The 72,089-nt window shown below is 42.2% G+C and overlaps 1 protein-coding gene across 1 annotated transcript; it reads right to left on the bottom strand.

Annotated features, from left to right (window-relative positions):
- Positions 1–26,020: 26,020 nt before the first annotated feature.
- LOC129330641 (bile acid receptor-like) lies at positions 26,021–59,003 on the bottom strand. Its single transcript, XM_054980767.1, has 11 exons — positions 58,765–59,003; positions 48,805–48,930; positions 47,678–48,040; positions 45,229–45,369; positions 42,766–42,893; positions 42,575–42,679; positions 42,366–42,465; positions 30,880–31,008; positions 30,562–30,669; positions 29,774–29,887; positions 26,021–27,554 (listed from the first exon to the last, which is right to left on the bottom strand). The coding sequence occupies exons 2-11, from the start codon at positions 48,893–48,895 to the stop codon at positions 27,316–27,318; spliced, it is 1,518 nt and encodes a 505-aa protein (XP_054836742.1). The 5' UTR covers positions 48,896–48,930; positions 58,765–59,003; the 3' UTR covers positions 26,021–27,315.
- Positions 59,004–72,089: the final 13,086 nt, after the last annotated feature.

The following is a 72,089-nucleotide window of genomic DNA, read 5'->3' as shown; positions in this document are numbered from 1 at the left end:
GAGAGCAGAAGAGGTAAAGGGTTGCTATTGATATTTTAAATATGATATTCCTGAATTAATTCTTTTTCAAAGGTGAGGTACAGGTGATCTCAGGATGGCAGTTCTATTTTCAGTGGTGTAAAAAAATTCATTCATCCTAGGCTGAAGAAATTTATCTTCATGAAAGGGCTTATTATCGATAAGGATGTAGATCTTTAGGTATTCTTAATAGAGAATAATCTATTGTATCCAATTTAATGTAGTGAATCTGAAATTGTTAAACATAGTACAGAAAGGATAGTGAGGACTCAGTGATTCATTTTTCTGGACCTGGAGAAGAATGCAGAGGGTCTCTTCAAAGAACGTCTTTTAATGCTGCCCTCCCATGGTAAGTGCATTATTATACTGGGTACATAGGATGGAACATGTTGACTATCACTTGTAAGCTGAGGACCTATCGTTCCTAACTTACGAACACTCAACAACCTACTAGTCCTAGGATCCTTCATGTATGGTGCCCTTCCTACACCTGCTGGGAATAGTCTACACATTGGGGCTAAGAGGAGCTGAAAGCACTGGTTGCATACAAGTGATGGCATGGGAGTATGGCAGCTCAGAGCTACCAATGGCCATTGGAAAAAGATTTCTTCTGCCCTCCCAATACACACACAAATATCCAATGATATCAGGATGGCAATTCTATTTTCATTGGTGAAAAAGCATTCATTCACCCTTGGTAAAAGTATTTTTTTCTCCAAGGAAGGGCTAACTTTTTAAGGAGAAACAAGGAAGAGAGGGAAGGAACTCAGCAATCCTTAATAGACCAGAGGAGGAAAAAGCCTTTCTACAAATCCATAACTGCTCAGCAAATGAGGCAGGTAGACTGCCTGGCTTCTCACCTCACACAGCAACAAGAACCTAGGAATTGTGTACCCCTAGTCACCCAATCTAAGTGGTCCTTTATGAGAAAAAGTGTTACAAACCATTATATGAAGCGCTCCTTCTTGCTCTACTCTCTTATTTTAATAACGTGTTTAAAAGTATGAAAAGGCACTGAAAAATGTAAAACACATAAGAGATATTTACATTTGTTGAACTTCTCCAACGACTGTGCACACGTTTCTTTAAGCAAGTTGCACCAACGTCTTGTAGAGCTGGTTCTGTGGGGGGAATGATATATCCATAATATTCCTTGAGCTGTCATATTTGTTATACTTTACAAAATAAGTAATTAAAATTTAAAATTCTTCAAAAGCACTTACACAAACTGTGCTCTATGAAAACTTTAGGTCCAAAGCTTATCATGTCTCCCACCTTCCTGCTCTGACAGTTCTGAAAGTAAGGAATTATGAAGTACCTTATAACTAGAGATGGGCAAGAATAGAAAAAAAAACGAACATGATGTTCGTGGTTCATTGCCATCCATGAACTGTTGAGATATGTAAACAGTGTGAGGTAGCAAGCAGTTCCATGACAGGGGATAGATCAGTTGGATCTAACTGTCAAGCTAGCAATCATGTGATTACAAGCAGGTGCTCCTAATTAATGTCTTGTGATTCTAGTTAGGGATTGAATCAGCTTGGTAGTGATTGGCTAGGACACAGTATATTAACTGTCTGTGCAGTATGCAATGCGGGCTTTAGCTCTCAGCGAGGTTATGCATAGCATGCTGTCAGGCTGTTCCATAACTATATGTATATTTGTATATATCCACCTATATAAATATTAAGTGCACCTTCCTAACAGGAGTGTTGTATTTATTGCTCTCTTGCACATTAAGCCACACCAGTGGGCCCATCAGGACACTCTATCGCTTCACAACATGTTCATGAACATGTTCATGGTTGGCTGTTCATGGGGGCCAGCAGGCTCTCCTCCAGCCATCATCCAAGTCAAGATCCCTACTGCACCACTCCCAGAAACCTGACCTGAGCAGGCACCAGGAAAGGCAACAATAATAAATAATAGCTTTGCCCGAGAGCCTGGCAGCAGCCCTGGAACTTGAAGGGGTAGATCCCTATCTCACCACACACAAAGAAAATTCAAGCTCCAATGCACTCTCTCTATCAAAATGCCAACAGCAATTCTCTCCCTCTCCACTGTCTGCAAACTAAGCCAGAGTTGGGAGCCCCCTTCCCCCCTGCTCTTTGCTCCCTTGTTGTAACAAATGTGGATCTCCACACTTGAAAGGAAGACCTGCCTATCAAGCTAAACTGGGCTTAGATTGGGGTTTCCAAGGCAACAACAAGAGTTCAGACAGAGTTCAGACAATCCCTGCCTAAGTTGCCAAGGGAATTGATTGCAGATGCCAGACTGTCTGGCTTGATGAACAGCAACGAAGGAGGCTTGCAACAACCACCTGTTTGTTTAGAATGGGGCCTCATGAACAGCTTGTTCGTGAACAGCAGATTGGGCTGTTCGTGGCTTTTTTTTGTTCATATTGCTGTTCGTGCCCATCTCTACTTATAACTCCTACTTTGACATTCTGTCTTATAAGAATAGCTCAACATGACACCAATTACCATCTAGAAACTCACGGAGCAAATGAATTCAGAATTCTGTAGAGGATATTACCACTAATTCTTAAATAGTTATTCTGAATGTTTACAGTAGGTTATGTTGATTTTGACCATTAACATGGTTGTCTCTCCCCACTCTCCCCCACCTCTTCATAGGAATAGCTTCCTGCAGTCTCTGAAGGAGATGAAACTGAATGAATAAGAAGGGAAACAGCAATGCAGGTGGATGTCAACTCATGTAATGCTGACCAATAAAATTGTTCTGCACAAGTGGCAAACGCAAAAAATCTACAAAGTCTCATAGAAGAGAACTTTTGAAGATGTGAATGATCTTGTAAATCTTGTTTATGATCTAGTAAATGATCTAGTAAGTCTTATTTATTAATTTTTAAATATATTGCCATCTTTATCATATATGCAAAACAATATATAAATAAAATAACAATTCAGACCTAGGCTGTTGTCAGAACTTTGACTCTTTTTTGATGGATGAACTCCAATTTTACTTCTGATGCTTAATCAAGCAAATAACAGATTAATTATGATATATGAAAATTAATCTGATCTTTATTTAAGCAAAACATAACAAAATTATGCTACAGCCATTACTTACTCTTTTAGAATACCTTTATTTTCATGCATTTCATCCTCCAGTTTCAAGCTTAGTCTTTCATTTTCAAACTAAATGTACAAAACAAAGACACACAAGGTATAGATGAACAAATCATTGCTCTCTAATGTAAAAGTGATTCAGCTTCTCACAAGTGATTCAGCTGAATACAAGGCTCCTGGTGGCCTAGCTGTACATTTCTCTACTAGATGCTGCAAAAGCAGGCACTGGTCCATCGTAGATCAGCCACTTCTAAATCTAGCTAATATTCTGTTGATATATTTTCCCTGTCTACTAATACATTTTCCCTGTCTATCCAGTCCCAAAGTTTCCAAAATAGATGTCTAACATATAGTTTCCCCACCATGTTGATCAAGCTAATGGGTTGATAGTTAAAAGGGTCTGATCTTGCCCCTTTCTTATTTATTCGGATGACTGCCATGCCCCAGTCTCTAGGAATATTTCCTGTTTAGTCAATACAAGTGAAAAGAGTTGCTAGGACTGGGGCTCATCAGTCAACATTTGATTTTATCAACTCTGGTGGGATTAGATTATTTCCGGGGGCTTTCGCCAGCTTTATCTAAGATATAAGTCTCTTAACGCCTACAACCCATGACTAGCAGCCATGATGGAAGTATGTCAATATTGTCTGGGGTATGTGGCTCTGCCCCCGGACTTAGCAGGAGAACGGGAGGGGAGACAACCAGATGACCACTGCTCAGCCATTCAAACAGACACCACGGACCTGCCATGCCCAGCAACAGAGGAAAGAGAAGGGACACCCAAGCCCCAGAGAGTCAAACGGTGCAGGGGGAAGCCAGCTAGCCTCACCCTCCAGTGGGAGGCTAAGAGCCCTGACAGGGGGAGTAAGGACAGCCAGGAGGGAACCAGGGCAGAGGAAGAAGGCACAAGAGATAGGGACAGCCAGCCATCAGACAGCAACCTTACCAGCAGGGGAAGAAAGGCAGCAGAATCAGCACAGGGCCACACCCTAACCTGCAAACAGGGAGGAAGGGAATAATAGGGACCAGCTAAGGCTGCTGGAAGCTCTGAGCAGAGGAGGCTTGGCAGCCAGCCAAGAAAGCACAGCTGTAGCTGCCCAGGGGCCTGAAGCTCGGAGCAGAGGAGGCTTGGCAGCCAGCCAAGAGAGCACAGCTATAGCTGCCCAAAGCAGCCAGGCTATCTACCCCAGGTGCAGCTGCTTGAGGCAGCCAAGGCTAGAGGGCAAAAGAGGGGTGTGGCTGGCAGGTGGGACCAGGAATGAGAGAAAGGATATAAGGGAAGTCCACCCACAGGGCAGGGGGGTTGTTGTGTAGGAGTGTGGTGGAGTGGAGGAGAGAGAGAGAATGAGAGAACAGTGGAGAGGAGGTGGAGGAAAGAAGACGAAGAGGAGTAAAAGGAGGAGGAGGAGGAGTAAGAGTAAGACCAACAACTGGATGGGGACAGCTGTCATGGAAGGCAGCCTGGACAATGTCAGGTTGAAGGGACGTGCGAGCAGACTGAGAGGGTGTGAGGGTGAGGTATACCCCTCCCTCCTTCTACAGCACAGGATCCCGCATATTCCCTGAAGGTCCTGTAAGGCTGAAGTCAGGCATGCTGGCGTCTCACAGGACGGCACCCTTGGCGGAACCTGACAAATATTAGTTGCAGAGCATTGCATCTGAGATGTCTCAGCTGTGTACAATGCGTAGAAATGTTCTTCCCAAATTTTCGCAGTAATCTCACAGGAAAGTTTGGGGCATTGTAGCGAGAGGCCTCCCAAAACTATTTTCCAAAAGAGTGCGTCATTTTTAAATTTTGCAGCCAGGTTGAGATGTAGCCAAGACTTTTCAAGTGTCTCTCTGTTTTCATTTTAATTCGGTTATTATATTGCAGCTTTAAGGCATGCCGTTCTGGTGGAATTGATGGCAGATTCTGAGACTTATAACTGTTGTACTTACCTATTAGCTGTTTTTGGCTATTCAACATTCGTGGTCAAACCACGGTTGAGAATAATTTTTAAGTTCCCGAGACCTATTAGTTGATTTATTAGGGAGGTATATATCTAGCCATCCGTTAATAATTTGCTCATAGCATTCTAAGACGACTTCTGGGTTGGAATTTGTGATCAGTTTGTAATGAAGTTGGCTAATCCCTTCCGAGTTTAAAAAGACTTTTGTTTGATTGACAACTTTGCCAGACCACCGAATTATTTTATAATTGGAAGCTTGTGACAGTTCTACTTCAAATTTCGTGGTTAAATAAAACGGGGAATGATGGAACTTAAGCAGTACATTGATTGGTAGATGACCACTATCTTGTCGAGAATCAAATCTTAAGAAAACTACACGTTCTAACAAGTTGTGTGAAACAAGAACATAATCAACAGTGCTGGCTCCTCAGTTTGACCAAAAGGTAAATTCGCCAGGTAAGTCTCCGTTGACAGAACCATTCAGCATGAACAGGTCTGACCTATTAGCTGGTTTTGCTAGGCACATTCTCATCCAATTTGATTTAACATCTTTGGAATGCCTATGGAAGAGAGGCAGTGAAGACTCTTCCTCTGGAGGGATGATATTGTAAGTTGAGTACAAAGACTCAGTATCAAAAGTTTATTATCTATAGCCATAGGCTGTCACAACAAAGACTCAGTAGAACAACCAGTTCTAGCATTAAAATTGCCAGCAATCAAAAAATAAGTATGAGGAAATTTCAATAGCAAACCAGCTATGAAATTTTCTAGGCTGGTCAAAATCTCCTAAAGTCTGAACTTGTCATGTGAAGGAGGTATGTACACATTAACAACCAGAAGATAGAAATTCTGAAATGAACCACCAGAGCCTGGGCATGGTGGGCATCATATCCTATTTCTATCACTGTGTCTTGTAATTTTCTGGAAATTAAAATATCCAGTCCCCCCAGGTCTCCCTTTTTTCCATGAATCGGAAGCCAATAGTCCACTAGTAGAGAACCCATCAATCAGCAAAGGTGTTAAATGACCAGGTTTCCTGAAGAACAATATCAAACAAAAAAAGATCGTTCAGAAATGAAAGGTCAGATTTCTTAGAATGTCAACCCGCAATGTTCCAAGACAAAATTTGGACATTTACATGCATCGGATCTAGTCAGTCTTGGAAATTCCAAGTGTTCTTCTTCCTATGTTCAGCAAATGGGATCGCTTCATCTCCAACTGGTAGTGAATTCTGCATAGTGAGTCTAGTTGGCATTTTGTTAGAGAGATAAAAAGTCTTGGGTACTGAATTCTCCACCCCTGGAGTTGTGTCCTCTGATTTGGAGAGGTAAAAAGTGAGAGTAAGTCCTCCATTTCTTCAAGATTTAGGAGAATAGGATAGGTTATCAATTCCACTGGAGATGTTAAGTCTATTAAGGCATTCTGAACTGGCAACTTTTCCATGGAAGTAGGATCTTTAGGCATTTTATTTATCATTGATCTTGTCCTAGACTTTAGTTTTGTCTTTGCCTTTGTTTTGGATGACAACTGATCTCAGTTGGATGAGAGGATTTGTCTTATGGTCCTGTTAAGAGCTGCTTTGGTGGCTCTCTTTGTAACACAGGGGAATTGGAATGCATTATTTAGCGTTGCTCTAGAGCTAGCCCTAGCATTGGTACGTAGATGGGAGGATGTCTTTTTCCTCGCTGTCGTGCCTTCTGTACAGCATGGATTAAGAGGTTTCACAAACTCTCTCAGCTTGTTTATAGTTTTTCAGATTATCCAGAGAGGAGGCAATGTGCACTTCTTGCAAGATCTCTTTTACAAAGGAGCAGTTATGGGGAAGCCCCATGGGGGATGTCAATTTAACACTTGCACAGAGCAAAGGTGCCAGATCTGGAGAAAGGGATGAATCTAAAGAGCTTATTGATAGTAGACGGTGAAGTCTCCCATCTATAAATACTCTGCGAGTTGCAATACCAAAAGAGGCAAGGCATCTTTGTATTCTCAGCACCATCACAGAAATTGTTGGTGAGGCAAAGGTTAGGTGTAATCTAGACCCACAAGGGTTACTAGATAGTTATCAAATTGTGTGAGATGTATCTCTGTTCATAGGAGTTGGATCAAGGAATGGAGAATGCCACATTTGTTATCCCATTGACCACAATTTAGGTGATTATAAGAAACATGCAAGATCACTTGATTTATTTGAAGACATAGAGAAGAGCCTACATTTGGTGTTACTTTTTGTGCTCCACTTTCTCCTTGTGGGGAAGAGCTGAGTAGATCTTTAGATTAAGAGTTACGTTGAGGGGTTGGGAACATGGCTTAGAAATGTTAGGAGCTCACTCCTTGATAAGGGAAAGCTTATCTTCTCATTAAAAACCTTGACCATGTTGTTGAGTAGGTCAAGCTTGTTAGAAATACTATTTAGCCCTTGGAAGATGGCTATTACCATTTCCCCTGCGAGCAGACAGTGGTCCCCTATAAACTTCATCAAGAAGTCTTTCTGTGCTTGTAATTGTATATCAAGTTCCTCAGCCCAAGGTGGCAGCTGTTCTTTGAGGGGTCGTCGCCTGACTCTTCTATTAACTCTGTTGTATTTGAAAGTTTGTCTCTATTTGCCCCACCCAGAGGGAGATTGTCTGGGTCTAAATGTAATAGGGATTCCTCTTCAGCATTCTCCTCCTCTGTTCTCAGGACGCCAAATTGGTTTGGCGATGAGTAAGCAGAAATTTCACTTACTATTCTTTTAATAGAAGGTCATCAATACGTAGCTGCTTAGCTGATTTCGAAGAATAGAAATCTAGAGGTCTGATTCTTTTTTTCTTCTCCATTGATGGATTAAAGCTTGTTAGGGGAGGTGTAATTAGATTGCTTACAACGCTTCCAAGGTTGCAGCTACTGTGTTATCAGAAGCTGGGTATTCAGCCAATAATAAGATGTGGAGCTTGAGTTGTTCTTCCAATTATTCCAAATAGAGCCAGTTTGAGTTTGAGCTGGAATTAAACTCAATATAAAAAATAAACCGCAGAGCTACTTAGAGGAGATGCTATATCGCCGCCATCTTGGCCGCTGATCAATTTTTTAAATGAAATTCTGTCAATATTACTCTATAAGATTTTCTTATTTTCAATGTTGATATTTCTAAATGTTGTAGAATACTTGCCTGCAACTCTTGAATAGCTTTCCGTAGTGCTTCGATAATCTTTCTATTTTCATGCAATTTTCTTTCTTTTTCCTTTAATTCATATTCTATGCTGATTTTCCATCTCTTGATCTTTTCAGCTTCTTTGTAAAGCCTTGAATAAAGCTCACCCATTGTCTTCATATTCTAAAAAGGCAAATTTTATTAATTCACTCAAATGTTATTTAATTAAAAAGTTTTAAAATGAGTTCATTTTTGCCTAAATTTCTGCACCCTTATCAGCCATTAAAACTTCTCCTTTGTATACCAAACTTTAAAAATAGGAAGTTTTCTTCTTGCTTGCCTTGAAAAACATAGGTACAGAGATACAGAAATAGCTTTATTTTGCCTCTTTATAAAAAGTTAAATTTTATAAAAAGTTAAATTTTAGGAAACCCAGATTATACAGTTATGCCTCCCTTAAATGGAGCTTATTAATTATAATTATGTAATATTTTGGTCTACAAAATAGATAAGAAATCTGATTGGCTGCAACCTTTTTCTGAACAGGAAACTCGCAATGTTCAAAGGTATAGATCAGGGAAAGCCTCCATAGTTTAAAGTACTAACTGTACATTACACTGAAATGCCAGCAACTAGATCTTGCCTGCCATTTTTAAAAATTAACATTTGCTTTGGGAGGTGGAATGCCATAACTACTCTTCCATCTCAAATATATATTCTCTCTCTCTCTCTCTCTCTCTCTCTCTCTCTCTCTCTCTCTCTCTCTCTCTCAGGAGTTCTTTGCCTTGCCATGCCAGGTTACAAAATACGTCTGCCCCTTAAAAAACTGCAGGCCATGATTAATTAGACACATTTGCATTTAATATTAAATTAGATCTTAGAGAATCACTCCATTCTTCAAACAGCTATTAAAGTATGGGTATGGTCAGATTCTCAATAAGTTGGCACTATCCAGCTATAAGGGTTTCGTGGTTAAGGATCAAGTACTCAAGAATTATTAAATACAAATATGTATATTTACATATTATATTAAAAAGAGCAATATTACAATGTGAAATCTCTATTTCTTATAGCTTAGAAATTTATAAAATATGGCCAAACGAGCAGAAAAAATTGCTTTGAGGATTGACTCCGCCTGGCAACCTGCTAGTTGGTCACTCTAGGTATACCACCAAATATATTCAACCTTAAAATGTTTATATATGCAAGCTAATGCATAATTATGTATGTAGTAATTTGAAACAAATGCCAGTTCATATTTAAATCTAGAGGATGGCCATATACAGAAGACAGAAAAGGCAGGTACCAATCTTTCCACTGATCTACAATGGTTATCCTGATTGAAAGAATATCAATTCTTTCTTATTTCTTTCATTCAGCAAAATCCAGTATACACTTGTCATCCAGGATAACTGCACCAACTAATCCCACAAATAAATTACAGAATTGGGTAAATATTCCCAGCTTGGCTCAGAAACATACTGCAAGATTTGGTAAAGAGATAGAGTAGAAAATTAGAACTGTAATAAGTGAAATTCAACCACATTCCAAAAATACAGTGATTTTTATTATATGCTATTCTGAATGTATATCTAACTCACCTCCTGATCTATTTCAGATACAAGTGTTACTTTTTGTGAATCATGGCCTGAAAAATATATTACATTTGATTATTCCTTAGTATAATAAATATAGTGAAAAGTATATAATGAAAAGTAATATAATACTTCTGAAATTGTAAGAAATTACAAATTTTATGATTAAATTTAATAATAAAAATTGTGTGCATCTCATATTTTATTCTTAATAGTCTTCCCCAATAAGAATAATAGATTATAAGTAAAATATTATATATTATATTTGATTCTGGCTTATAAAAAGTACAATAGTAAAGCAATCAATTACATATGTAACAAAGCGCTGTTTTAAAATAAGCAAATTAACTTTAAATACTGTAGACATTTCAACTGATGACTCCAGAAGAACTTGTTCCGATCGCGTGGTTGATTCAAGTTTCAATATCTACCTTTTATCTTCTTTTTGCATCTTTTATTCTTACCCATGACTCCCATGTGTTTTGGTGTACCTTTCGTTATAAAAGGCAGGTTATAATCATCTTCCACACCCCTGTTAAAATCCTGAATGAAAGCAAATGATGTCATAAAAAATAGAATTGCATCTACTAATTTAACTATTGCTATATTAATTTTTAAAACTGATGTACTTTTTTGCAAAAAAGTCTCAAACTGCATCTTTTAATTCATCCTAAAACACAAAAGGCAAACTGTGTTGACAACGACTCACTTCTTATCCCTGCGCAGGTGCAGTATATGGGGATAAGAATTGAGTCAGAGACAAAACAGTTTGCCTCCTCACCACCTCCTCGGAGTCTCCAGAGGCCCAGAAAGGCCCAGCATGGCTGTGGGAAGGCACAAAGCCACTAAGGGCTTCTAGAGGACTGCAAAGCCCTGGTCCAGCAACGGGAAGGCCCAACGTGGCGCCGAGCCTTCCTGCTGCCTCGGGGCTTCCAAGAAGCTCCACCATTGTGGAGGAGCCTGCCTCCACAGAGCCTGGGAAGTCCTGCTGCCCCGGGACTTCCTGCCACCTCAGGGCTTCCAGAGACCAGCAAAGCCCTGACCCAGCAACAGGAAGACCCAGTGCCAAGCTTTCCCACTGCTTCAGGGCTTCCAGGGAGCTCCACCGCTGTGGAGGAACCCACCGCCACAGAGCCCAAGGAGCCCACCACCACTGTGGGAAGTCTCAGCGCAGCGGTGAGACCCTCCCAAGGTCCCACAGCGGCCGAGGGCAGGGCTCCCCACCATCTCCTCAGGGCCTGGCCCTGCTGCTAGAGCATAAGCCGAGCTGTGGCCGAGGGGCTGGAGGAGGAGGGAGCCCCCAATCTCTGATGTCATGGGGGAGGCATGGAGGGGAAGTGCTGCTAGGTCTCGTCATATTTTTCCAAACGAGCCTTATTGCTAGTTGTTCATAATCTTCTTTACTCTTTCTCCTTATAAAAAAAAGCCTAGCTCAGAATTTACTTGCACCTGATAATACAACCTCAAGTCCATGAAAGCTTATGCTATCATATTATTATATTCAAGCGTGGTCCCATCTGCAGAAACTTGAATCACACAGTGATTTTGCCACATTAATAAAAAGGAGAGTTTTCTCCAAATTGGGGGGAACAGATCATTGGAGATTTACTTCTCCTCTCCCCCCACCCAAAAAAGAAGAGCTGTGGTCTGTTCACATGCAAACATTCTTTGTTGGATCTGCTGCCTGATGGCAGAGCAGTAAGAAGGAACCACTGTAGGCATGCAGCAGCACTGTTTCAGCTGGGTGGGCTGGCTGGATGGCTATGCCCAAGCCACAATGGCTATGCCCAGGCCCAGCACACCTCCTTGCCCCACTGTTGCCACCACCCTGGGCCTGGCATGGCTCCTAACCCTCCCCCCCCAACTCTTCCCATTGCCACTCTTGGGCCTGGCAAAGTTCCTTGCCTCCTAAGCTTGCCAACCTCCAGGTGGTCGTTGAAGATCTCCTGAAATTACAACTAAACCAGTTCCCTTAGAGAAAATGGCTGCTTCGGAGAGTGGACTTTATGACATTATTCCTTGCTGAGGTCCCTCCCCTCCCCAAACCCTGCCCTTTGCAGTCTCCACCCCCCCCCCCCCCACACACACACACTGTCACCAACCCTGGGCCTTGCATGGTTCCAGTGTTGCTGCCACACAGACCTGGCTCCCTGCCCTCCCACCATCACCACTGCCACCCCTCCAGGCCTAGCAGAGCTCTCTCCTTCCCGTCATTGCCACCATTGCCCCTGGGGCCTGCAAGTTCCTTGCAAGTCCCCACTTGTAGTTACTCTTTTAGTCTTTAGGGTGCAATAAGATTCTTTGTTTTTGTGCAACAGACTAACACAGCTACCCCATGGTGTTTTTTGAAAAAAAGGAGTAACATAATTTTTATTTACCTGAAAGAACTCCCCATCTCCTGTGTTTTTCTGTGGTTTGACTGCAGATACCTGGACATTACTCAGCCTTGGCGGAATGAACAATTTAAATGTAAAGGATTTATCCTGTTCCATTTTGTCGGACTGAAAAAGAACATGAATTAAATCTCCAAATAACACCAGCAATCAATCATTCATTCAAATACCTTTAATGGCATACAAAGATCTAAGACAGCAAACAAGTCACTATAAAATTACATAAAATAAAAATAACACCAGCAATGCTATTTTATTTGATTAAATATATTAAAAATTCTAAACTATTTCCTATTCCATGTTTTGTGATTCTGCAAATCTGTTTAAGCTATACTTCCTACAATGAAACTGTAGAATCATATTGTAACATCACAGGGAGCTGTGAAGCCATGATCCCAAATAAATCCAGTCATAGTTTTCCTAAGAATTTATACAGCACATTTCAAGCATTAAAATGCTTGTCATATATTACAATAACCAGTATTGTTATCTCCATATTACATATAGGAAGCTTAGGCTAAACAGAAAATGGCTTACCTAAAATAAATAGAAAAAAACCAGAAACATTGTACTGTTATTTCTATACTTAAAAACACACAGCTTATTAAACAATATATTCTGGTTGACATTCAGGGGATGAAACGTGCCCTGGAAGTCAACAAGGACTTACACCAGTGTATCCTGGACTTATGTCATCGTAATCTCCCTTTTGACAATGCAGCAGCCCGGTGCCACTCCACCCAGATGCTCTGCAGGCACCTGGCCATGGCGGCTGGGTGCGGGAGTAACCAGGGCATAAGTCCCTGTGCCGGCAGGTCAGCCATATATAAGTTAGTCTGGTCGCTAAGCCGTTTTAGGCATGAGAACAGCCCCTGCCATTCTGACAGAAAGTTACACCACAAAAAAATGATGGTGTAGGCCATAGGTGTCCATTGTAGAGGAAAACCTGCCTCCCTCCATGCCTGGCCCCTCCCATGGCAGCCAAACCCATTCCCCAGCAGTCAATCAGTCCCCCGTCTACCCTACATAAGCTCCAGCCAGGGTGCCCAGGAACTCAGGTAAGTAGAGACATGGTCAGGAACTCAGGTAAGAGGGCCCAAGAATCCTCTGCCATGGGAACTTGTGTGGGGAGAGAGAGTACCCATAGTGGTAGGGCAAGAGTGTGCTGTGGGAACTTTACAAAAAACGGGGTGTACCTTGCACTCACATGGGAGGAGAGCTAAGTCCAGAATGTCTGACTAACCGTCCACCCTCCAGGCTGCCTTACAGCTCCTCAGTCCTGACAAGGGCGTACCAACAGGTAAGAGGGAGTTGTGGAGCTGGCTGCCCCAGCTTGCTCGATCACACCAGCCTACCCTCTCCCCTCACTGGCACCCCCAACAATGGCCTCTGTGGTTGAGGCTTGCTGGCAGGGGGTGCGGCCCATGTCTGCCACAGAGGCAGTCGCCTACGGAGACATTCTTGATGCAGCTGTTTTGCGTGGGAGGGCTCCTAGCAGCCCACGCCAGGGCTCCGTTCAGACTCCCTTGGCCACCCCCGCCCCCAGGCTGCATGCACTCCCTGGGGGAGGCTCAAAGGGGGCGGCCACTGTGGGGTTCTTCTCTTCACCAGTGAAAGTGGGGGTCTGGACATGTGGCTGCCTGTCATTCCCTTGTTCCAACTGGGACCATCAACCCAGCAACTCCCAAACAAAAAGAAGCAGTGGAGGGAGGATCATGGCTCCTCTTGGATCAGTGCTTCCATAGTTCAGAGAGATCGAAGCAAGTGTATGGTGGTGCGAGCATGCACCAGCTCTCTTGCAATACTTTCTGGGTTTACAGCCCCAATTGGACTGGCCTAGGTTGCCTGAGGGCTGCCCAAGCTGGATGAGCCTCTCACTCACGGTCTCCTCACCGACCATCTCCCGGGGATCCTTTCAGTCACAGTGCGTGGCCCTTTTGCCTTGACTTGAGGAGACTGGCCAGCAGCTGCAGGAGGACATAGGGCAGCTGCAGGAATCTCAGAGTGGGATCTCCACGAGCACCTCCCTGGTAATGCACACCCAAGAACAGTTTTTGCCAGGATGCCCCCCTCATCTGCATAGGGAGATCCTTTGCATCAACAGAGGGTTCAGGCCGGGGCACAGGCCACTCCCTTCACAATCACATGTGCACGGCCCAGTAGGAGAGGCCAGCCCTGTCCAGCAGAACATGCCATGCCAGCATGGGAGGGCATCATGAGGCCATGGGCAACATGGCTGGGGAAATAGCCCCCACTCGTGCAGGCAGGGTCTGGCAACCTGGGAGCCCTGGGAACCCTCGGGCAGCTCAGTGCCCTCAGCAGTGCCTAGGGGACTGCAGGCCCATGACATCCCCTAGTTGGCTTCCCCGCAGCCAAGTGCCTCGATGTGGGTGCCATGACCATGGGGGCATGAGGTCCCCAGCTGCTTGCTCTCCTGGGATGGAGGTGTCAATGGGCAGCGAGGATTGTGGCCCATGCATTGGCTGTGCCTTTGCTTGCCACTTGCAGGTCTGTCATGGGGGCAACATGGCCATTGGGGGATGCTGGCATGGTTGTCAGGGGAATGGCTGGGTATGCGCCTCCTGCTGCGTCCTTGCCACACCTTGCTGGGCTCAACAGCCAGTATAGCTCTCCTAAAGGTCCTTAAGGAGCAGACAAGGTGCACCGAAGATAGACAGGCGCCAGCAGCATGGTGGGCCTCAGGATTGCGCTGTTAGTCTGAAATTGTGTATCACTTATGAACATTGTAAATGCAACATGAAAAGCAGGAGTTCAATCAAAAATATAACAGAAGGCTAATACTATACCACCAGTGAGCAAGCTTTTGAGTTTCACTACTCTGTGACATTTTGATTGATCCTCTCATAGGTATTGTTCCTGGATTTCCCCCCCAATAAAACAATATATCTATTTACCTTTACTCCAGGGAATGAGGAGAGATTTCTTTAATTAAAACAATCTTCATACAAAATAGAAATAAAAATATAACAACAATAGTTACAAGTGTACAAATAAACACTTGTAAAAGGTTTCCAAATATTTAAAAATAAGTCCATATGCAATTGTTATCTATATATACTTTCAAATATCGATAAAGTTGTAAAGCCTTCAGTTCGCTGTATTATGGGAGGTGGGTGTTTGTCTCTCCAATGCAGTAATATATTTAAGCTACAGAAAGGGCACAGAGGGTTCATTTCTGTTGACAGGCAAATAGTTTAAAATTATTATAGATATCCTCAAAAATCAGTAAGTATTCTAATACAAAATGAATACGAGTAATAGCTTCCTCTCAAAATGAGAAAATAACTGGACATGCCGAAAGCATTTGCTTAAGAGATGCATCCTGTAAGATACTGTACTAAAAGCACTACCCTAACCATAATTTTTGTCGAATAAGTTGCAGCTTAAGATCATAGAAGCAACAAATATATTATTCGATTGCTTTAGTAAAAATGGACTATCTAGCTCCTGATTCCTCTGACTCTACATATCATATTTGTTAATATTAATATTAAATACGTACAAACAAATACTGTAGTTGCATTTTCTGCATTGATTCAAAGAGTTTCCAGAAGCAAGGGAGACTGAAACACTTAATGTTGCAGGGCCATATTTAGATATCAACAAAAATTATTTTATTTATTTATTTACAACATTTTTACCCTGCCTTTCTGCCCTTATAGGGCCATCAAGGTGGCTAATAAACTAAAACAAATTATAATATCAATTTAAAAACCATTAAATCAGCACATAAGTATATCACAAAAACAATGCTATGCCTGTATACGGACTCCCAATATTTGTTTAAATAGCCTGCTCCTGGACTATTTTAATGACTTTTTAAAAATTATTATTGATTTTACGTTTTTGTGTCTTTTAGTGTATTTTTTGAATGTTGTTAGCTGCCCTGAGCCCATCTGTGGGGAGGGTGGGGTATAAATCAAATAAAATAAATAAATAAAATAAATTTAAAACCAGCACTTAAAATGAATACAAAAGATAAAAACAACAGTTAAAATATTGGGTAGGGAGGAGGAATCTTTGAGGGAATACCAAGCAAATCAGAGAAGTCTCTTCACCCACCTACAGAAGACAGCAAAAGAAGGGAACAAGTGACTCTCCCTGAGAAGGGAGTTCCAAAGTTCTGGCGCCTGAGAAGGCCCTGGCCCAGGTTACCACCTGCCTAGTCTCAGAAGGCAGGGGCACCCAAAACATGGCCTTCAAAGATGGTCTCAGTGGCTGGGTAGGTTCATAAGGGAGTTGGAGGTCCTTCAGGTATGTTGGTCCCACATAGGACCTTAAATGTCAGCACCAGCACCTAGAATTGTGCCTGGAAACAAACTGGAAGCCAATGTAGACAAGATAGAACTGGAGTGATATGTTCCCTATAATTCACTTCAATCAGCATCCTGGCTGTAGCATTCTACACAAATTGAAGTTTCTGAACACTTTTCAAGGGCAGCCCCACATATAGCACATTGCAGTAATCTAATCTTGATGTAACCCGGGGCACATACTACAGAGGCCAGATCTTTCCTCCCCAGGAAACATCGTAGCTGGCTAACCAGTTGAAGGTGGTAAAAGGCACCCTTGGCCACAGCTTATCCAGCAGTAGACCTGGGTCCAAGAGCCCCCCCCCCCCCAAAAAAAAACTATGGACCTGCTACTTTAAGGGGAATACAGTTTCATCTAGAACAGGTGATACTTTAAATCATGGGTCAGACCTTCCATTCATCCGTAGCACCTCCATATTGTCAGTATTAAGCTCCAGTTTATTGGCCTGTATCCACTCCAAAACTGGCTCCAGGCATTATTTCAGGTTTTCTACAACCTCCCTTCTATAACCTGAGAGTGTGAGATAGAGCTGAGTGTTATCTGCATATTAGTGACAACCCAGCCCAAATCTCTGGAAGACCTCACCTACTGGTTTCAAGTAGGTGCAAATAATACCAATACCAATACCACTACTACTAATAATAATAATAATAATTCAATATATATACCACCCTTCAGGACAACTGAATGCCACAGCAGTCTACAAAGTGTGTTATTATTATCCTCCCAACAATCACAATCTGGTGGGAGGGGCTGAGAGAGCTCTCAGAAAGATGTGAGTGACCCAAGGTTACTCAGCTGGCTTCAAGTGGAGGGGAGGGGAATCAAACCCAGTGCTCCAGATTAGAGTCCTGCCGCTCTTGACCACTACACCAAACTGGCTTAAAAGCCTAGGGGACAAGATGGAACCTTGTGGAATCCCCCAGTCCAAAACCAAGGAGATGAACAGGAGTCTTCAACACCTCCTTCTGAAACCTACCCTCCAGGTAGGACTGGACCCACTAAAGGTCCTTCTCAATTCCAGCCTGGAAAGGTGGTTCAAAAGGATACCATGGTCAATGGTTCAAAAGCTGCTGAGAATTCCAAGAGAATCAACTGTCGCATTCTCTCTGTCCATCCCCCAGTGCAGGCCATCCACCATTGCAACTTAGGCTGCTTCAGTCCCATAACCAGGCTTAAAACCAGACTGGAAAAGATCTAAATAATTTGTCTCATATAGGAAAGCTTTAAATTGTTCAGCCTCCACCCTTTCAATCACCTTGGTCAAGAATGAAACATTTGAGGCTGGTTGATAATTATTAAGATCTCCTGTTGTTATTGTAAATGTTGCCATTTAGCAAAAAAAAAAATTTAAAAAAAGAGGAGCCCACTGGCAAAGGTAAAGGTAACTAAGCAAGGTGAAAACGCACCAGTAGGGACAAAGTAATCACGAAATGTATCAAAAATGGTATAATGGAGTACAACTCTCATAAATAGTCAATCCAATCAATAACATGAGTCAGGTAAGAATACAAAGACAGGTGCACCAGAAGTCATGTGCAGCTGACTAACATATATGATACAAGAAATCCAACAGGAAGACATCCAACAGGTAAGTCCAGAGATTCCAAGTATTTGAATAAAGTCAATCAAGATTGATAATACGTATTTTCTTTTAGGTGGAGCTGTGTTCAAAAGTTACTGCAAAGAAGCCCACGATGCCTGACAGACCGTGCTGGCTGAGTTCCGCTGTTTCGTGTTTCCCACATCATCGGGGCAACATTTAACCACCTTAAACTTGTAAAAGAACAAATCATGAACATATCACAACTGTAACTATACAGGAAATATACAAAAATCAAAAATAAAAGCCTGACAATCAATACAGACTTACCAAAAATAAAAGCCTGACAATCAATACGGACTTACCAGAATTATACCATATGGACAGCTGCTCCGTATCAAACGAAATGCTACTGCACATTCAGAATACATATGTGAATCTAAAAATGTTCTGCAGTCTTTCTACAACAGGGGATACCCGAAAAGAGCTTTATACCCGGTGGGGGAAACACATTCTTGTGGATCTTGGGCATGACGTAAAATACCGGGGTCCTGGGAGATGGATTTATAAGAGATCTATGAGTCCTATCATCAATTTCTCCTACCATTAATCCCTCATCTACAAGTACCTTAATCAAAGACTGAATGTGTAGGGTGGGGTCCTGGGACACTGGACAATAATGAGTCCTATTGTTCAACTGTCTCATCACTTCTGACACATACACATCAGTGTCAAGTATAACCACCCCTCCCCCTTTGTCCGCAGCTTTTATGACAATAGCCAGGTCCTTATCCAGAGATATAATGGCTGTCCATTCTTCCCTAGTTAGGTTGTGCCAGACCCGATCGGATCTAGCTTCTAATTTATCCAGATCACTCAATACCATTTTTTCAAAAGCTGTAATGCTGGGGTCGCTAATAGGTGGTACAAAGACAGAATGGCTTTCAATTTTAACCTCAGTACTGTCCGTGCTTGGTACATCCTCGAAATACAATGCACATAGACGTGCAGAGTTGGCACCCCGGGATGTATTGTTCCAAATGAAAAACCATACAAGGAGCAACCGTATTAGATGGACGCTAGATTTTACACCCAAAGCTCAACAAGTGAGGCGTATCATACATAAGTACTGGCCATTACTGAACGACATCAAGAGGTGCAAACTGCCCCCTTCGGTGGGTTTCTAGACGCACAAAGAATGTGAAGGACCTGATCGTCCATACTGATTTCAAAACAGTAAGTGACGATTCGCAATGACCAAGGGGTCATCATAAGTGCAGTCACTGCCGCCTTTGTTCTCTAGCCATCACGGGAGAAGAAATAGTAATTCCCTCCCATAATAGTACCCTTAAACTTAAGTTTTTTACTACCTGTCAATCTTCTGGAGTTGTGTACCTAATTGTATGCAAATACAATAAGCTGTATGTGGGGAGTACAGTTAGACCTTTAAAGACATGTTTATTGGAACATATGTCCCGCATATGTCTTAAGGTTATAGAGGCTCCTATGGTAGAACATTGTGTTAATAACAATCATAAAGAGGATGACTTTAACTTCACAGTCTTTTTTTCAGACCTGAGAGTGTCAAAACGGGACTTGCAGAAGGTGTTACTCAAACAAGAGGCTCAATGGATCTTTAAAGAGCCTAAAACCTTTAGGCCTTAACAGTGAAATAGACCTCACCTGTTTCCTATGAGTCTTAGATTAGATTACAGGCAATTTAGAGACTTTAGGTCCTAATAAGAAAATAGACCTCACCTGTTTCCCGTGAGTTTTCAGGTTACAGACACTTTGAGACTTAATTCTTTACAGAAGCTTCTCCTTTATTGTGCATATGACTGTATATTTCTGCCTGGGTATGTTGGTCAGTGTGTATGGATGCCGTGTGAGACTCAATACAACTAATTGACTGTCTTGACTTTGGCATGTTGGAAGTATGAATTAATTTCTGGTAAGTCTGTATTGATTGTCAGGCTTTTATTTTTGATTTTTGTATATTTCCTGTATAGTTACAGTTGTGATATGTTCATGATTTGTTCTTTTACAAGTTTAAGGTGGTTAAATGTTGCCCCTGATGATGTGGGAAACAGCGAAAACAGCAGAACTCAGCCGGCACGGTCTGTTGGGCATTGTGGGCTTCTTTGCAGCAGCTTTTGAACACAGCTCCACCTGAAAGAAAATATGTATTATCAATCTTGATTGACTTTATTCAAATACTTGGGAATCTCTGGACTTACCTGTTGCATGTCTTCTTGTTGGATTTCTTGTATCATATATGTTAGTCAGCTGCACATGACTTCTGGTGCACCTGTCTTTGTATTCTTACCTGACTCATGTTATTGATTGGATTGACTATTTATGAGAGTTGTACTCCATTATTCTATTTTTGATACATTTTGTAATTACTTTGTCCCTACTGGTGTGTTTTCACCTTGCTTAGTTACATTCAGCAAAATTTGACAAATTAAATCTATACCTGAGCTAAGAAAATGAAAAAAAGAAACATATCGTCAAAACATACCAACTGATCCAGAGTAAAAATCCCCCTATCTGTCCAAACTTTCTATAAAAAAGATTTCCTCCCAAGGGATGAGGAAAGATGTGCTAGTAAAGTTTCTTTTAGCTCAGTTTATGTTGTCAGTAGTTTCAGATACAAAAAGATGTAAAGCATAACATTCCCTACAATCTCATTTCTATCATTAAGTATTGTATGCTGAGAACCACTGTGAAGGATTAAAACTGTGTCATTCCCATCACTAGTTAAATTGGTCCTTGAAAATGAATACTGATGCACAGGCAAATTACAGTCTGTCATATAAGCAACTGCAAATAATTCTGCCAACTTCATCAGCAAGACTAGAATGTTGAAAAAGAGGAAAAGATTTTTCTTTAATTTTTAAAAAATTTGTTTATAGTCTGCCTTTCTCGCTGAGATTCAAGGTGGATTACAGTTTAAGTCAATGTACTCAATAGAATTAAACATAGACATGATATCAATGCAGGAAATGGCAGAGCCGGATGTAGGGGTGCGGGCGCCCAGTGCAGCCCTTGCCCGGGTCTCTGCACGCATGCTCCCAGTGTTGCGTGATGACATCACTTTTGTGACATCATCACGCAGGGCAGGAGGCGTGCCTGCCCACATGGCAAGCCAGCCGCCCAGCGCCCGGTGCGCTGTGGAGCTGGCGGCAGCAGCGGCACAGGGATGTGCTGGGGCGGCCAGCTGGCTTGCTGCGCGCACAGGACCTTCCAGCCCTGTGCTCAGCCACCCGTGTGGCAAGCCAGCTGCCCCAGCGCACGCCCTCGCCGCCACCGCTGCCGCCAGCTCCACAGTGCACTGTGTGCTCGGGTGGCCGGTTTGCCACGTGGCCGGCTGAGCGCAGGGCTGGGAGGCCCTCTGCGCTGTTCGTGTGCCCCCCTGCCCCACTTAAGGCCCCAAATGGCCTGGATCGGACTGAAAATGGCTAGGACTGGGCCCTAAACGGCCAGGATCAGGCCTTGAACAGCCAGATTTGGGCCTCTGCTGGGCAGGAGAGTATTTTTCCTTGTGGCAGCAGCCTGCTCCAGGCCAATTTGGGCCATTTCAGAACCATTTTGGCCCAGTTTGGGCCCAAAATGGCCCGGATACAGCCACTGATGCACAAGGAAGTGCTCCCCTGCGGCGAAGCAGCCTATTCCGGGCCGATTATAGCCTTACCTGGGCTGAATCAGGCCCCGCCATGGAGCACAGGAGCGCTCCCGGAAGTAACATCATCGCACAGTTCCGGAAGCACGTGTCACTGCGCCCACGCACATGTAATAAGAAGCATGCACCTCCTCCTGGGAGTTGCCCCAGGTGAGAGTTCCCTCACTTCTTTCCCCAGAAAAAAAGCCCTGTACAGCAGATAAAACATTCTATACTCAGTGATGTAGTCCACAGTTATAAAATTGCCTTCCTGAGCCATTCTGTTATGATACAGCCTTATTACCTTTATAAAAATACACTCCTGAACAATTGTTTTAAATAATTTGCTGAATGACAAAAGTGTGGGAGCCTTCCTGGCCTCCTCACGAGGTGAAGGCCACAACAGAGAAAGCACTTAGCTCTGGATAATATCTGAGGCATGGCATTCTGTAACAACTGGAGTCTCCAAGTTGTTTACAAATGCAGACCTGTGTGAAATACATAATAATAATAACAACATTCCATTTATATACCGCCCTTCAGGATGACTTAACACCCACTCAGAGCAGTTTAAAAAGTATGCTATTAATATCCCCACAACAAAACACCCTATGAGGTGCATGGGGCTGAGAGAGCTAGAAGCTGTGACTGACCTAAGGTCACCCAGCTGGCTTCAAGTAGAGGAGTGAGCAATCAAACCCGGTTCTCCAGATTAGATTATGATAGTTTAGCCTCAATATTTACCATGGTATGGATTCAGGTGCCAGGTTGGCCAAGTCAAAGCCATCTTCTGAATTAACTGGAGTTGGAACAAAAGTGTTTTTTGCAGCTTCATTAACTTACTACTCCAGCATACTGAATATGCTGAATCCAGGATACTGAATCCAGGATAACCCCTAGGCTCTTAACTAAATCAGCAAAAATCAATTGAACTCCATTGGAGGTGGGAAATACAATGTCCTCCAAGACCTCAAGCCTTCACAGCCAGCATTACCTCTATTTTGTCAGGATTCAGTTTCAGTTTGTTCACACTTTATCATTTAACCACAGCCGTCAGGCAAATAGCCAAACACCTCTAACACATCATCAGGAAATTGTATATAAATGGACAGACTTACCTCAATTATGAATTTAGAAAATAACAAAACCTTTATAGACAGATGGAAAGATGTATATGACAGGCTGAACCTGACAACCAAGTATACCATATCATGAAACTTACATTAGTTATTAAATCGGATGTATAATCAAGTTATACAAGAATATTACTTTGCAGTATTATTGCACCGCTCCTTCGTGTAAATAACTGGAAATTTTCAATACATTTTTTTTTTAAAAAACACATCATCAGGAAGTGTAGACAGTTTAGACAGCATATTGATGACACACAATTCCAAAACTACAAATGATTTTTTCCCAAGAGTTCTACATAGAGATTAAATAGCAAGGGTGATTGGGACCTCACAGGACAAATCCCACATTGATGACAACTGATCTCCAACATCATCTCTTTAAGACTAGTCCATATGGAATACTATAAACCAAATCAAAGCACATCCTCTGATACCTACATATCTAAACAAGATGGCACAGTCCATCAAATCAATGTATAGGATTTATTTGTTCAGAGGACGTCATATCCTTGGTTCTCCCACTGATGTTTGCATTCTCTTTGGGATGATATAATGGGATGTTGGGCAAGGCAAAAACACTGATCAGTAGGACTTGTACTATTTAGTTAGCACATCAGAGGTCTATTGGCTGCATTAGTGTGTGCTAATTAACTGATGTGCTATTAAGCATGTGCAACTGCTCTGCACTGATAGCAAAAGATTTATAGCTGCAACTTTGTTGCACAGCTGGGCTGCCACTTACGTAAAACAAATACATATGCTTAACACTCCAAAGGCTGGTATATTAGAAGGGTGATGCACTGACATGCAACTAAGCATGTGTTAACAGCTGTGCACAGTAGGAGCCCAGTTTAAAGGCCAAACTAGATATCATGGTGCCCACAGTTCTGACCCATGGAAAGACACCAACACCATTTTAGAACTGAACTATTGTCATTTACAAATGCCACAGGGCAGTGGGACCAGATGATCTTGTCTCCCCTTCCCATGAGGCTGCATGTCAGTGCAACAGCCTTCCCTCTGAGAGGAAGATTGCTTGACTGAGGTCAGGATTAAAGCTCTCATTCTCCTGACTTTTTGCAAACTGAATTATTCAAGAGGTCTTTTTAATACAGATAATAGGACCGTGTGCGTGTGTGTGTGCATCATGTTAATTCCTATGCTCTGGTTGGTTCCAGATTTCTACAATCCAAATCCTACTGTGTTGTTTATTAGATACCCCATCCTGTTGATCATATTGACTTAGAGTCTCTCTGCATAAGACATCTTACACAGGGATGCTCAAGTGAAAGATCTTACACTTGTTCTTCCATTGTGTGTACACATGTATTGCTAGGGAGATAGAGTACACTTGAATATAAGACCACATAGAAAGTAAGTCACTTGAGCATTGAGTAAAGATGTCTTGTGTAGAGACTCTAATCTGCCTTGAGTCTCAACGAGAAAGAGAAATAAATAAAATGTGCTTGAACAAGGTTTCTAAATTACTGGTGGGTGTGCAAGAAAGATGATTTACAATTGTGGTTCAGTCTTTATAATGTAGGTGTAATTTAAGCTTTAAAAAACCAATTCACTTACATTTTCTAGCACATATTAACATATGCACAAAAGCAGTACAAGAGAGGAAAGCGAGATTTAGGAATAAACTAGGTAAACAGTTTACAGCCTTACAATAAGAGGGGCTTCTAAAAGGGGGGGGGTATTAAGGTTAAATTGTACTTTTTAAAGTTTTCAGTTTTGTATATATGCAAGACTACAGCTTTGATATCTATATTTTCAGCGCCTTTACTATAAGACTATTATTATTGACAGAGTTTAGAACTTCATGCTGTCATAACCCAGGCCTCGCAAGAGCCACTCAAAAAGCGTTTTTAGTTCTTGCCCGAAAACAATTGTTGAGATTGCATTAAGCATTGAAAGGGGAGGCAGGGAAAGCGAGAGTCGCTACCTCTGTAACCTGAGAGACCGTCAGGTTACGCGTGCCAAGACACGACAAACAAGGACGAGATACAGAAGATGAGGCTGAATGAGGGAAGCGGCGATAGGGGCCGTGAGACTCAACGGTTATCTCGGAGGGCGGCACCCCCTTTAACGGTCCCAAGCTTGGGAGGAAAGAAAAAAGGCGGGAAACAGCCGGGCAACGGGCTGCTGCACGTGTCAAGGGCCGAGTTCGTGGATCGGCCGTTTAACGCATTTCCCCCAACAGATTCCGCAGAATTCAAGGCTGACCTATGGGGGAGGAACGAAGAGGAGAGTCGGCTCGAGCCTGGAGACCAAGTATCCCTCCCCCTCGGACAGTTGCAATTGTTTCCTGACGTTCTCATTTCACGTCGCATAGTCGGAATAGGGGGAGACAATCTAAAAGATGCCCGCAGGGAGGTCGGCTTTCCTTGGGCGCACCGAACAAGTCTCTACCCCGTCGGCATAAAGCGAGAAGGCTCTCTCAAAGAGGGTCTGCTCAACTGTATGAGTTAGAATTGCGGTATGGGGTGCTTGCCATTTTAGTAAGGGTCGCCTTAAAACCCAGCTCACTTTCAACGATAGCGCGGGAAGGGGAAATGAAGTGGGAAGAAATGATTTCGTGTTATTTTTTCACCTGTTAGTTTTATTTTTCAGCACGTCAATCCATCTCCCATCGGCATCGCTGTGTGATATGCATTATACTAAAAAAAGACCGATGATAGTGAAACTGATTTCCATTGCACTGTCCTGATACCCAGATGATAATGAAAAACCCCTAATAAGAAACCGTTACCGGTAGTGTCATAGAGGAACTTGAGCTCTTAGCTTTCCGAGCTGCAGGAGGAGTTAGATTTGCCACTTGCAGCGTTCACGGCGGTGCAATATAAAACAGGGCTCCAGGTCGTGGTTTTCTTTCCTTTCTTTGCCCTACTTAAGTAGCCCCTTGAATCGGGAGAGTTGAAGCAGGACACAGGATCCCTGAAAATAGAGCCAGGCTTGAATGTGTTCATAATTTTTAACAAAGGTCTTCATTTTTTCTTCAATTTAATTTCGGCAGTCTTTTCCTGTTCAGATTTTCCACACAAGGTGAGAAGACTTTAAAGCACAAGACCATCTTATTGGATATGTGCAACCACAATTTAGCGATAAAGATCCTGATGTATTGGTCCTGATGTATACATACCAAATCAATTTTATTGCAGCGCAAGACCAGATGAATAGTGCATTTATTAGACTTAAATATGTATCTAAAATATAGCACTATACAAAATGTATATTTCATGTATTAAAGTACCAGCTATTTACACTATAATACTCTATTTCAGATATCAAGAATAATTCTTAAATCCAGAGTTAATAGTACCACAATGGGGAAAAATAACATTTTACATCTTATTTTACAGGTTTGTGGTTGAATTAGTGATATTGTCCTAATATCAGAAATTTCTTGTACTAGTGATGGGGATGAGTGATTACAAAATATAATCAATAAGAATACAGAGCTGAATAAACAACACATATTGTGCTATGCCATTTTGAAGTGCATTGTAAAGTCATACTGCAGTCCTAAACAGAATTATGCCTTTTAAAGTCTATTGAACTCAGTGAGCTTAGAAAGGAATAATTTATGCATAGGATAGCACTGGTAGTCAAACTTCACTGCAGTTTCACTCACTTTATATAATGTACTATGCCTTTTAAAAATTGTGTCAATGGAGAAATAAATTATATAACCTACTCGTTATGTTTCTCTGATGATTCCATGGCAGTCAAATAATGTTAATAAATTTTAAATTTCTTGTCAATACAGTTTTGTCTTACATGAGGGGGTATGATAGAAATGATATGGCTTGGAGAAGCCAATTTTGTTATGCCATATGTGTAAAATTGAAGCCTGTAATCAACCATTCACTTTAACGTACTGAAAAAATTATATTCAGTATATTTTCCAGGACATTTAAAGATCATGTCCATTTAAGCCTGTATATGTTTCTTGAGCATAATAGAGCATAATTTCACATTCAGGCTTAAATCCTTTTATATAGTATAGTATATCTTTAATGAAAAATGGTGCCTACCATACAGAGTATGGTAGCTGAGTATAGTACCAACCCAGTCCCCACTACACACGGTGCTGCTTCCCTACTCTTGCTTGTGTTTCCTGCCTCTTCCTCACATTTCCTGTCAGCAGCCTTCCTGGGCACACAGTATACATAATAGCACATAAGAAAACCTGGCACAATCTAGATTCTTAACATTTTAAAACTTACACATTCTTTTCACAGATGCAGCTATAAAGTTTCATAGTTTGCATATGTTCTCAGATTTTATAACTAAACATTTTTTACAAAGATATACTTTTAATAATCATTACAGAACAGTATTTTAAAGGAATCTGTACTCATTTAACATAAATGAGATTTTTAATATGCATATATCAGTTGGAAAATAGCATATTTTAGAAAAACAGACTTGGGAAACAATTCAAGCAATTAGTAAATTGTTTAATGCAAGTCCCAAATTTCACAAAGTAAAGAGTTTAGCTTAGGATCCCTTGTTCTCCAAGTTACTAGCACTTCTGAGTGGTTGTGATTGAGAGTTCTGAGTTCAGTGAGTCGCCCTATGAGACGTGCGAAATGTTGTGGTTCTTCAGGGTGGTACATTTTTGAATACTTGTACAGAATTCCTAAAAATGGTTCCTGGAGTTTCTCCACATGTTGTTTGTTTTTTAGGAGTGGACGATCTGAAAAGATAAGAAATGTAAAGTCACATATATTTCACAAAATCCCACTTTTAAAAATTTAATCCAGGATCATCATCATGCCAGAAAATCTACCAACGATGAACAATATCTGCTTCCCAGAGTCCATATTTGTAATTTTTTTAATAGAATTTAATTTAGCACTCCAAATGATTAGGATATGAATAATATATTTCACAAAATGAACTTATTTCTTGGTAGTATTTTTTCTATTTATAGCACTCTGTTGAAATAACAAAACATAATTTATCGGATAATGTTAAGAAAGTATAAATATATTTTTAAACACTTTGTTCTAAAAATATATTTCTGAATTAACTATAAAGTATTTTTAATGTGAGAAACTATTAATTTCAGCAGAGTAGAGACCCTGTTTCATCCCAAGAGATAAGTCAATGTACAAAATTGTAATTACTCTATATAGTTTATTTTCTCTATCAGAAAAAAAAATACACGTATATAAGTTTGTTACATCTTACTATATAATTGAGTAAGCGAGTTTCAGACAACTCGCTTTATACCCTGGTGCACCACCAGAGGGCGCTGACATGGAGGGAAGCCTAGGCAAGGCACCATGGCCCTCCAGAAAACGTGCCATGGTGGGAAGCCCAGGACGGGAGCAGATGGCAATGCTCACCTCCCACCTTCACCCAGCTGATATTAGGAGTGGAGCAAGTGGCAATGCCCACCCCCACCTTAACCCAGCTGGAAACAGGACAACGTTCTCGTGGCAGGGGCCCAAGTCCTTCTGATCGAGGCACAAAAAAAAAGAAACAGGAGCACAGCAGTTGACAATTCCCACCCTCCTTCACCCAGCTGGGATTACAAGCAGATCAGATGACAATGCCCACCCTCCTTCACCTGACTGAGATCAGGAGTGGAGCAGGAGACAATGCCCCCCCCGCCTTAATACAGCTGGTATGAGGAGTGAAGCAGGTGGCAATGCTGGGATCAGGAGCAGAGCAGGTAGCCATGCCTACCAGCCAACTTTACCCAGCTGGGATCAGAAACGGAGCAGGTGACAATACCTACCCCCTTCAACCAGCTAGGATCAGGAGCAGATCAGATGGCAATGCCCACCCCCCCTTCACCCAGCTGGGATCAGAAGTACAGCAGGTGGCAATGCCCACTCCCCTCTTAACCCAGCTGGTATTAGGAGTGGAGCGGGAGGCAATGCCTTCGCCCTGCCTTAACCCAGATGGTATTAGGAGCAGAGCACTTGGCAATGTCCACCCCCTTCGCCCAGCTGGGATCAGAAGCAGAGTAAGTGGCTTTGCCCACCTACTGCCTTAACCCAGCACGTATTAGGAGCGGAGCAGGTGGCAATGCCTTCTCCCTGCCTTAACCCAGATGGCATTAGGAGCAGAGCACTTGGCAATGTCCACCCCCTTCACCCAGCTGGGATCAGAAGCAGAGTAAGTGGCTTTGCCCACCTACTGCCTTAACCCAGCACGTATTAGGAGCGGAGCAGGTGGCAATGCCTTCGCCCTGCCTTAACCCAGATGGCATTAGGAGCAGAGCACTTGGCAATGTCCACCCCCTTCGCCCAGCTGGGATCAGAAGCAGAGTAAGTGGCTTTGCCCACCTACTGCCTTAACCCAGCACGTATTAGGAGCGGAGCAGGTGGCAATGCCCACCCCTCACCTTAACCCAGCTGAGAACAGAAGCAGAGCAGTTGACAACTCCCATCCCCCCTTCACCCAGCTGGGATCAGGAGCAGATCAGTTGGCAATGCCCACCCTCTTTCACCCAACTGGGATCAGGAGTGGAGCAGGTGGCAATGCCTGCACCCCCTTCTCCCAGCTGGCATCAGGAGCAGAGCAAGTAGTTAAGCCCGCCGTCCACCTTCAACTGTCAGGATCAGGTGTGGAGCAGGAGGCAATACCTGCCCCCCTTCACTCAGCTGTAGTCAGGTGCAGAACAGGAGGCAATGCCCCCCTTTACCCAGCATGTATCAAGCATGGAGCAGGTAGCAAAGCCCACCACCCCTTCACATGGCTGAGATCAGGCATGGAGCATATGACAATGCCCACCCCCCCTTCACCAGCTAGAATCAGTGATGGAGGAGGAGCAAATGCCCCCCCCCGCCCCTTTCTAGAGCCCGTTGTATTTTTTCCCACAACAGGCTTTGTTGCTAGTATAGAAATATTATACAAGATTTTATTTGAAATTTTGTGTTTTTATTTAATGAGTAAGTATACCTGAAAAAAATACAGTAGTTGCAACAAGGAGAGCATATTCTGTCTCAGTCACATTAAGTTCTCCCATGCTTCTGTAGAAGTAAAATAGTGCAGTGATAAATTCTTCAGTGATACCTAAAAAATAGAAGAAAGTCATTAAAAGATCGAAATAATATTATTTCTATCTATTTTAAAATACCACACACTTTACCAAAAAACAAAAGTCAGGCTAAATGTTGAAAAAAAGCTTGAAGAGAGAATGGAAGAGAGATGTTGGATGTAATAAAGAATCAAGGATGGGGAAAGACATTTAAAAGGACGATTGAGTCCGGATTACAGAAGTGAGGTTGTTTATCATGAGACAGAACAAGAGAAAAATATGAATAAAGTGAATGTAATAGGAATAATAGTGAATATGAATAGAATAGATAGAAGCCAAAGTTGTGGAGCAAAACACTAATAAAAGTGCAAAGAAGCCCAGACAAAGTGATCAAAAGTGGAGGAGAGACTAAATATGAAAATAGTAGCAGTGTATCAAGGTAATTCAGTGTGAAGAAACAAGAAAGCCTTAGGATCAAGGGAGTAAGAGTCATGGAGAAAACATTCAGTAGATGGTACAGAGGCAGAAACAGAAAAATGGGAAATAAAAATTCTCAAACCAAGCAAAAGTTTGACAGAAAAGCAAAAATACCATACATATAGATACTGCTATTAATAATTAAATATCCAAAGTACTTTAGTTATATTTCAATTCATAAAATGGATTAAGAATTTCCAAAAGGTACATATACTTTGCAGAAGGTCCAGACCTGTTGTAGTAGTTGATGTTGGACTTTCTTCATTATGAGGTATTTCTGTGGAGTACATAGTATCTTTATCTTCACCACACATGGCATGGTCAGAAAATTTTAAATGGCCTAGAATAATGGAAACAAAAATCCATTATTTTACAGAATATTCCTGTTTTAAAATATTGTATCATTTGATGTGATACTGTAACATGATGAGAGAGAAAAACAGTTGAGAATAACCACATAGACAACAGTTGAATAAAATAAATTGGAAAAAAAAACAGCAAGCATGCCTGCATGCTAATTAAACACACAAGTATACTAACAAAAACTTACCTTCACTGAATGATGACTGAAATTCAATAGCTTGCTCATTGTATATCTGGGCTGAACGTAAAAACAGAGCTTCAATTGTGGAGCCTTTCAGCAATGCAATTTGATCATCATTGGCCAAGTTTTCAAACCCTATAGATAAAAGTAATCAGTAATATAAATGTCACCATTTTTATATTGATTATGTATCTACAGTTTGACACCTTGCTACAGGGAAAATGCCCATATACTGTCTCCTTCAGGGAGAAAAGCAGCTAGGAAATTTTGAGTGGAAAAATTGCAAGCAGGGAAAGGGATTAAGCAACTTTGCTTAAAAAGTCACTTTCTGTTGCTGCTTTGAGAGTCAAGGGAAAGATAAATACCACTGCGTGTTGTGTCTTTGTTCAAATAGAAATCAAAACTCTTCTAGGATGTCCATGTAAATAACTTATTAACAGTCTTAGATGTAAATTTACTATGAACAAAGATGTAGTTTATTCTATTTGGAAGGAAGGGCAAAACATATTAAAATGTTTTGCCCAAGTTAGTCAGAACATTTCACTTTTTCTTTTGTGTATCTCCACAGCAACATTACTAATAAAGCCCAGTGTATGAAAGATACTTGCTTCGAGTGTTGTATTAACTCTGTTTCCCTATCACTTTTGAAATGTGTCAGTTCAGTTCAAAACAAACAGTTGTGAACCAAATATGCTCACTATGATATCTCAGTGTTTATTAGAAGTAACTGTGCTGACAACAAAGAAACAAATGAAATGCAGAATCGGTTATTTAAACCAAAAACACTCAGCTCAGCCCAAAATGATTTAACTGTGATTATCCTTCGGCTAGAGATCTCTAGCAGAGAATTCCCAGTACTTTCAGACTATAATGCCTAGGGTTCTTTGGAGGAAAATCATGAAAGTCATACTGGCATAAAGCTAATGCAAGTTTATAAAGAAAACAAACATTTATACTAGTAACCAAGGACCAAACACAAGACATGATGTGGGAGATATGTGGCTGGCTGTCTACAAGTCTTTAATTTAAAAGTCACAGGAAGACCCAAATTGAACTGAGGCAGCAGTGGTTGAAGAAGAGAGAATTACTCTCTCCTGTGCCATTTTCCCAGTCTAAACACACACATGCACACACACATCACTGTTAGCTGACTTTTCCAGTGGGGCTGATAGTAGTTGGGGGAGGGGGAGCATTTAGATTAGGAAAAGTGAGAACAGGTTTATGCCTGCATCCACCAGCAACACAGACCCATCCAATTGAGAGCTGCTTGCTTGTAAATAAAAAGTCTGAAGATCTGCTCATGAATTTCCTGCACCTCATCTGGTTTTTGAGTGGAATCACGCAATACATAAAATGATTTTTACTGAGAACTTTCAAAGCCATTCTCCCCATGAAGTTAAAGAAGTTCCCATATCTTCCCCTGAATGTGGGAAAGCAGCTGGGAAAGGTGTGGTGTGAATAGACAAATGCTTTTGAGGAAAGGATTAAACATTCATTTTCCTGTCACTGGTTTTCTGCTCCATCAGAAGCCACACAAGCTGCTTTTCCCTATAAAAGAAAGTCTATAGTCGTAGAATAAGTAATACATAGCTGGCAAAATGTTTCAATGTATAACAGTACAGAGCTTGATAATTTTTTACATAATTCAAAAAATCAAGTGACAAAGACAAAGTAGACTCTAGTCCACAAAAACGTAAGCTAGAATAAAGATTTGTTAGTAACTCTGGTTATACCTTCCACTTGCTGTGCAAGGCAGGGCACACACAAATTAATTTGTAAGGCTTCCATATCCTGCTGGAGGCAGATACACATAACCCAGTCCATACCCTACCTGCTTCACAGTAGGCGCTTTGCACCTAATCTTCAACCAGATGCAGGTGAGAAGGGAAGGGATATCTTACTATTGCTGCTGCTCCCTGCCAAGGACCAAGTGCAAGGACCAAGAGTGTACAGATGGCACTTTCCACTCTGATACTTCAATGGTGGTAAGGTTCAACAAAGTAGCTTCAAAGCCGCAGCAGCCACCTTGATGTTGCCACTCCTCTCCCCTGCCAGGGTCCAGGCAGAAACAGTGAGTGCGTAGCTGACCTTCAACCACTCCAAGGCTTTAGCAATGCTCAGAGACTCCTTGATAACTCTACTTCCCTTTCCAGCTCCCCAGGCTAGGGGAGAAGCAGTTTGATTGTCTGCAATAGGGGCTCTTCTCAATTGCAGTGCCCATCCCCCCCTCTGGGTTGCAAAGGAAAGCATACAGTAGGCCCTTAACTGATCCAATTTCTTGCTGTCAGCAAAGATCTATTGACAGAAACTTAACTGGTGCCAGGAGCTAGGTTGAGACAGCAGGGCCTTCTGGGGGCCTACATGGCCCCCCTGCCCTCTTCATCTGTTCAACTTAGGGTTGCCAATCTCCAGGTAGTGGCTGGAGGTCTCCTAGAATTACAACTGGTCTCCAGGCCACAGAGATCAGTTCACCTGGAGAAAATGGCTACTTTGTGGGGGGTGGATTCTATGGAATTATGCCATGCCAAGGTCCTTTCCCTCCCCAAACCCCACTTTCTCCAGGTTTCACCCCCCAAATCCCCAAGAATTTTCCAACTTGGAGCTGGCAACCCTAGTTCAGCTGATCATATCCAACTTCATGGTTCTAGTGTATGAGGGACTGTGCTACAGCATCCCCCTCCTTCTGCCACCTTCCTTCTATGGATACCATTACAGTCAGTACTTGTGGAAAATGCGGGGGGGGGGGAATGTAACTCCAGGAGATCTCCAGGCCCCACCTGGATGTATGGGGTCACAGAGGATCTGCCACTTATCCTCTGGAAGCTCAGGTGCCAATTTCTTAGACTGCCAGCCTCATCTTCATGGAAGTACTCTGGGAGTCACCATTCTCAATGTGCAGTAGTGAGATTGGTTGGCCCTCTGCAACTACTGTCTCCATCTGCCTCACCAAGCAGTGGCTTTCTCACATCTCTTGGGAAAGGCTACTTTTATTCTTATACTCCAGGATAAACCTAATAAGGAGAACCAAGGTGGTGCAGTAATTAGAATATTAAGTTATGACTTGAAAGTCCTAGGTTCAGATCCTCACACTGCCATTTAGCTTGCTGGGGGGGATCTCAAGGCAGTCGCTCTCCCTTAGCTGTGCCTACTTCTCAGGGGTGTTCTGAGAATTTAATGGAAGAGGTCAACATCTACTCATGTTGTGACAGACTGCACATTTTTTTTAGAAAGCCTGGAAGTGCTATAAACACAGCTGCAGGACTAGTAAGGGTTAATCCCTAGGCTAGGCTATTCCAAGGGTTCTGATTGGGTAGCATGAGCTGGAAAGAGAGAGGTCTGCTTTCAGTCCTAGCTAAGAGAAATTAAGTATGAAGAGTTGGGGATATGGTGTCCTAATGGAGAACAGTTGAACACTGGCAGGAGAACTAGGGAAAGTTGGCAAGGAGGTTTGGGAAGTAGGTGCAGACTCCCAAACAGGCCAAAGAAAAGGAGATAGATCTGAGAGGAGATTTCCCCTACCCAGTCAAACAGGGAGGTAGCTCTGGAGAGTGAAGAGATTCCTGATCAGGTGTGGTTGGAAATTGCATCTGGAGACCTTCAGATTCAGTTAACTTCTGAAGGAAAACACTAGTGGGTGAAGAGAAAGGGATTGGGGTACTAGGAAGTGGGCAGCAGCATTCCTAACTCCAGAAGAGAATACTAGACTGCTTGTGGGAAAGTAAGGGAACCAAAGACTCAAAACAGAAGCCTTTAAGTATATATATACTTAAAGGCTTCTGCTGCTGGCAAGAGGGAGGGAAAGGGAGCACATGAGCACAGCAAAGCAGTGTCGGCACTGATGCCAGAGACGATGTTTAACTAGAGCTTGTGATGTTTGAGTGCAGCTGTGAGCTGAAGCAAGAAGCTTCTTTTTCACACATATGTTTGGCTGGATGTTTCTGGCTGATGCAGAGTTAGGCTGTCAGACACTCTCATCCAAACTCGGCTGTCATCGCAGTTTCTACAGCAGACAGACATATGTTGAAGTACCTCAGAAACTTTAAACCCCTGATTTCACCTGACCTTTCCCCTCTAAAGTAAATAAATTAGTTATTTTTGGAATTAACCCCCCCCCAACTCTGCTGCCATTTCTGTTGTGTAAGGACAAGGGAACACCATACATGGCATCAGGAGCTTTTCAGCATCTGACCTGCCTCATAAGGTTGTTGTGAAGATAAAATTGCCACCTTGTACAACTCAAAAGACAGACAGGATATAAAAAGAGGGCTCTTCCATCTTCTCCAAAGCTGTGGTCCTTCTGACAGAGGAGCTCTAACAGGATCAAGCCACTACCCAGTCTAGATGAAACAAAGTTTTTCAGCACACTTCTTGCATTTTATATTTTGGCCTGTTATAATCTGTAGTTAGAAAATTGTAAAGTGAGCCTCTTCCCATTAACTAACCTGTCCTCCTTCCCTTTTCAGAGAACTAACCTCTAGGAGACTCATCCCTGAATGGAATCTTAGCAGAGATGAAAAAGAGGATACAACTGATACCTCGTCTGCCAGAAAGGAGGAATATAGATTCTATGGTTCTGAACCTAATTGCTTTTACTGTTTCTGTAGTTTCTTTCCACAAGCACAGGTTTCTGGTTCAGCTGGTCCTCCTGGTACTGTTCTAGATTCTCTTTCAGATCCAACTCTGGCCAGAACTCCTCTTTTTCCATCAAACCTGGATAGCAACTATTCCATTCCTGAAGTTAACACAGGCAACCATCTCCAGGGCTTTGCTCAGGTAAGGTTCCAGTCTACTTATGACAAGTGAGTGCAAAAAAAAAACCATTAAACTTAGGATGATTCACTCCATGAACCAGGGCCAGAAAAGAGGATGGAATCCCCTCATGATTTAAACCTTCAACTAGCTTCCGGATTTTTTTCTGTCTTCTTTATCATGCTTAAGACAGAAGGGCACATTCAGAGTCTTCCAGATAGCCCTGAAAACACTTCAGGATTTTGGATTCCCAGTGAGCCATTAAATGAGTAAGCTGATCCTACTGAAATCAGTCCTTCCTTTCCAGGATCTTCCTGTCAGAAGAACACAGATCCAACTTTCTAGGCCAGTACTATGCCACTTCTTCACAACAGATCATATAGCTCTCCCAGGTTCTAGTCCATCAGGATCACTTGCCTGGGCATGGTCCGTAAGGCTCATTTCCATTCTCACCAATTGCAGGGACTCCTTCTTCAGTATATCCCATGGAGCAACTCACTGTATTATACTTCAAGGGAAGTAAGTGAATCCTTCCTTTTGTTGATCCTAGAGAACAACCTTTGCTTGGGCATGGCCTTTCCAGACCCACACTGAATAGAGATAACCATAGTTACAAGCCTCCGCAGCTAAGCAGCCCAGAAGATGTGGATTTTTCCACCCAGGAAAGGGAATCATTGGCTAGAGCACAGCCATCTGCCTGCTGTTTCCAGCATCTAGGGCTAGACAGGCATATGTACATTCCAAGAGGATATGTAGTCCCCCACACTTCAGTAAAAGCTCTCCAACTGCCGCTCCAGGTGAAAGCCCATACCACATTGCTTCAGGACTTGTTCTATCTGAAGGACATCCAGCTCTGTCATCAAGGCAAGGGGTCTTGAACTCCAAATTCTTTAGCATAGCTACTAAGAAGCTAGGCAGGTCTTACCTGAACCAGTTTGCATTGCCAGCAGATGATGAATTTCCAAGACTCCTGTCAGCAGTCTAGTCAGATGACACTAAAGGGGGAAGTCATTCTCACAACCTGGTGGGATCCAGGCATTCTCAGACTCTTCTCATATCCACTGTCGTCATCATGTTCAATTGGGAGGCTGCAAAAGTAACTAATTGCTCCCTATTGGCCTAATGGTCTGTAGACTCTTTGACCTAGTATAGCAAGGGTCCAGAAGTCTCTGGATCACTCCAGTAGGCATGGCATTTTGCCTGGAAATCAAAATAGAATTCTGAACTCCTTGGTTAACCAAATTTAATTCATTGATAACTGGATGCCTTCCAGTCAATCTACCATACGCAGGTTTATGAACTCCCTATTGTGATGGGGGTTACAAGAATAACAACAAAAATCCTTTAATTCCTAAGCAATTGGGATTCTAGACATGCCTACTCATTCCCAGTCAAACAGGAGCTAAGCGCCTGGCTGAAAATTCTCAAGTGCCTTCCCTTTGTCCTCACCTGGTAGAAGGCCAGGCCAGACCCCCTGTGCAGATAGATATACACAAGGATGCCTCAAAAGAGTATTAGTCTCTAGCCCTCCTACTTTGCAATTTCCCATCCTTGGACCTCCACAAGATCGATGTATTGTCAAAGGCTTTCACGGCTGGAGAACGATGGTTGTTGTGGGTTTTCCGGGCTGTATTGCCGTGGTCTTGGCATTGTAGTTCCTGACGTGCTACACCTCTGAAGATGCCAGCCACAGCTGCTGGCGAAACGTCAGGAACTACAATGCCAAGACCACAGCAATACAGCCCGGAAAACCCACAACAACCATCTTCACAAGATCCTTTGGACATTAAACTAATTGTCAGCTGATCTCTTCAGGTTGTTTTCTGAGAAATAATAATAACATTCGATTTATATACCACCCTTTGGGACAATCTAATGCCCACTCAGAGTGGTTTCCAAGTGTGTTATTATTATCCTTATGACAATCACCCTGTGAGGTGGGTGGGGCTGAGAGAGCTCCGAGACTCCGTGACTGACCCAAGGTCACCCAGCTGGCTTCAAGCGGAGGAGTGGAGAATCAAACCCAGTTCTTGATTCGGTTTCATTTTCTCAGCCATGCCGGACGCTCCTCTCGGCTGGTCCGGGAGGAAACGACCGGGCACCCTGACCGGGCGGCTGATCCGCAAGGATTAGCCCCCAGGACTCCCAGGGAGGGAGCCAGGGTCCGGGACGCGGCGGGAAGAACTCCCCGAAATCAATGCGGGGGGGGAATTGCCCGTTTGTCCCTATGGAGGCCGGCAGATGTGCGCGGCGCCTCGAGTGCCGCCGGGCAACGAGAAACGGCAAGTAAAAGAAACAGGCGGAAGCCTGTAAACAAGCGAATCCCTTCTGTTCTACAAGCGTTTGTGAAGGAGAGGTTGATCTGAAGAAGACTCGCTCTTCCCCTTCGTTGAGTTCCAGAATTTTGTTGGCGCCCCCCCCCCCCCAAATGGCAGCAAAGAAGCAAAGTCCCGCTCTCGGTAAGTCAATCTCGGCTACCTTGCAGAAGGGGGAGTCGCTCGAAGAGTTGGTGCGCAGGGCGGTGGTGGAAGCTATAAAACCCTTTGTTGACAAGCTGAACGAAACTGATCAAAGGGTGGGCTTAATTGAAAGCGAGGTGAAAACCATTAAGGCAGCAGCGGGGGGGGCAGAGAAGTCTGCTCTGGAAAGTGCGTCACTTGTGAAGGCTACAAAAAAGGAGCTGAAGTTGGTGGAGAACCAGCTGATCGGGCTACAGGTGGAACGAACGCAGACAATTTTGCGTCTCCAAAACGTGAAAGAGGAGGAAAAAGAGGATCTGTGGGTGGTCTCGGAACTATTGGCGATACCCGCGAGGACGACTAAAGAAGAGGTTAAAAGCGCCATTTTGGAGGTCCGTCGGGCTTCTTCAAAATATGCAACAAAGCGACAGTTGCCTCGTGAGATCATTATTGACTTTTCATCTAAAAAGATTCGGGACACCATCCTATATAACTCATACAATGCGGATTTGGACTTTATGGGTTTGAAAGTCAAGATTTTGAAGGACGTTCCATTTCTAGTCCGGAAACGGCGTTTTAAATATAAAAAGTTTGCAGCTCTTCTGAGGGACCATGGAATAAAGTACAAATGGTTATTCCCGGAAGGAATATGGTTCAGATATAAAGATCAGGCCTATAAGATATTATCAGAAGATCAACTAAAGGATTTTGAGAATAAAAACCCAGAACTCTGCTGCACCAAGAACGAAGAAAAGGAGGAGCCGGAGGGGGGGGAGGAGGAGGAGAGCATCGCAACAGCAGTTGCACAGAGAGAACTGCGTCCGGGACCTAGAAGGGGGAGGAAAGTTTAATCAGAATTTGAAATGTTTATTCTCTGTATGATTAACCACTCCATCATTATTCTATGGAGCTATTTTTGTATTATGACAGTATGAAGGGAAACATTGAAGTGTAGTGTTTAGTGTTTGTAGTTCATTCCCCCCCTTTTCTTTTTCCACCCCCCTTTGTCCCTTCCCTCTCCCCTTTCCTTGTGATAGTCTGGTGTAGTGTTTTGTAGTTATGAAAATTAAAAAAAAAAAAGAGAGAGAGAATCAAACCCAGTTCTCCAGATTAGAGTCCTGCCGCTCTTAATCACTACACCAAACTGGAAAATCCTGCCCTCCATGGTGATCTTCCATAGGACCGTCACAATGACTTGTGGAGTCCAGGAATTCACCCCTACACATTAGTCAGACAGGAGTTTTGCTTCTCTCTGAATGACTCCGTAGTGCCAGAGCAGACTCCCCATTCATCCATAAAACAAACTCAGATCACAGCTGCGCATTACAAATCACACACTTCTCAACTCAGAGGAAATGTGCTGCTGTATGGTATGTTATTAATGGCATGCCTTGATATCATGTCCATTTGACAGTGACATTCCAGTGTACAGGTCAGTGGTGTAGAGTGGGCTATAGAATTGTATTCCGAAACATTACCTTTAGATTTTTTTTCATGTGTTGACTTTGCATTTTCTTTCTACAGCCACTGAAGGGGTATGTATATTACTAGAAAATACTCTATTTTTGGTCAGGTGCTCTCTCACTACGCCATTCTTCCTCTCTTCTTTGGAAGAGGCTCCTGAACAGCAGTTGTTCAATGGCTCCTTCAGGTGTCCAGGAGGGGACTTGCTTTAGTCTCATAGCTTCCTGATGGCACACACATAAAGATGTTCAATAAAAAATTAGCAGAAGTCTGAATTATGATCAGTCTTGCCTCTGTCTGTGCAGTGACAGCACGCATGGGGGGCAGTTTCCAATTCCATATTGATGAAGGGAGGCTAGCTTTGGCTGTGTGGCGGTCTGAACCATGCTGGCTCACTGCTACCATAGGAGTATCTTCAGGGGATAACCTGAATGGAAGAGAGTTTCTTGAGAGGAGGGGGGTGTTGTGGTAAGGAGGCAGTTATATATACTGAAAGTTATGGGAAGGAAAGGGAAGGAGACTTTGTGGATGGCCCAGTTGAGGTGAGAAGAGTCTTATCCTGTGCAGGGCCAGCCTGGCCAATGCAAAAAGGGTCTTATCCTGGATGGACCCAGATGGGGAGTCTTGTCCTGCATGGGATCGTCCTGGGCAAGCAGGCCTCTGGGGAGGGTGCAGCCCCATGGTCATCAGCCCATCAGGACTTTCCCCGGTGGTCTTTAGAGCCAGTCTGTCCCTGAGGGAGAATATGGCACTGCTGAAACTGGCCCAGACTCAGGATCCAACCTCCTTCCAGTATATGTCATGTACCACCACTCTCAACTTCCCAGTGCTTTCAGAGCTGATTCATGTTCCTGTTAAAGATAAGGCTTTCTCAGAGTCAGCTCAAGGCCAAATCATGAAGCTGAACCTAAGAACTTAAAGAGAGACCTGATGGATACGGCAAACGTGCCTCTAATATTTAGAGGTAGACAGCTTCTGAACATGGCAATTCCATTTTGCTATCATGCCTTAATTGTTTTTGACAGATCTTTCCTTGTTTTCTGCTATGGTTTTTGTCTTACCCTATTTAGATTCACCTAAGCCAGTATCCAGCATTACATCCAGTGTCAGTGAGTTCCATATATTGATAATGCTTGTTCTGAACATACTGTTCTTGGGTGCCCTCCAGTGCATCTGAGAATATGCAGAATGTCATCACTATTCTCTGCCATCTTTTCTTACCTTTCATAGGAGGAGAAATGTCTCTCTTGACACCAGAAATTGCTGTTTGTAGATTGGGTAGGACCATTCTGCCATTCTCCAACCCTGCCATCTCCCCCAGAAAGGGAGGCTGAAAATATCACTTCTGTTACAAACAAAGGGGGTTAAACAACTTCCTTGACATATAGAGCTTGTGTGATGTGGTGGTTAGAATGTCAGACTAGGATCTAAAAGACCCAAGTTCCATCCCTACTCTACCACAGAAAGTTGTTGAATGACCTTGGGCCAGCCACACCGTCTCAGCCTAACATACCCTACAGGGTTGTTATAGTGAGGAGACAATGGAGGGCAGGAACATGGTGTGAGTTGCTTTGGGTCCATATTGGGCAGAAAGACCGCATAACAAAGAGGGTAGAAAATATCCCCTCCTTTACAAGGCAAATCGAGGAAAGGGTTAATAACATCCCTGAGCTATCACTTTATTGCTAGGGTGCAGAGTTACTGCACAGTGTCTGGGAAGCTGAAATCAGTCAGTCCTGGATTCTTTGAGCAAGGTTCGAGTCCAATAGCACCTTAAAGAGCAACAAGATTCTTCTGGTATAAGCCTTTGAGGCCCTGAACTGGATAGCCCAGGAAAGTTCAATCTCCTCAAATATCAGGGTTGGCCTTGGTTAGTAATTGGATGAGAGACTTCCAAGAAAGAGCAGGGTCCCTATGCAGAGGCAGGCAACAGTAAACCTCTTTTGTTAATCTCTTGCCTTGAAAACTCCAGCAGGGGTCACCAATAGTCAGCTATAACTTGACAGCATTTTCCACCGTCACCAAGGCTTTTGAGAGTCAAGCTCCCTTTGTTAGCTATGAGTAGGAATGGAGATATCTGAGTCCTTATCTCCTAGTCAGAAGATGAGAGAGGAGTTGCAAAGAAGCAAGTTAGGATGTAAAGGTACAATATGAAATATATTTAGCTTGATTAGAGCAGGGGAGGAAATCCAGAAAATTAGCATCTGTAGTGAGATAAGAATCTTATGACTTTATTCAGCCCTGAGGATCCATTATTCTGATTCAGGATCAACAAGGTTCCTGAATGGCCTACTTATCTCTTTTCCAGGTTTTCAGTCAAGGTTGTTTCCAGGTGAACCATTCTGCCTGGTGTTGGTTTTTCTGTTCAAGTTACTTCCTATGGCAAGCCACAAATGGGTTTACCTCCAGCTGGATATAGAAACATTGCAAATTAATTTGCATATGCCATGTCTTGCAAAGTGAGTGACATGTGTAGCCCAATGTTAAAGGATACTTTTCAATACACTGGTGTAGTGGTTAAGAATGCGGGATTCTAATCTGGAGAACTGGGTTTGATTCCCTACTACTTGAAGCCAGCTGGGTGACTTTGGATCAGTCACAGCTTCTAGGAGCTTTCTCAGCCCCACCCACCTCACAGGGTGTTTTGTTTTGGGACATACTTTGTAAACCGCTCTTGAGTGGGCATTAAGTTGTCCTCAAGGGCGATATATAAATTGAATGTTGTTATTATTACAGTAAATTCAATGTTTTGATGTTTTTTTTTCCTGCAACACACTAACATAGCAACCCCTCTGGACTTGTCTCTATGGCAAAAATTACCTGGGAGTCGTTTTGTAAAATCCACTAATACTTGCACGTGAACCACAGCTGATTCTGAGAGTCGTAGAAAGTTCTCTTCAGAATTGGTAGTTTCCTGTAGCTAAATTAAATGTATTTTTGATTAGTGAAAGACATACTATTAAAAAGTAAGAATACCAAATTTAACAATAATATCTTGATACAATGTCCAGTATTTTCTGAACACATACAAACTTCTTTGCTTCTTCCAATGGAATTGTGCATTTTTGATGAGCAGCAACAATATGTTCAATGAGGTGATGTTCCCCAGGAGTAAATTCCATCCTTTCCTGGACCTTAAATGAACAAATTCATATAACTTTGAGGCAGAATCAAAATTTAAAATGCAATAATAATTACAAATATGAAATATTGACTCTACTTTTAAAGGTATGGTTGTAGAAGATACATGTTTGTTGTCCACTCCTTCATCTTCCACTTTGATGTTACAAAGAAAACTGCTCTTCTTTCTCAGTCGCTTTGATTTACATTGAACTTCTGTCAATAGACCTGTAAGTAAAAAGTTCCAGAGCAAAATATTTAGTGACAAACTATACATTATGCTTACGTTAGAGATCTGGGATTGGATCTCCTGATAGTCTTTTTGATCTTCAAAAGCAGACTTAGGCCTGCATTTTATACTGGATCTATGAGCCAGAGCAAGAGTGGGTGATCACACACATATCACCGTTTTCGACTCATGGTGGTAGGTAGTTCTAGTAGGTAAAAAAGACATGGTGCCTGTATGTTTCCCCTGCTAAGACTACCTGGTAAAGTCTTTGTTAACCCAGAAAATGGTGTAATGAAAAAGTTAAGTTCCCCCAGTCCATACTTCAGCACCAGTCTGAAACAGCCTCCCCACCCGCTACACACACTGATGTGTTTTAGAGTCAAAAACGTTTTAGGAGAGCCAATAATAGATCATCAATGTAACATATTGTTTAAGCAAGTTCCAAAAACGTGTTCATTGTGCCATCTGTATGTGCCTGATCCTCAGTGGCAAAGCCATCTACCCAATGAAGGTAATTTTTATTAATTTAAAATATTTACACCCAACTGAGTTTGCTTGCAACACAATAAAACAGTAACAATAAAACACAGTACCAACATAGCTGCACATTCAGCATCTTTCAGAAGAGGTAGGTTTTACAACATCTCTAAGAACTAGAAAACTGGAATGACTTCATATTTCTTAGGGGCAGTCATGCCAAAGTTTCAGAGCAATTCTTGTAAAGGCCTTGTTACTGGCTCCATATATTCTCACCTCATGCTGCATGGACACACAGAGCAGGGGCAGCCCCAGAGAATGTAGAAAAATAGTTTGCTCATATCACACACATTTCCACTTTCTAAAGTGGTATTATCACCAGGTATTTTACCAGCATTTTCACTGAAAATCTGACCAAGCAGCAATTAAATATTCTTTCAAACACCCTGATTTTTAAGTAACAGTTCTGTAAGTTGGGAACTGATCCTGTGCAGATTTACTTGGGACTAAATACAACTGAATTTAATGGAAATCAGTCCCAAGTAAGTGTGCATGGGATTGCTGTGTTCACATCTTGAGCTGACACTTTCATGGGCCAAACCATCTCAAAACAGACTGTGCCTAAGACTGCCATTCCTTAATGTTTACAAAGTACTGAATTGTTACCCAACAGTGTATGCAAGCCTAACATTTAATTTAAATCTATCCCTCTTAGTAGCTCACCAGAGCAAACCTACAAAATGCTGTTGAAAGCTGTCAACCTTATAAGCCCTTTTGTCTAATGCGCAAGATGCCACTGGAGAGACTGATCCAGTTGTGTGCATTGCTATTTTTTCAGTGACTTAGCCTATTAGATAGCAGCTCTTGAACAAAACCCCAAATTATATTTAAATCTAAGGAAGTTAACAGGTTTGTAAATTTGCTGTAGAGAGCATCTGTAATGTCAAAACACTCAAATATTTCTGACTTGCATTATCCCACAGGGCCAGTTCTCTGCTTAGCCATCGAAGTGACTGCTTGAGGTGATGCAAAGAGGAAGGCATTAGCATGCTGCAGGTACTCAGCATGCTCCCAGGTGACAGTGCAGGGGGGCACCGTCAGCCAAACCCTCGAAGTACTAATAACATTTCTGCAAGCTCAGCTTGCTCCTGACTGCTGCCATTGTGGAGAGAGGCAGTGCCTCCCCATCACTTCCCAGCAGCACAGTTGCTGACCAGATCTAAGTCAAGGCTGCCAGCACTGTGGGGGCTCAGTTTACTCTCACCTGACTCCAGTGCTGGAAAAAGTGACAAGAAACTCTTTCTTGGGATGACAAAACACTTTGAACCAGCCGTGTTGTCTCCAGATTTTGCCAGCTATCTGCAGTGTTTGCAAGTTGTGTTAGTGCTCAATAGGAGGTACATCATGCTTAGGCACACTGGAAGCATATTGGATCTGTATAAATCCACAGATACAGATTGGTTTCCAGTTTCATAAATTCTAATACAATGTGGTATGCCCAATTATATGTATGTTTCCTCACCTGTGAATCTCAATAAATTTAATGAGACTTACTCCTATGTAAGTGTGAATAGGATTGCAATAAGCACAATTATTTGTGAGAAAGAGCTACTGAATACAGTTGAGCTTTACTTTGGAATAAATATTCATAGAATAGGGTTGTGTGGTTTCTTTTCTAGTCATCTGCCAAAAAGTTTTTTCAAAATACTGATACACAATACATGTGGAAGTGAATACCACCCACAGAGACTAGAGAACTCGGTTAAAACTCCCGTCACAGGAAATACTACTTAGCTGCTTTCAAGCATGTCTAGGAAGAAATTCAGATACCAGGCTGCTCCAATGTTGGGCACTTACATTCAGCAAGCATTCCCACAGCTTTACACTTCTTGAGGCGACACTCCTGACATTTCCTCCTCATATACATATCCATTTCACAATGACCACCATTCTTGCATCTGTAGATGGCATTTTTGGTGATGCTGCGTCGAAAAAATCCTAGTAGAATAAGCGCCATGAATGATAAGAATTAAAAAAAAATCCAATATTTATCTATGAGGTATTTTTATTTTAGCTGACAAATATAATATAGGTGCAACATTTAACAGCAAATATGATAGGAAAACAAATTTGGCGCAAAGAGATAAAATATCCTGTATGAAGCAGGAATTAGTGTTGGAGAATGAACATTCTCCATGGAGTAAGAGGGAGAGAGCAATGGTGCTATATTGCTAAAATTCTTGTAGTTGCACATGATGTTATCATGTAAACTGAGAAATATATTTAGGAAATGTCATTTGAGAAAATAGGTTCTTGCAAATGTGCTTTTAAAATGAAAAAATAAGCAAGAATTAGCTATTCCTGATCTATTTACTTACTTGGTGGTGGAAAGTGCCATCATGTTGTATCTGACTTATTGCAACTCCTGATGGAGTTTTTAGGGCATCAGAGGTGGTTTGTTATTACCTGCCTCTGTGTAGCAACCCTGGTCTTTGGACACTTCCCCATCCAATTACTAACCAAGGCCAACTGTGCTTAGCTTTCAAGACAGGGTCAGGCTTGTCTGAGCTATCCAGGTCAGGGCATTTGTTTGCTTACTTTCTTGCTTACTTATACCTCATCTTTCTCCCCAGTGGGAACACAATTCTCCTCTCCTTCATTTTATCCCCACAACAAACCTGTGAAATAGGTTCATCTGAAAGTATGTGCCTGAACCAAGGTTACCCAGTAAGCTTCCATAGCGGAGTGGAGATTCTAACCTGGGTTTCTCAGATCCTAGTTTGACACTCTAAGCACTATTTCCTTGTACAATGATTTTCATCCTTTCTAGACCTGAGATGCAACTTTATCCCACTCAGATGGCAGCATGGAACTCACTGAACTGCAAGCATGTAACAAGAAGTAAAGTGACATCACAGTCGTTGTATTGTCGAAGGCTTTCACGGCCAGAGAACGATGGTTGTTGTGGGTTTTCCGGGCTGTATTGCCGTGGTCTTGGCATTGTAGTTCCTGACGTTTCGCCAGCAGCTGTGGCTGGCATCTTCAGAGGTGTAGCACCAAAAGACAGGGATCTGTGACACTGAGAGATCTGTCTTTTGGTGCTACACCTCTGAAGATGCCAGCCACAGCTGCTGGCAAAATGTCAGGAACTACAATGCCAAGACCACAGCAATACAGCCCAGAAAACCCACAACAACCATGACATCACAGTCGTGTAACAGGAAGAGTCTTGCCTAAAAAGAAATTCTTTCCACCACTGAGTACACCAGTTCTTCTCAGTGTGTGTGCAAATAACAGTAGAAGGTGTGACAGGCTTGCTCTCTTTGGAGGCACATTAGAAGGACATCTTTCCAAAAAAGAGTACAAAGAAATGGTGGTTGTGTGCAGGCTCTTGACCCAGTGGATGGAACTCCCAAGTCTCATCCACTTCCCATCCCATCTTCCAAGTCCCATCTGAAGATCCCAATCTGTGAAGCTGAGGATCACTGGCTTAATAGTTTTAGTGACAAAAACAAAATGTAACATAGATACATTGTTTTAAAAAGTGAGAATAGAGATCGGGGCTACAAATAAACTACATTTAAAGTATCTAATGTATGACTCAAAGGTAAGCTAAAAACGTATGCACAATTGGTCCTGGGCAACTGTACTAGTGAAAAGAATCGGAAAGCACTTTTAATAAGATAATGCAGGGCACAATTAAGCATGCTTAAATCCCACTGGATTTCAATGAGATCTATGCATAATTAATCATGCATTGGATCAATGCTCCAGTCTTTTAATTTTATAAATTCAGAATAACCACTACGCTCAGTTCTAATCCATGCTTAACAGTGTATTCTTTAAGTTAAAGCCAAGCTCATTTTTGTCCTGAAAGACATTCAGATCATTAAATTGCACCGTACTGCACTGATACCAGATGTGTTTACTGAAAACTTTTTGTCACAGAAAAACAAGTAGCTTATTGTCACAAGTGATGGAGCAATTACTTAAAGGATTCTGCTTATTACATTATTACTTTCTTTTTCTTACTGTGTATATATTTTAAAGCTTCCCGCCGTTGGCCTTCCTATCCTCTAGAGGGCAATCGCACATCAGAACTCTAGCATGACCAAGAGTGACAGACAAGAGCAGGTGATTCGGAGGGACACAGAAGCACTGCCGCAGCCGCTAGCTGCTGTTGTCTTGTTATACAGCTACTTTGCTTCTGTGATGTATACAACCAATGTTTGCGTTTCTGGATTTTCCCCCAGCTTTTGAAATGTACAGCATTTACTTTCCATTTGTAAAACTCTTTTCCCATTACCTTTGCAGCCTTCACAGGTGAGTGCATTGTAATGATATCCCGAAGCCTTGTCTCCACATACCACACACAGCTCTTCCTGTCCCTTTATTCTCAAGGAGGAGTGACTAAGCCTGGGTCTTTTCTGTCCAGGATATCCACTCTCATCATTCTGGCCACCCATGCAGGTAGGCTTAGTGAGTTCGCAGTTGCTGATGATATATTGTCCATCATTGAACTGAGAGTCCAGGTTGTATGCGCTGTACTGAGACTGGGGAGATGGTGTCTGTAGTAGTGGAGGAAACTGAACTGCTGAATATTGGCAATAAGGAGCAGTCTGGAAGTCAAGGTCTTGCAATGGATAACTGATGTGTTCTGGTAGAACATCTAGATAGATTGTGGGGGATGGAATCACATACAAACAGTAGATTTAGGATTTGACATCTCTGAATTTTAAATTAAGGACGTAAGAAGAGCCTGCTGCATCAGACCAGAGGTCCATCTAGTCCAGCATCCTGTCTCACATAATAGCCCAACCAGATGCTAAGGAGGGCCAACAACAGCGCATAAAGGCAGAGACATTCTTACTTTTGATGGAGTGTTAATGCTTATTTAATTTTTCAAACATTGGTAACATTAAAGTAAGTTTAATGTTTTAAGGATCATGAGGACTGCAAGATGCGGTAAATACATTGCTCTGACACTGTGAGGCACTGAAAATGGCTTCTTGCAAGCAAGAAAATTGACAAAATGGGTAAGTATGTGTAAGAAATACGCCAGATTTTTTTTCAAAAATCAGAATGGTTTTATTTCAAATATGCATCCCACACAGTAGGCATAAGAGCCTTGTTTAAAGAGGGCAGTCACTTCCCCTCTGCACTTCAGACTACACATTTCTCAAGATTATATATATATTTCATTATTCTGGCATATGATAGTAAAAACATACAGCATCTTCAAATACATTGAATAATTTTGAATCTATCCAGGAACAGGTCTTTGAATCTTGTTGTGAATCTTACCCCATTAGATAAATTATTTGCCCACCCCAGGGATCTCTCTTCAGTATGTATCCAAATATTTAGCAATGATAAATAACCTGTTTACATATGGACACATATTTCTTCATGATTCGCTTTTGTTTTACTCACCGTAATACTGAATTGGCTCGCTAAGGCAGTACCCGTCAGGTACCGTCACAAAGGTGTTTGCCATGCTCTGCTCCTGCTCCCACAACTTCATTCAGTTTGGGGTGTCCTGTGGTCTTAAACACAAACCTGAGGAAAGAGAAAGCTGCAGATTATTTTTAACTTCAAGGATCACAGAAGAAGGGAATTTCCAGAAGCTAATGGGAAAAAGAGGAAGAAGATTGGAAAGACTGTCTGTGAATGAAATATGATATCCCTGAGTAAAAATTACTGTGACATACCACAATGTAGGTTTGTTTGTTTATTTATCTTATATACCATTTCTCCAGCATGTTTAGTGCTTGAGGTGGTTTACAGCATACATATAAAATACACTATTAAAAGAATATAAATACAAACATTAAAACCCATATGTCATGGGACAGCCAGGGCTCAGCTATAGTGAGGGCTCCTTGGGGGAAGAGGACTCCTCCAGAGAAGAGGAGCCCTGGATCAGCAGGAGCTGGCAAAAAGTATGATGAGCTGCAGGCTTGTCAGGGTTCACAGCCAGCAGCTGATGCAGAACCACTGATGGGCTCCAGCCACAATGCAACAGGTGAAACCCAGTCGGCCATTTCTAGCCCTCCAGTATCACCCACACCCTTGGAGCACCCTTGGAGGCTAAGAATGGAGCTATAGGAGAGATGACAAAAGCACATGCCTCCTGGCCTGATGCCAAGTGCTTGCTGCTAGCAACCCTAAGTAGCCATAGGACAACTCCTAAGCAGCTGGCTGCAAACATGATGCCATGGGCTGGGCCAGCCCAAGCAGAGTGGTCAAATTCCATTCCAAGGTCAAAGCACAGGTCCAAAGCCGGGGCGGGGGGGAAGAGTCCAAAAGCCAAGTCAGAAGGTCCGTAGGTCAGTTACCGGTAAGTTCAGGACAAGACAGAGGCAGAGACAAGGCACAGTCTGAAAGTCACAGGAGCAAGACAGGGTTCAAGAGTGTGGTTGCAGCAGTAGCGGAATCCAACACGTTGCTTTCATGCCCAACAATTCTCTTTGGCTGGTCTTTATAGCCATGCTCTGTTTACAGCCAGATACTTGGGAGTTATCCTGATGCCACATATCATCACTATCCTCAAGCAGCTGGTGTTGGCCCAGGAGGCAAGCACTTCGCCATCTTTCCTGAAGCTCCATACATTGCCTCTGTCTATGTCGCTCTCTGGGTGAAGCTGGAGGGTTGGAAGCTCTTGGCTGAGGGTCAAACCACATGAGACAAAATACACTTGAATTACACTCAAATTACAAAATACACTCAAATTACCGATGTGATTCGAGAGTATTTTGTCTCATGTCGTGAGACCCAGAGCCTTACCTGTGGTGTTGGGGCTGGAGGGTGTCAATGGCTCTGCTTCAGCTGTTGGCTGTGGGCTCTGATCAGCCAGCAACTGCTATTCCTGATTGCCAGCTTCTGCTGAATCAGAACTGGCTATGTGAGGCTCCTCTTCTCTGGAGGAGTCCCCTGAGTCAGAGCTGGCTACACGAGGCTCCTCTCCTCCTGAGGAGTCCTCACTATCACTGAGCCCCATGACGCCTGACTCTGCAGCAGATGGCTATAAAACCCAGCCAAGGAACGCTGTCAGGCATGGAAGCAACAAGTCAAATCCCTCTAACTCTATGACGACTGCATCAGATTCTGCCTTGTTCTTGGGGACTCTTCAGACTGTCCCCTGATTCTGCCTTCGTCTAGCGCTGGAACCCACCCATGGATGACTCTTGGAACTCCAGACCTTGCTGTTCGGACTGACATTGGATCAGACCACTGACAGCCTTTGAACTCTGTGCTTTAACCTAAGACCAGACTTTGACTATGCTGCTTAAGTTGGTATCCTTGCCATGACCCATGCTGCCCTGGCTCAGCCCACAACACCATATATCTCAAAGAAAAGCACCATCACTAAATCCTGCCCATGCTCATTGTCTATAATAAATCAATCACATGGAGTCAAGCCAATAAAAATATCAGAATCAGCCTTCAAATGCCAGATGAAACATCTCTGCTTTGCAGAATTTCACCAAATCCTGAAGGGGGTGAGTCTCCTCTGCTAATGCATTCCAGAGGGAGGAAGCTACAACCTTAAAAACCCTCCCTCTGGTCGAAGAGAGTTGAATGGCCCTAGGGCCAGGAATCACCAACAGGCCCTGAAGTGTGGACCATAGAGCACATGGGAGGTTATATTGGGAGAGGTGGTCCTGTAGGTATGAGGGTCCCAGAGCATTAAGTGCTTTAAAAGTTAAGACCAACACCTTGAATTTGATTCAGAAGCCAACTGAAAGCCAGTGCAGCTGCTTCAAAATTAAAGTAATATGAGCTGACCACAGTGTGCTGTTCAGTAGTCTGCCAGCTGCATTCTGTACCAACTGGAGTCTCCGAAGCACCTTTTCAAGGGTAACGCTACATAGAGTGAGTTTTGGTTGTAATGAAATTATCAGGAATCTGATTTCAATGAACAACATTTCCCTTCATACTTTACTCCAAACATTCTCCAGTTCTCATGCCGATAATTAGTCTGACACCTTAAAATAATTCATACCCACTGTTGATTGGGTTGTTCTGGGTAGTGGGACTGCCTTCCCTTAAAAGCCTTCTATCTGCCATCCTAAGCAGAGTTGTACCTTTTTAAATCCCCTGAAGTTATTGGGTGTAACCTGGATGAAGTGGAGGAGGTCCATGTTCTCAAAGGTATTCTCTACACTGCCAAGTGTAGAATTATGCAGGCCTTTGAGACAGTTTAAGGCCTACACTGCCACAGATAGGCAGGCAGACAGAAAATGTCTCACTCAGGCAAGTAAAACTCAATATACAAATCGGTATAACTTGAACAACATTAGCCTTTTTCATATGTCCACAGTATGTAAAATCAATGTGAACAGAGGTGGCAGCAGGGTTGTGGTGGCAAAATCTACCTGGACCTACACACATTCATTGCAAGATAGGAATAGAGCCATTTCCCATAGTGACCAGCCAGATGCCTTTGGGAACTCCACAATCAGGGCATGAAGGCAACCATTTTCCTCTGCTACAGCACTTCGGCAACTGGCTCTCAGAGGCACTCTACCCCTGCACACACTGCCATCATGGCTAATTGTTCTGGATTATTTTTAATTAATTTTTCTGTGCCCCTTTAAACTTAGTTATGCAGTATCATAAAAAGTATTTCCTGTTACCCATCCTGAATATACTGCCAACCAACTTCATTGAGTGACCCTGAGTTCTAGTATTTGGGGATATAGAGACAAAGTTTTTTTCCAGTACCACTCTGAAAATCAACAAGATTTCCAGGATATAAGCTTTTGAGAATCAAGTTCCCTTCAACAGATGTGTGTGTGTTATGTGCCATCAAGTCGCCTACAGCCTATGGCAACCCTATGAATGAAAGACCTCCAAAATGTGTCTATCATTAACAGATACTAGCAGGAATATATCTGTATCTGACAAAGGAACTCTTGAAAGCTGATATCCAGGAAATCTTGAAAGTGGTACTGGACTCTCTCTTCTACTGTAAGACAAACATGACTACCCACCTAAAATATTTTCACATCCACATTCTCCATGCCATAATAGTTGTTTAAATCTCTGTCATGCTCCCTTAGTTGTCTTTTTTTCTAACTAAAAAGCCCCACATTTATCAGATTATCCTCACAGAGCCCCCCAATTCTTATGGTTGTCACTTTCTGCATCTTTTCAAATTCTTGCAATATCTTTTTGAGATGGACTGGTCAGAACTGTAGACAGTATTCCAAAGCTATACAAAGACATTGTGATACTGGCTGTTTCTACTGATGTCCCACTTAGGTCTAGCATCCTCTCTCTCCCAAGCTCCAGAGAACCATCTAAACTTGTATTCCTACCAGTGTGCCCTGAAGAAGTGCCACTACAGTAGAGAGCTTAGAAACAAGCCTGTTGTATTATTAAATTAATTCTTTAGGTTTAACAGAAACATTTACAGAGTAATCCTGAACAGTTACCTTCCAAGCCCATGGCTTCAAAGGATTTTGATGGGCGTAACTCTATTTAGGATTCTACTGTAAGATTGAGGAAAGTTAGTACCTGAGAATAAGCAAGATCATGGGTATGTGCTTTGTGAAGGTGGCAGAAGGAAATATTTTGTTGGGATATCTACTTGTTAAAACTCTAAATTCAATTCTTATTTATACACTTGAGATAAAATTGACAACTTTTTCTTCTTTTTTGTCATAAAAGAAGACACATCTTGGATCAATGAGCTTAGTACACGAATGTCTGATGCAGACTCATAAGACACCCATTATACTCTGAAGAAGAGGAACTCTTACTCAGATAGGTAATGAGATATGCTAATAAAACTCAAAGGGAGTAGACAGGAGCATGGTTAGATAAGATGTCAAGAGAGCTAATTCCAGAGTAACATTTTTCTCAGTGGGAGAATGAAACAAATGTGGGGGGAAATTGCCATAATGCAAAATTTAATTTTCCAGGAACAGCTAAAGGACAGCAAATCTAGAGGCAAGGAGACTGACAGAAGGATGCAGAATAGGGGATGGGTTAAGAAAGAGGAACGTGAAGGAAGGGTAGTTGGCGTGAGATGCTGGACAGGCAAAAGAGAACTGAGACACAATGACACATTAAAGAAGACAGGCCCTGAAGAAATTTGACAGCATCAGGAAAGACTATGCAAGGGAAGGGAAGGGAGACAGGAGTGTTTAAAAGGCTGGTCAAGAGTAATGCTTTGGGTCTAAAGAATGAAAATTCTGCCAGTTTAGTGTCTACTGTCGTTACAGCATTATCTACTTCAGTTATCTAAGAAAGTTGGCTGTGACCCATGAGGGTTTATGCTACGGCATGTAAGAGCTATAACACTCTTCCTTGTCAGTGTGAGCTGGCAGCCTTAAAACGAGAGCCAAAAAAACAGAGGGGGACTGAATTTCTCATATTGATTTGAAAGAAAAAAACTAACCATTTTATTTTAATGCAGCTTCTTTGTAGTTGGAAAAGTCAGTATTTAAAAAGAGAATCAGGGAAATTAAAAAATGTGTGCTCAACCCTTATTTAGATTCTTAAAAAGAACATCCTTCTGACATATTCGCAGTCCCTGCGAACACAAAATTCCATCTCCTCTTCCAGCCTAGAGCAAAAGCTATGGCATAGCTGGAATGCTGCAACTTGCTGCTATCTGTTTGTAAATATTTGCTTAAAACAGAAGCGCCTTGATGTGTCATGGATCTTTTATCGATGAGATCAGCTGAACATGGACAAAGTCTGCATGTTTTAATGAGCAAATATGCATTTTTAACCGAAGAGTTAATCATGTTTCTGAAAACTTTTGAATGTTGCTTTAAAGGAAATACTGACCATCCTTGTAAACTAATAGGCAAACTGAATATCCTGAATGTCCCCATCCTACATGGGATTCTCCAACTGCAAATGTCCCCTCTCTAAGCTGAAGACGGTGAATGCACATTCCTGTACACCATTTAAATAATGCCATATGATAGATTACAGGTTAAACTGAAGAGTTTGTAATGGGGATAATGGTTTGCTGTGATTAAACTTTTAACATATAAAACAATTGTTTAGGAAATCACTGGAATAGTATTTCCTAAATACAGACATATACTTTAAATACCTAAATACTTTATTAAACACTTTAGTTTCTACTTAAAATCAATGTTTTAATCTATGGTTAATAAATTCACTGGTACATATTTTTACCCCTTATCCAGAATGTGCCAACAAGGTGGTGACATTTATTAGAGAAACCAACATTTTCTGAGAAAACTACAAGGTTTAATTCTTCAAGCAAAAACACTCTCACATAGCATTGGGTGGGGTCATTTTGATGGCAAGCAGGAGGACATAATATATTAAGTATTTTTGACACAATTTTAGTGCACTAAGAGCCAGATCTAAACCTTCAAAATATGTAATAGAGGTGAAGAATGTTCTAGTTAGTGAGATCAAGTTTTGTTCACACTGGCAGTATGTCATAATTTAAATGTTCATTAGAGACAAGCAAAAATGCTGAGCTTGCTTTCTAAAGGACTGCAGAACTTTGGAGGCCATGTTATCATGGGTTATCCAATGCTATATGGTTTTTTTATTTTCCAGACTTAAAGAATGTCATGATCGTTCCTTATGCATTTCTGCTTCAGAGAAATAGCAGCTGTAAAAAGGTGCAGACGTAGGCTAGGTGCCAGGCTTGCTCTACATGCATTAAGCATTGAGGCTAAGGGTAAAGCGGCCACTGCTTTTGCTTCCAAGTTTATAAAGCTCTAATATTACATTCCCATGTAAAAACTTACATGTAAACTATCATGCAGCATTTTTGCCAGCAGAAGTTGCCAGGGATTTAACTACAATTCCTACTAGAGCCTTTTCCTTAGTTCTTGCTGTTCACTATGTCAATAAATAAGTTTAGATTCGGATCCAGTCAAATAAGAGCTTCTCCTGCCAACTACTTTAGCAGAAATCCAGTACAAAATTAGTTTCCCAGATACAAAACAAGAAACATTCAGTCTTGGTCAAACTCAATTCCCCTTCCAAAAGAACAACATAAAACTGTTTTATTGGAGGGAGCCAGTGTAATGTAGCCGTGTGAGAGTCAGGCTAGGCATGGGGAGGCCTACATTCAATTCCCCATTCAACAATGGAACTTAGTGAGTGGCCTTGGGCTAATCACTCCTCTGCCAAACCTATTTCACAGAGCTGTTTTAAAGATAAAATGGGGAGGTGCCATGTGTGCTGATGGAATTCCTTACAGGAAGGATGGGATTTTAAAAGAACACAACTTTTTTCTCAGTGATGATTCCACAACTGTTTATAATATTCCAATAAAATATGAATTCTCTAAAAACAAATTGCCAGTCAAATATGCATGTCAACAAGGCCGGGGAGGGGGTAACTTAACATGCTTTGTGCTGTATTTTGTAACGTTTACATTTAGGAATTGTTGATAACTTGAAAAAAAACATGGAAAATGCTAGCTCTAACGAGAAATGTCAGGATATTCTGAGTATCTACAATAATAAAATAAAATATGGCATTTACTCTGCAGTTACAACAGTTACACTGATTTTCTAAAATGTTATATTTAAGATCAGTCCTGTGGAAATCGAAGTTCCCAGTAATTTATGCTAGGTGATTCCATAAAGAGCTTTTCATGACTGTCTTTTTCTCTGTGGTGTCTGAGGAGAGTGTAATATTTAAGTAATTTACTTTTAATGAAACAACAAGTTTAGTGCAGAAGGGGGTTCTCTCCTGTAGGACACTGGAACAGAATTTTAAAATAGTTGTCATCCACAAATGGAACTGTACTTCTACAAAAATTTTCTGTGCACAAGTTATATTCTACCACTATAGCAACTTGGATATATGAAAGATACTTGTGATCATACAAAATATAGCCCAAACTTTCTGCTTAAATTAAACAAGGATTTCATATGGGGTACTGGGAACTTGACCATTTTGAAAAAAATGTAGGCATGTGAGTCACTTTGGCGACGATTATTTATGAGTACTAGTGAAGACGCTGCTCAGCTGTTAATGTGTTATTAGTGGCAGAAAATGCTATGGCTGCTGTAACTATTACACAATGTAGAGCATAGATCTCACAGGAGACCCTCCAGGGAGTACTTCAGCATGTTTGAACTGACAGTACATTAACATCTATCGTAAATATTTTGACAGTTGTGTCAAAAGGGAAATTTCTTAACCAGGGAGAATTTTAGGAATTCATGCTGAAAGTCTTCTTGCATTTCTGTAGTGTGCTTGTATCCTGGGAAAGAAAACAAGGTTGCAAAGCCATCTGATCTGAGCAGTAGATTTGAGTCTTGATTTTGATCCTGCCCTAACCTTGCATTCAGCTCTAAATACACAGATTGCTGAAATTCCATGGAATCAAATCAAGGATAGACCAAAATTTAGTGTCATGTAATAGTTAGAGTGTTGGAGTGAGACCATAGAAACTTGGATTCAAATACCCTCTCAGCCACTAATTGTACTGGGTGACCTTGGGCAATCACCCTCTGTCATCCCAGACTACCTCATAGGATTGTTGTTAGACTAAAGAAGAGGCAAAGAGCTCCATATAAACTGCCCTGAGCTCCTTGAAGGACAGACAGGAGAGAGAGAAGCAACTAATAGTGCAATCCAAAGCAGAGTTAAACTCTTTTAAACTCAGCAAGTTCAATAGATTCAGAAGAGGTTGGACTGTAATTCCTGCATTTTCACATTCTAAGTATATTTTTGCTCTTCACAGAAGAAAGAATCAGCTACAATTCAAGCCATTAATTACAAAGAAAGCTTTCACAATTATCAGATCATCGAAGCATAAATCAAACTGTGTGCGCACCAGATCAAAGCAAATGTGACTTCTTTCCTATCTACAGTAGCGATATCAAACTGGGGGAAATGTAAATGTTTTATGATTTTTTAAAATTAACATTTGATGCTGTTTTATTGCTTTGTTGTATACTGCTTTAAGTGCCATTTTGGTAGAAAATGCAGCTTTAACATGCCTGAAATAAATATACAAAAAGAAATAAGCAAAAAAATATCAAATTCAGACTGCAGTTATAAGCATAGCTATTTGGAAATGAATTCCTCTGAACCACAGGGTGAATTCAGGCATGACCAAGTTCCTATGTGAATCAGTTGATCCCAGGAAATATGATAAAACCTGTGTGTGGTAAACTTAGAGAAATGTATTTCTTGTGTACGAGGGAGGGATATTTATTTATTTAATTTGTAGCCATCTTTCTCCCCGAGACTCAAGGCAGATTACAAAATATAAAAACAATGCAAGCAGAGAGCATAAAACATCCAATAAACAATGCAACAGGACTAGGACTATAAAATTAGAAGGCAAAGCAGACAAAAAACAGTTACACGACATGCCGTAAACAGTACAGAAAGTGGATTATGAAAGTAGACACTGAGTCAGTTAAAACAAGATAATGCATACAATAAACTGTGAAATACGCTACAATCCTATGCCCTTACCTTAGCATTCTCCTGAACCATTCTGTTATTCTACAGCCCTATTTACTTTATAAAAATGCCCTCCAGAACAATTCTGTTTACATAATTGGTGGAATGACAGAAGTGTGTGAGCCTCCTCCTGACCTCCTCAGGCAGGCCCTTCTTCAAGGTGGGGGGCACAAGAGTGGAAGTCTGAGTATGGAGTTGTTTTTGCCACTATTTGCCGAGTGGAACTTCACATCAAATATACTTGTATACAATCATAGCCTATGAGCTCATATATATTTTAATGGTGCTATTTGTTATGATCTAACCTGGATGCTCCCATCAGATCTCGGAAGCTAGACAGGGTAGACCCCAGGTAGTACTTGGATGGGAGACTACCATGGAAGTCGATGGTTGCTAAGCAGAGGCAGCCATGGTAAAACATCTGTGTTTGTCTCTTGCTTTGAAAATTCTACAGGGTCACCATAAGACAGTTGTAACCTGATGACACTTAACACGCACACGCACACGCACACAGATCTTATTTTGTGCCTTTCCATATTTAGATGTCACATTTGCAGATCAATATACTTAAAATATTAAACAGTTCATAATTTTAAAAGTCACTAAACATTAAGTAAGCAGCAATTCTCAGGTAAAACCGATTTTATGTTTTGCCATCCCAATAGGTGCAGTGGGTATTTTCCAGAATCAGAGGTACAAATGCAGAGTGCATCAGCAACCTACACATGATCAGAAAAAATAGGCACTGTACCCATTACATTGATATCGTTGAAAGGTATGCTCATGCAGGATTACTAACGAAGTTTCTAGGCATTTTACATATGTGAAATTAATTTTTAAATGGACCAAACACATGCTTTATCATCATACTGCATTTTAAAAATCAAAGTTACAAACATGACACAACTCAAATACAAAACTCTGGGAAGTTTGCAAAGAGAATACAATACTCACTTTCTGTAGGGTACTTTGATCCTCCTAGGGTTCCTCTTGGGGGTACCTCCAGTTATAGCATCTGAAGCCAAGTGAGCCTTTTCCGCATTTATCAGTTTCTTTGCATTCAGTTTGGCTCCCAATACTTTACAGAGCAGTGCTTTGCTCTATCTAAGACACAAACTTCCCACACAGCCGTCCCGAGGGTCAGAGCAAGGGCAGCAGCAAGACCACATAAATCAAATAATAACCGAATCATCAGGGACAGAGGCTATTGGGATCCTCACGTCACATTTTCCCAGCAATCTCTCTCTAGCCAACGCTCTAAACTTTTTTTTTTGTCCTGATTTCGAGTTTGGCATTTCCTCATTTTGATTGCTTCACACTGACCAATTTGCAGATTGCTAGCACAGATTATCCATACTACTATAGAGAAATAAAAAATGCAGTCGTTTTCTAACATGCTAGAGTGTGCTATAGTAATGAGACTGCATTACTATAGGCAACTTGAGGCAAAATCTGTGTTAAGTATATACAGCGCAGTCCTAAGCAGAGTTACCCCAGTCCAAACCTATTGAAACTAATGGGTTTAGACTGGAATAACTCTGTTTAGGACTGCACCAATAGTGACCTTTTCCTCTGTTTTATAAAATATCCTGTGTATTACTCTGTGACTTATTTGTAGCACAAAAAGTTTTTCTTCCTTCACATATACATGCAATTTTGGAATCCCCCCACCCATACATCTATTTCTGAGACATCAAGGACAATTATATATACAATGCTTCTAGCATGGGGTTCAGCCCCATGCTAAAGTCTGTCCTGGATGGGTTTCATTCACCATGGAATTGACGGATCACCACATTTTGCATTTGGAAATAACTTCCTTCGGGTCATATTTTTCTCCTCCTCCCTAAGCCATGGCCTTGTTTTCTTGGCTATATGATTTCTGGTCTGAGCTGCTCTTTTCCTGCTTGTGGAAGACTTGTTTGTTGAATTGCTTAAGTTGATCAGCATTGGCCAGGGGCAAGTCATTGGCTGACTTTGTGGCAAGAGGTTAGACAACTCTAGGTGTGACCCAGTTCTTTGATTCCATAATCATGTTGTTGTCTTGGAGTGTACATCCTTACAATTAGGTTCAGGGTTAGGTATGCCATTGCAATGTGTTATCAAGCATCATCTACAATCAGGTTTTTAAGTACAATCTTCAAACCACTTGCTCTTGAACAGTTCTGTTGATTTAATTGATTTATAGGAAATGATTACAAAATGACATCAATAATTAATCTTAATAATAATTAATGTTAGGCTTGCCATCCCCCCAACTCTGCCCCTGGCTCCACTCACCTGGCCCCCATTACCCTGGCTTCAGGGAGGAGGGAATGCAGAGAGGTGAGGAGAATCCCATCCATGCACTCCAGCATTCCTTCATTGCACCAGTGATAGAGAAATCATGGTGCATGCTGAAGCCAAGCTGTGTGAAAACTGCCTCCAAAGGAGCTGTTTTCAGAGATCTCAGCTTCAGTGCACCCCATGATTCCTCTGTCATGCTAGAAAATGAGGTCTTTTTTTTGGTGTGACAGGGGAGAACAGGAGCATATGTGCACTATAACAACAACAACAACAACATTATATTTATATACTATCCTTCAGGACAACTTAACACCCACTCAGGGCAGTTTACAAAGTGTGTTATTATTATCTCCACAACAATCACCCTGTGAGGTGAGTGTGAGGCTGAGAGAGCTCCAAGAAGCTGTGACTGACCCAAGGCCACCCAGTTGGCTTCAAACGGTGGAGTGGAGAATCAAACACGGCTCTCCAGATTAGAGTTCTACACATGCGCAAGAGGTGGGTATCCCATTGTCCCCCATCCCTTGCACCCCACTTTGGTCCCCTGGCAATCCTAATTAATATAGCTTTTTAAAGATGTATATTGCTCCATCCTCAAATCAGCCCAGTTAGGACAATTCAAGTAGTTGTATGGTATAGTATTTTACTGGACCACCTATAACATAGTGCAGGATTTTTACTCATATGTTTCAAAAACTTTTCCTGTTTAGAGCATTTCACTATTTAGCTAATTTCTCATTGACTTTTAGCAGTAGCTGTGCTACTGGTCCAGACTATGGCTCAGGTCAGAACCATTCCTTAATAGGGTAAACCACTTTCCTAAATCTAGGGAGTCAAATGCTTTTTGTAAAAAAATAAACATTCAATCCACTTTTCAACTAGCCCCATGGCGCAGAGTGGTAAGCTGCAGTACTGTAGCCCAAGCTCTGCTCACAACCTGAGTTCGATCCCGGCGGAAGCTGGGTTCAGGTAGCCGGCTCAAGGTTGACTCAGCCTTCCATCCTTCTGAGGTCAGTAAAATGAGTACCCAGTTTCCTTGGGGTAAAGCGTAGATATCTGGGGAAGGCAATGGCAAACCGCCCCATAACAAAAAGTCTGCCAAGAAAACATCATGATGCGATGTCCCCCCATGGGTCAGTAATGACTCAGTGCTTGCACAGGGGGACTACCTTTACCTTTTTAATCCACTTTTCAATTCAGGTACAGATTGATTACCAAATCAAATTAGAATAGAATCTGAAGATTATTATAAAGTGTAATTTCAACTGGTTTTATTCCCTATGTAAATAGATGCTGATCAGACTCTGTATGTCCTAAGCAGCTTTGGACATTGTGTTAATTTTACTATCGGTGTATTTATTTAAATATTTATGCCATGTTTTTCTCCCCAACGGGAATCTGTAAGTGGGGTGGAAGAGCCCAGGTCTACCTGAAGCAGCAGGGAAGACAGCACCCTGGGGCAGGGTGTTGGTCCACATCCTCTTCTTCGTATAAACTTCACTTCACTCAGGTTGCCATCAGTCTTTAAACAGTCCTTCATAACGTATACACAAAGGGCTCCATACTGCCCTGCCCATCTGGAGAGTTTCCTCATTCCTTTCTTGGATGTGGACCCAGTCCAGTATCACTTAACTTGCCCCTCCAAACTCCCTCTGTTAAGGCTCACTCTAGCATCTGGACCTGCCCCAGTGTTTCCATGCCTGATATGAGTCCAGAGGAATGCTGTTGCCCCAACAGAGGCAATGATGGCTAACCAGCCCCAGCCCATTGCACTGGTTCTGCACCCCCCACACACACCATAGGTCACCTCTTAGGTTTTGGTCCCTCTATTGGGGTCAGGACGGAGGTCCTCACTGGCCCTGCCTCTGTCCCCTCTATTTGTGCCGCCATTTGCTCTACTTTTGTAGCTGTCTCTACTAGAGATGGGCACGATCTGAATTACGATTTCAAAAACTCCCCGATTTTGGTGTTTGCTCCATCGTGACTCAGCTAATCGGTTCTGTCCATGGCAACCCCCAATCCAGCCGTCGGGAGTTTGCTTGTTCGGGACATCGGATGGGTCAGTTTCTGTTCGGAATTGCAGACACTCTGGCGCTAGTAATTTATTCCCAGGGCAACAGAGTCAAGGAAATGAGCTGTGTTTGCCCTCCTTCTGTCGCCCTCAAAACACAAATGGAAGCCCAGCTTTCCTTGATTAGCAGGCTTCCTTCCAAACATGGAGCAGCAATCCAGGGGAGGGAGGGGGGAAGGGGGCACAAAGGAAAGGCAAAAGGCAGCGCGGGAGGTTGGGAGGCTGCCTGCGCCATTTGCCTTTCCCCAGGACAAGAGGCGCGTGGGCAAGCCGGCTGCCCCTTGTCCTGGGGAAAGGCAAAAGGCAGTGCGGGAGGCTGGGAGGCCGCCTGCACCATTTGCCTTTCCCCAGGACAAGAGGCGCGTGGGCAAGCCGGCTGCCCCTTGTCCTGGGGAAAGGCAAAAGGCAGTGCGGATGGCTGGGAGGCTGCCTGCGCCGTTCGCTTTTCCCCAGGACAAGGGGCGCGTGGGCAAGCCAGCCACCCCTTGTCCTGGGGAAAGGCAAAAGGCAGTGCGGGTAGCTGGGAGGCCGCCTGCGCTGTTCGCCTTTCCCCAGGACAAGGGGCGCGTGGGCAAACCGGCCGCCCCTTGTCTTGCGAGGCAGGTGAACGGCGCGGGAAGCCTCCGAGCCACTTGCGCTGCCACCAGCTCCGCAGCGCACTGGGACAGCCGGCTTGCTGCATGGGCGGGGGCGACTCAGGAGCGTGCGCATGCGCGCAAGAGCCTGACTACGGTTGCCCTGGGCGCTGGCCTCCCCGATTCCCGATTGCAGACTGGAAACGAGAGTTGATTGTTTAGAATTGGTGGCCTGCGTTCAGCAGCAGCTCAGATCCACGAACGGCTGAATCGGAATTTTTTTTTGGATCGGGCCCATGTCTAGTCTCTACTAGGTTGTACAGCTTGCTGCCCAGGCCTGAGCTCCTCTAGCTACAGACACACCTCTTCAGTTCAGGAGGGCCTGCTGGTTCCCCAATTTGGGGCAGATCACTCCATCTGGTGGCAGAAAAAGTCTGAGTTAAGATGGGCTTGCCCAGCCCTTTGTATTATGCAAAACAAGTACAGATGCAGGGCCAGATACCATTAGGTGAGCTAGGTGTTTGTCTCCTTCATGCACTGCAGCCACTGGAAGGACATATGGTCCATCACCAAAGTGATGGGTGCACCCCATAGGTAGTGGTGTAGTGTTTCAACCAGCAATTGGATGGTTAGGGGTTCCTGTTAGATGACCACATAATGGCGTTCTTGATCCATCAGCTTCTGGTTCAAGTATAGCATGGCTTGTTCCTTAGCTCCCTGTTCCTGGGATAGGACAGCCCTGGGCTTGTCGCAGAGGCATCTTTTTGAAGGATGGAGGGTTGTAAAGGGTCTAGGATCTAGAAAAGGGGTCATGCATCAGAGAAATCTTTAAAGCCTCAGAGGCATTGTCTGGCTCTGGACCCAATTGCACCATCTGTGGGCATCCTTTGAGAATCAGATTTGTCAGCAAGCTGGAGAAAGTTGCAAATGTTGGAATTAACCATTGGCTAGTCCCAGGAACCATTGCAGTCCCTTCTCATACTTGAGGTGGGATCGATGTATCACCACCACCACTATCTTGTCAAATCAGTCAAATCCACATACCCAACAGGACTTCCAGGTACAGGACTTCTCCCCAGGTGATCATATGTTTCTTCGGGTGGATGAAGAGGCCACTCTTATGCAATTGTCAGAGTACCTGGATTAGGAGAAGCAGTTGTCAAGACAGGCTGAACACAACCATGTTGTCTATGCAGGCAACTGCAAAATGGTCTAACATGGCCAATATTCAATCTTTCAGTTGCTGGGTGGCAGCTCCATGGAGCCCAAACAGCATATGGGCAAACGGGAAATGCCCTTTCTTTCTTTTTTTTAAAAATTTTTTAATTAATGCATCACATATTATTACATTTCAATACAGTCACAGTTCTCCTATGATACATCTTTTACCCCTTTTGTAACCCTCCCCCCCACATGGTGGCCATCCTATAACTACAAATTAAATTTTAAGCCATGAGCACATTTTTTCCAATTTTCCAAATATAGTTGTATTGGCTTCTCCATTATATACCCATTGAAAATATGCAGTCCATTTCTCTTTTATCTCCTCCATTTTTCCATCCCATGCCTTATCTTTTTTTAAACATTCCAACATATCTGATTGAATATATTCATACAAGTAATCATTCCATCTTTCTAAGGTCCATTTTAACTTCTCCTTCCAACCGTATGCAATCACTGCATGTGCAGCTAATAACAATGCTTTGAAAATATCCTGGTTTTGTTTCTCAATTCTAATGTTTCCCAATACACCCATGAATAATAGATCTACATCTATATTAAGGAAATGCCCTTTCGAGGCCAGGAAGGTGGTTTTCTCACAATCATGGGCCCCCAGATGGAGGTATCTGCCAGTACCCTTTTGTGAGATCTAAGGTAGACATTACCGGGACCTGGCCCGTCTGATCCAGCAGGTTATCTACCCATGGCATGAGCTATGCATCAAACTTAAATATCCTATTTGGTTGCTGAAAATCAGTAGAAAACCACTCAGTTCCTTCTGGCTGCTTTAGCACCCAGCTGGGTGTACTGCACCATGGATTGTGCGACTTCTCAATAACCCCCAGGTGTTTTATTTCTTCCCCTTCCTGTTCTATGATGAATTCCATGGATCATCATGACTGGGACCAGTGTCATGTTTTAGGCCACCCCACTAGACTGGGGCCCTAGTCTGACACTATCTCCTTGGGATAACCTGCCATAGCTAAGGCCTGAGAGGTGGTGTTCCATACAGGCACCGCCTCTAAGAAACAGGTGGCATAATGTAGGTTTGTCTCCTCTGACTTCTCCAGTAGGCCCATCAAATCCATGCTGATCCTCTCAAAAGAAAGTGATATAATGGGCATGGGAATCACACACCCCTTCTCCCAGCCAGTCAAACCCACTATTGCTTGGGACAGGAGGCACAATGTCATGCCACCTTCTCCCAGATGCCAAGCCAATAGAACAGTTGGCTGATCCTCTCCCAGGACTTCTGTACTGCCATGTGGCCAACAGGCACAACTAGGGTTGCCAGCCTCCAGGTGGTAGCTGGAGATCTCCCGGAATTACCTCTGATCTCCAGGCAACAAAGAACAGTTCCCCTGGAGAAAATGACTGCTCTGAAGGGTGAACTCTATGGCATTATATCCACTGAGGCCCCTCCCCTCCCTAAACCTTGTCCTCTGCAGGCTCCACCCCCAAAATCTCCAGGAATTTCCCAAACTGGACCTGGCAGCCCTAGGCACAACCCAACAGAGCAAATCACCTTTCTGTTTGTAGAGGACCCCTGCTGATTGGGGCCAGAGCCCTGTGCAGTTGGCTTGGGGTTCAAGGAAGTCTGTCTCTGTTGGAGGAAGTCTTAATGGAAGGGAGTGGTAAGATTCAACTTGTTTTCTGTAGAGCTCAGAGATTTTAGACCTATACATCTGAAACTTTTATTTTTATTGTTTTATTTCTATTCTTTGGAAGCATTGCTGCAGAGAATATCCAGACAACTTTTAAAAGGAGGCAAACAACAGCAAGGGTCATCTAGCTAAGTGCTGACTACTGTCACTGGAAGTGCCTCTTCTGGCAGGTCTTTTCCCCTCTTGCTACCTGAGATCCATTAACTGGAGATGACAAGGACATAATCTGCATGCAAAGCAATTGCTCTCCTACCCCTTCCTCCGAGGGGCAGCCCAGGAGACTCTCCTGGAATTGGAACTCATCACACCTCATGTGCTAGAGTGGGGGGCTGTTCTTTAATTCATGCCTTGCGATTAATAAACAGCAGGCCACAGACACTAACCCCAGTTAATGGACTGCATTTTATGGGTAGGAGACTTTCATCACTGCAATCCTGTGCATTACTCACAGGTCAGCACAGGTCATTCCAACTAGTTTGTAGGTGTTATGCAGCGAGGATGTTCACCTCTTCTACCTGTAATAACTCTGAGCAGATGCATGCACTTACTTTGAACATTATATGACTGAAACAGCTGAGCTATTTAGTTTCTTATAATGTTGACTATGTTGAATATTTTTCAGCAAGTTACTGCATCGGTTGGATTTTCCTCCACAGAACTGCAGGGCTTCCTTCCTGCTCCTCTTCTACCAACAGCTGCTCCCAGTGGACATCACTTCCCAAAATAGTTGGCATGGCACATGAAGGGGCCAACAAATATAAAAAAGACATAAGAGTAAAATAGTATGGCAGTTATTCTTTTTTCCCCAGGAGGCAGGCAGAATACAAGAAAATGGATTAAAATACTAACCGGGTAGCAATATTGGGGGGCATTCCAGTTTATTCAATGGGCTTACTGCCAGTTAATTGTGTTCTGAATTACAGCCTTTGTCTGTTAGATTCAGTATTCAAATAGTTAATAAAAACCCTGTTCCTTCCAGCTGGATCTTCTCTGCCTAACTGACCCTGTCTGCCTGATCTGGTAGTGGACTGTTTACGCCACTTTGGTAATTAACCACTATCTGCCTCATTAATGAAACATAAACCACCTCTCCTGCTTATTTATAAAGCTCTTGTCAAACATTTAAACCAAGGGGCAAAATCTCAGCCCTTTCATAGCTACTGGGACTCTGATTACTGGTGGTCATTTTTTTGTTGTTGTTGCTTTTCATTAAAAATAAAATTTAAATCATGTAGTAATCTATTGGTCTTGGCTAGCCCTCCAAGAATCCATCTGTGATCTGTCATTTAGAAGAGTAAGGCTTGGCCTGTCCTCTTTCCTCCCACTACCCCCCATACAAAAGACTGACATTTCAGCTCAACTATAAATCATTTTATGAAAGCAAGAATGAGACCCCAAACAGACACAATTCCTTAGAAGACTCCCTCTTAACTTCCTGTTAAGATGTGGTATGAAGTACATGTTGAGGTATCACAGTACTGAATCTATTTGTTGGGCAGTGTCTAAGGCTGCATTCCTAAGCACACTTACTAGAGAGTAAATCTCATTGAACTGAGTGGGATTTTCTTCCAAGTATACAAGTAAGACTTTTTAGAGTCCAGCTTGAGGCTGGAACCTTACTGTGCTAAGACACAGAGAAAGCCCAGGAACACAATGCAGCAAAAGACATAGGGCCAAGCTGCAAGTGACAAATGACACTTGAACGGCAAGTGAACAGACTCACGTGCATTCCTTCCTGTTCACTTGCACGCCACTTGCGCTCCCCTTGATATGTAGGAAGGAATACACGTGAGTCTGTTCACTTGCCGTTCAAGTATCATTCATCACTTGTAGCTTGGCTCATAGAAAGAGGGTGCTGTAGAGTTGGAAGCAAGGCTGTCAGCTTTACATCCCAACCCTGTGTGTCTTTACTCAGAAGGAAGGAAGAGCTGCTGTATGTAATAGAAGCTTACTCCCAAGTAAGTGTGGATGAGATTACAATTGTAATCATTTAACTGGTAGAATTAATCAACAAAAGGTTTTTTAAATCATGTATGGTATAAGCTGCTTTTAGTCTCAGTGAGAAAGGTGGACTATAAATATAAATAAAAAAAAATTTTTTTTTTTGAAAAATTTTTATTGGGTTAGGATCAATTATTTTCACATTACAATCAATTCTCCCATTTCCCAATTTCTAACCCCCTCCCTTTCCCCCCCTTTTTGTTGACTTCCAACAGTTTTCCAACCCTTTGTCCCTTTTCCCTTACTCTTTATATATTCCTCTATCTAATCAAATGTATATTCTCCTTTTATTCTAAGCAATACTTCTTTGACTATTTTTAATACTCTGTACCCATAATAGATAAACAATTTATCCCATAATTCCGTTTTCAAATATTTCTGTATAACGTAAACTATATAAACTATATAAGCCATACAATCATATAAATCAACCAACTTAACTTATACTCTATATATTATTCATTCTATCTTCTTCTTTCTGTTTTAGTTATATTTGTTTACATTGATATTTTATATATGATATCAATCAATTTGACTCATATATACCTTCATATAAACATATTCAGTTTGGTACATTGTACAAAATCAGAAAGAAAATATTATTAGTTAGTCAATCCTTATAGTTAACCCTTATGGTTAGTTATTTTCTATCAATATTCTATTTATTATTCTATATATATCAATCTAATAACATAACTGCTTAGAGATTCATTTTTACCTCTTCTCCCCCCCCCCCCGGTAAAGTCACCCCCCTCTGCATTTTATTATATTTCAATAGTTCTCAAACTACCACAGTTCTCCTTCCACCTCCCATTTAATATAAATAAAAAATTTAAATATTCCTGTTTATTGGGCCAGTTGCTAGCTTTATGAAGTGAACTCTTAAACTGCACACTTATGCTTGGTGGTGTAATGGTAAATTTTGAAATGCAAGAGATTTTGGTGATGCCCCATAGTCACATACCCCCATACCCCTGTAGCCATACCACAGTAAGACTATAGAAAAAATGATCTTTATATTTTTTGCCATAGGCAGAATTCTTTGGGATCAGGGCTATAGTTATAAAAGGCAAATGAGGCAATGCTCTCTGAGGAATATGCCATGACTCAATCTAAATTGTCAGTTTTCAAAAAAAACATCTATAGAACCTTTCATTGTGGTGATGTATAGGAAAATGTGCAACCAGCTTTTGTCCTGATTATCTGTGAAGGAGTGAGGAAAGGAAAACTGCAAGATAGTTAGCATTGAATTAGTTAACCCTTTCCTGACCAAATTTATTCACCTTTCTCATAATCTTTTCTCCCTGGGCCAATGTCTTCTTTCATGTTTGTTCATGTCCTATTTAATGGCTTCAGTGATAAATAGGCAAAACATTAGGCAGAAAACTGGAGTGAGATTTGTATTATTTTAGGCTTGCCTCTTCTGCTTGCTTAAGAACAAGGCGAGATCATAAGTGGGGGCAGGAGCATAAAAAATGAATGCCTATTTTCACTAAGCCTGGTTTTTAATCATTAATTGCAAACTACCTTGCTGTATCTTGCTTGTGTGAAAGAATATATGCCTCTCAATAATCACTATAATCTCCTGGCCTCACTTCCCCCAAAATCTGGGATTAGGGCTAAAGTGTCATATTATTTGGGCAAGTTTAAACTTCATCAGCTCTCTTTACAGGAAAAGCACTTCACTTAAGAAGGCCAAAAGGCTGTAAGGGGGCATGATATTTAGGCAATTTTAACATCCGTCACCTCTTATTAAAGAAAAATAACATATTTAGAAAGATCTAAATAAATTTGATGCAAAAATAATTCCTTCTCCGAATGTGGAGACTGCAAACAATCTGAACATGTCACAGTGCTTTTCCCTCATCAAGGCAAACAGCGAATTGCTTCAAAAGGATCTCTCCAAATTGGGTGAGTAGGTGACAGGGTGGTGAATGAAGTTCAATGTAGGTTTGTGCAAAATAATGCACACTGGAGCAAAAAAATCCTAATGTTAAATATACACTGATGGGGTCTGAACTGGCAGAGACTGACCTACAACGTACATGATGTTTCTTCTTTGGTCAGAATGGGGTTCTCCTGACCCAACTTCCCTGCAGCTAAATGGCAGCTGAGATTAATTTATTTCTCCAAGCGCCACAGAGCCTGATTCAGATTGGGGGCATTGTGCAAAGGCAGGAGGGGCTGACTCTCCTTACTCATGGAGAAATGTATCATGTGGTTTGGGCCCAAGAGGGTAAGAGATCTTGGAGTTGTAGTGGACTGCTCAAGGAAAATATCAACTCATTCTACAGCAGGACTGAAAAAGGCAAACTACATGCTGGAGATTATTAGGAAGGGGATTAAAAATAGAACAGCCAACACCGTAATATAGAAAAGCCAGTATAGAAAAGCCCCTATATAGCTCTAGAGATGTAGTCTCATACAGTTCTAATCCTCACATCTCAAAACAAGAGAGTGTAGAGTTGGGAAAACAGCAGAAGAGAACAATCAAGATGATTAAAGCAATGGAGCACTTTCCTATGAGGAAAAGCTAAAGAGGATGGGACTGTTCATTTTAGGACAGCCAAATGGTAGTACTTCTTTACTCAATAAGGAATTAAATTATGGAATTCATAATGATGGACATTAGCATAGATGGTTTTGAAAAGGAATGAGGCAGATTCATGAAGGATAGGTCCTTCAATGGCTACTAACCATGGTGATTAAAGGGAATAGTTAGAGGCAGCAAATCTCTGGCCGTCATCACACGGGCCCTTATTTCGTCAGTTTTGCACTAGAAATCGTTTCTTTTGTTATCGTTATTAGAACGGATTCTCCCATCTTTTGACGACTGCTTGCGCTTCCAGTCAGTCACATTAAAAGGGAAATGCGCAATTTGACGGTCAGTCAAAATGCCTCTGGAAACAGGGCCCTAAAAATCCCACCCCCTTAAAAAAAATTTTTTTTTCGCGTTATATTTGCGTTATATGACTCTTCTATTATAATGTTGTGCTGGGCCAACCCAAAAGCCAACCGTGATAGGTAGCAGAGGTTTCCCACCCATGGCAGAATAGCACTATAGCGTTATAGTGCTATAAGGCTGACGTTTTTAAAAAAAAATTACTTTGAGGCTTAATTGCGGGTCACACTGGGGCTTGTGGGAGTGTAGGGCAGGAGAATCAGTGTTAGGTGAGACAGATGATCAGGGAGAGTGAGCGTTTTGGTGTTGCAAAGCGTTCATAGCCGATCCAGGGTGTTCACATGGAAGTGGATAAAGACGACATAAAGAGTCACAAAGCGTGAATTGGGGAGAATGGCGAAATCGCAAGAGAGCTGGAATAAGGTGAGAATTCAGCGGGAGAAGGCGCTAGTTTGGCGCTAAATTTATGGCCGTGTGACTACGGCCTCTGACTACCAATGTGAAGAGGCAGTATCAAAGGAAAATCTTGGCCTTTATGCCTTGTTTGTTGACCCATCAGGGCAACTGGTTTGCCACTGTGTGAAACAGGATGCTGGACTAGGTGGACCACTGGTCTGATCCAGTAGGAGACATTTTATGTTCTCACTACACAATAACGATACACATCTACCTACCTGGTATTAGGAGAGAATTTCTAAATGAGTGATTTTGAGGGAGACATAACTTAAGAATTTCCTATTTTAATCATTAAAGCACTAATTAATTGACATCCTTCCATACAGCGTTCACAACAGTTCTGAATCCTACCCCACAGTCTTTTGACCTGATGAGGATTAAACATGTTCCAGGAGTGATGGAATGTTGACAGCAGCACATTCTTTAGCTTCTGAAGCAGACACATTTTAGTGGTTTTTGGGTTTCATATTAATACTCTAACCCATTAACCCTAATTCCAGTTCTAGTTGTGATGGGGCTGTTTATGGGATTTATTTATTAACTTACTTCATTTATACCCTGTCTTTCTTCCCAAGGGGGACCCAAAGCGGCTTACTTAATTCTCTTCTCCTCTGTTTTATTCTCATAACAACACTTTGAGGTATGTTAGACTGAAAACGATCACCCAGCAAGCTTTCATGGCTGAACAAGGATTCAAACCTGGGTCTCCCAGATCCTAGTCTAACACTTTAACCACTATACCACATTGGATCAGGGAAAGACACTACTCAAAAGTAGACACTTTATTAAACATAGGAAGCTGTCCTCTACAGAATCTATCTGTCAGCTCTGACTGGCACTGGCTTTCTAGCATCCATCATTACTCAATGGGAAATTCTTTAATGCATCACAAGGTGAATCACAACAACTTCAAATTTAAGTCAGGATTAACTAACCTAAGTTGCTGTCATGATTTTGTGATTTCAAGCTCCTATTGTATACACTTCCCCTTTCATGTTGTCCTGTTACTTCTTGGAAAGGTTTGAGTCTTGAGGTTACTTTGCTTACAATATTAAAACTCTGAATTTAGCAATGTCTGATCTTTGATAGCCTGAATTTAGCAA

The sequence above is a fragment of the Eublepharis macularius genome, chromosome 5, assembly GCF_028583425.1.
Source record: "Eublepharis macularius isolate TG4126 chromosome 5, MPM_Emac_v1.0, whole genome shotgun sequence".
Classification (NCBI taxonomy): Eukaryota; Metazoa; Chordata; class Lepidosauria; order Squamata; family Eublepharidae; genus Eublepharis; species Eublepharis macularius.
The sequence above is the reverse complement of the archived record's forward strand: the minus strand, read 5'-3'. Positions and strand labels throughout refer to the sequence as shown.

Excerpts from the sequence above, each read along its gene's own strand:
- LOC129330641 (XM_054980767.1), bottom strand. The coding sequence starts at position 48,895 with ATGAAGTTGTGGGAGCAGGAGCAGAGCATGGCAAACACCTTTGTGACG. Across the intron at positions 45,370-47,677 it reads CACCTGTGAAGGCTGCAAAG|GATTTTTTCGACGCAGCATC; the intron begins GTAATGGGAAAA and ends TTATTCTACTAG. Across the intron at positions 30,670-30,879 it reads TCAGTCATCATTCAGTGAAG|GCCATTTAAAATTTTCTGAC; the intron begins GTAAGTTTTTGT and ends CCATTATTCTAG.